General features: G+C 43.5%; 3 protein-coding genes, 1 long non-coding RNA gene and 1 other non-coding gene across 5 annotated transcripts; 4 read left to right on the top strand and 1 right to left on the bottom strand.

Moving 5' to 3' along the window:
* The first annotated feature begins 9,187 nt into the window (after positions 1-9,187).
* LOC9266163 (probable LRR receptor-like serine/threonine-protein kinase At1g51810) lies at positions 9,188-22,095 on the top strand. Its single transcript, XM_015755351.2, has 12 exons — positions 9,188-9,347; positions 9,619-10,165; positions 15,226-15,692; positions 16,340-16,478; positions 16,558-16,629; positions 19,383-19,460; positions 19,615-19,769; positions 19,875-20,137; positions 20,257-20,383; positions 20,785-20,853; positions 21,184-21,373; positions 21,465-22,095. Exons 1-12 carry the CDS (start codon positions 9,275-9,277, stop codon positions 21,859-21,861), a joined length of 2,577 nt encoding a protein of 858 aa, XP_015610837.1. The 5' UTR covers positions 9,188-9,274; the 3' UTR covers positions 21,862-22,095.
* Positions 22,096-41,588: 19,493 nt separating this feature from the next.
* LOC4346840 (disease resistance protein PIK6-NP-like) lies at positions 41,589-42,967 on the top strand. The gene is made up of 2 exons (XM_015757016.3): positions 41,589-41,736; positions 41,817-42,967. Exon 2 carries the CDS (start codon positions 41,937-41,939, stop codon positions 42,369-42,371), a length of 435 nt encoding a protein of 144 aa, XP_015612502.1. The 5' UTR covers positions 41,589-41,736; positions 41,817-41,936; the 3' UTR covers positions 42,372-42,967.
* Positions 42,968-55,256: 12,289 nt separating this feature from the next.
* On the top strand, positions 55,257-57,759 carry LOC4346839 (disease resistance protein RGA5-like). Its single transcript, XM_015757015.3, has 2 exons — positions 55,257-55,663; positions 56,312-57,759. The coding sequence occupies exons 1-2, from the start codon at positions 55,257-55,259 to the stop codon at positions 57,369-57,371; spliced, it is 1,467 nt and encodes a 488-aa protein (XP_015612501.1). The 3' UTR covers positions 57,372-57,759.
* LOC4346838 (uncharacterized) lies at positions 57,526-58,727 on the bottom strand. The gene is made up of 3 exons (XR_001540142.3): positions 58,290-58,727; positions 58,009-58,085; positions 57,526-57,813 (listed from the first exon to the last, which is right to left on the bottom strand). It is a non-coding gene; the product is annotated as an uncharacterized lncRNA (long non-coding RNA).
* Positions 58,728-64,555: 5,828 nt separating this feature from the next.
* Positions 64,556-67,240, top strand: LOC9270976 (uncharacterized). The gene is made up of 4 exons (XR_010735141.1): positions 64,556-65,100; positions 65,532-65,584; positions 66,807-66,940; positions 67,007-67,240. It is a non-coding gene; the product is annotated as an uncharacterized protein (transcript).
* Positions 67,241-72,089: the final 4,849 nt, after the last annotated feature.

Raw genomic sequence — 72,089 nt, 5'->3', positions numbered from 1 at the left:
ATTGAAGACCTTTGTCCAATCAGGGTCCCTGAATCAAGCCATGAGTAGAGACTACGGGGAAAGGGAATTCTTGGAAGGAAAGCAAATATTAACGGTAGACAATGATTTATTCTGTAAAGAACATTTCTCGGTTTTGCAACAATCTTTGTTGGTGTCTCCTTACATCGAGGAGCATTTGGCGGTTGTTCGCTCCAAAAATATCGGAAGTTGCCGTCAAATCCACCTCCACTAGGGCTTCGGTCGATCAATATGCCCCGGTGTATGTATCCACCACCTCCGGGCCAACAATCGATAGCTCCGCAACACCGGGGCCCGTGGCTAACGAACTACACCCCTCCCACCATCGGAGGGAGAAGGTCGTTGATATCCGACCTCACCTAGTGTCGCTGCCGACAATTGTCGGAAATATAGTCATAATTCAGCATATTTGAATCCAGAAAAAGGATAATAAACATGACACGTGTACCAGGAATTGATCCCGTGATAGTGCTAAACATGAACGTGCTAATAACTAGATAAGCATCATCAAGAAACATGTTTAACACTATAGTGATGAAGGTAACATACCTAGAGAACGCTCCGGTACTATATGAGGTAGTGTTGGTGTTGATGCCTCTATTAGTGTTACAGTTCTTGCCTCCTCCTCCAGTGCCATTGCCTCCAGCACCACAATTGGCGCTGTTGCCGTCAACACATCCACCATTGCCGCCACCGGTTGACATGTCGACGTAAAGAAAGTAGACGAAGCAGTGCAGAGAGTCGACGTAGAGGAAGCAGTGCAGAACCAATGCAGAGTAGTCGCGCTAGAAAGCGCTCCCCAAAAACTATTTTGTCCGTCTACTTGTGTAGGTACTCAAGCGGATGGAGTTCCGGAGGCTTGCTCATCTTAATCTCTTAGGCCATTCCCAACCCAAGACACTAGATATAGTTTCTATAAACTCTACATCATCATGAAACTAGAACTAGACACTACTATTCTAATGCAAACACCACAATTCCACACTTAAATTTAATGCTACTTATCTCACATGATGTCTTGGATATTGTGTAGAAACCATGTCTCATGCAAGACATGGTTTCCTTCTCTTTTCTCATTTATTCACTTGCCACATCATTTTTTATCCTAGGTGGCAGCTTATTTAATGCTATGGACACTATCTTAGTCATTGGGTTTGAAATGGCCTTATAGATGCGTGATGCATGCATTGATTAGGTAAATCGTGCATGCTGATTAATTGAATCAACTAATGCATGTGTTTCTCCTTGCCGGTAGTCCCGAGTGCGATCAACGACTTTATTTGAACGCAGTCCGGAGGCCTGCACCGCTCCGTGCCGAGCGTGAGTCACGCCGGAGTGGGCATTTAGTAGTGATCAGGGAGCATCAGGACGACGACCGTTCGCCTCGATCTCATCCGGCACATAAAAACAAGAAATTAACAGTAGATTAATCTACAATTAAAAATCAATCTAATAAAAGTTAGATTGGAACGACAAACCGGGGTAAGAGATTTGAGTTATTGAAATTGATCACAATGCTTCTCTTGAAATTGATTCCATCGCACTTGTCGACGGGAAACTCGACACACCCCAACCTGGCGCGCCAACTGTCAAAACAAATATTCATGCCCTCTCAATGAGAGGTAATACCCTACTCTAGGTTGGGGATTTGAATCCACCGAGTGTATTATAGATCTGACGATTTAGTTATGTCGCATGCCCTCTAGAGGGCCTCCTGCCCACCTTATATAGGATGGGGGTAGGATTAAAATATGTAAACCTTAACCAATACGGTATCGGTTTTCTAAATCTACTTTACAATATTATCAAACCAGGACTTTAGGCCGTTCTATAATATATAAGGAAACGTAATACCGAAGTCATGATCCATTACATATTCCATTGTTATAAGCTATCCCCTATAGTCGGATAACCATATCATGTGGGTATGGGGTACCCATAATCTTTACACTCTTCCGTTGGTAGAGTTTAATTGAAAAGATCATGCTTAACGATACAACTATCAATTAGAAATAAATATCGTGTTTGGATGGATTGAGAAAATAGTACTCTACAACCCTTTTATATATGTGGACAATTTTTAGTGCTAAAATATATTAAATTTGTGGATGGAGGGAGTAGTATTACAGTCTAATTTTCGTTGCTCATTTGTCAAACAGATTTTCGAGATAAATCTTTTTTCAAGAAACAACGAAGTCTTTCAATGGATTAAGTTACAGCGACCAACCGCTACGCGATGAATTCGTAAGTCTCCCAGCTCAGCAGGTAGGAGTGGAGAAAGGGACTTAACATTTTAGCCTACAAAATTTAAAAGCCGAGTGTAAAATGGGGTGAACTGAATTTCTATTCATTTTTTAAAACTACTAGGTAGGGTTGTGAAAGGATGCAAGGGCTTTGACCTGCTGGTCGAGGATTGGAGTGTAGCACGAACCAAGTTTCTCCGAAAACTGCAAGAAAGAATTTTATAGCATTCACATCTACCTCCTGTTGGAACATTCGGAAGAAAAAGGATCAAAGCGGAGCATTTTCAAACAGATCGATCGGCAGGTTTACCATTTATGATTTACCTCACTGAGAGCAATCCCATTAGTCGTCGTGGTTGTTTGTGTACTTATCTCACTGACTGCATTTTTGCTTGGTCCATTATATATTTATATATCTAACTTTAATCTTTGCTGTGCCTGTAAGTTAGTCTTTGGTGATGGAGCATACAGTTAATTTGTCCGGGTCTGCTGGCCAAGTTGTTCTCCGAAGCTGATATGATACCACAGCAGATGCCGGTTCTTAAAATGAAAAAAAAAAGAAGAAAATATAACATATATAATCCTGATCCTAAAAATTTAACTTATGGATATATGTGGTATCCAAGCTGCACTTTTCGTCCACAAATGTAGAATATCCTAGATTATTGAGTACTCCCTCCATTCCAAAATATAAACATTTTTAGCACAGTGTTAAGTCAAACAATTTTAACTTTGACTATTAAAAGTAAAAAATAAAAAAAGATCAATCATGTAAAATTGATGTTACTATATTTATCCTTAAATAAACTATCATAATATGCAACTCTTTTTCATTAAAACATCTTATTTTATAGATATTGTTGGTCAAAATAGTATCTCGAATACTGTGTCAAAGTTAAAAATGCTTATATTTTGGGATGGAGGGAGTAGACTAATTTATAAGGTAAAAGTAATATTTAGTAGAATTTATGATTTTGGTAAAATTAACAAATTCAAGTTTAAATAATTCAGAAGTATCACGCCTACCAATGTAATTACTAGTGAGCAATAAAAGTAGTAGTTGGATGAATTAGTGAAATAGTACTCCAAAATACATAATATTTGTGAACAAAATTTGTACCGTAAAATGCATTATAATTAAGAACTTTGCGATTCTATCAGCCCAACCATTGTTCCTATGATGATATTATTCTTCTCCATACTGATGCCTTTGAGGTTGTTCGGGCCGATATTGCTGATATGGCTCTTGATGTTGATATTAATATATTAGCTCCCCCCTCCCCTCGAGCTGATATTGTTGCTGTTCTCCGTGCAGATATTGCTCAAATTGATAATGATATTGATGATGATGTAATTGTTCACCGAGTTGCTCCCGGGTTGAATTGTCGGCATTGGCTTTTTCTGAAATGGCCCTTGTTGCGTCATAATGAAAGATTGATGGCAGATTGTTTCACCTTTTGCCTCTGTTCCTTCGTCAAATTCTTTATTGTGACCAGGATCATGGCATCGACTCTCTCTTCAGATATGTTGGTACAAAATTCGTGTCTTACCGGGCATGCCAATTTGTGTGTCGACACAAAATATATGTCCTGTAAAGTGTATCAAAATATGCATTAACGTAGATCCAGCGTGTGGCACATGAAGGCCTGAGAGATCTTCTTAACTCTAGTGCCGGTCCTAAATTTAATGAGATGTGGATGTGTCAGTCAGTTTGATAATTCATCTAACAAGATGAAAGTATATTGATGACCAAGGAGCCGATCGGCCAATAGACCGATGTAGTGATACCAACCGATGTTAATAGGGTTTTCAACAATCGGCTATATGTTCGATATAGATTCTAACGCTTGGATAAATAATGATAAAAAAACAATCGACTGATGATAATGTAATGAGATAATGAACTTATCGGCCGATATAGATGTAACTAAGTAAATATCGAATGAACCAATCAGCCAACATAGATATAGTGATGCAAATATCCAACAAACCAATCAGCCGATGTTGATATAGAATATTAGATGTAGGTTCGATGATTAAAACATACATCGATTGAAAGTCCGATGTAAAGATAATTTATCGGCTAGCACTTCAATAAAGTGAAGCACAAATTTATAAACTTAGCAAGACTTGGATTATCGGCAGTAACATCGAAGGTCGAACCCATCCGAGAGGTTCTAGATTACGTCTGATCAAATAAGCTATATAAGTCGATAGATCTATACTAACATAATGGATATAACAAATATATTTAAAAACATTGTGACTATAGAGATATATCAACTAAGGTAGAAGATCTGACCTGACCGAGACATTACCAACTAAACCGATGTATCTCCAAACACAATGCAATTAAAGAGAATTGAAATATCAGGTAGACAAATATATCAATTGAACCGGAGCAATCCAAGAGATCGAAGCAATGTAGCCTTCAACATCACCAATATAGCTGATACAATTGCCAGAGCTGGCGAAATTTAGGGCTTACCCCTTCGTGAGAGATCGAAGTGATGTAGCCCCGCGTAAGGTGCCAAGTTCCGCTAGCGATATAACCTCGGAAAATAGGATGGCGATATGCCGAAAGTAATTGTATTGATTTGTGGAGATGATTTACAGAGACCCTAGGTGTACATATTTATACCCACAGGTCAATATGCGTCCCAATTGGACACAACACAAACTTTTCTAAAGATAAAAGGAAAAACATATGTCATGACAGGACACTAAACAATACTTTCTAAAGATAAATCTTGACTAATTAATAGATAACTTAAGCCATGTCATGGGATCTTGGTCTTCAAGATCCCTTCTTGAACTCAGTCTTTTCTGAATAAACTTTTCATCGGCTAATTGTGTTCTTTCCTTAACCAAATCCACGTAAGAATCTTACCAAATTTCAGCATTAACACCAACCTATCGTTGTTGCCTCTATCAGTATCGGTTAGGTCAAACTCGACACTAATGAAGGTTTCACATCCCCTCGAACCTATAAATGCACTCCCTCTTTGGGCAAAATGTGGCATTGATGGCACAACATCAATGACACCCTATATAACTATCTGTCACAGATAGATATCCCACTCATCGGTACCGGTTCATTGCTATATATAACCGGTACTAATAAGAATTTTTGCTGGTAAAATTTATAAATTTGAGTGGGGTTAACTGTGCTAGTTCTTGCTATAAACTAGCACTAAGTGCCTCATCTGTGCCAATTGTTGCCACAAATGAGCACTGATAGTCCTGATCATGTTAGTGTCATTTTTGGATATGAGCTTAACTTTTCATAAGAACTTGGATTGAGGTTAATTTTATGTGAAAATTATAGCTTGTAACGATATCTATGGTTTTGTACTTGACAACCTTTTCTTTTGAAGTCTTTAAAATACTCAAATCCATGATTCAAATCTCAGTTAGAGAGGCTCAAAAGAGAAAAAAAATATTTATTAGATAATAGAAATTTGATGTGTAGGTGAGTTGGTAAAGGGGGTGACGATAAGGTGTGTATTTAACTTGAAAAAATAGGTACTACTTAAAAATATTTTTAAAATTTTTTCACTTCCCAAAATTTAAATTTGGATTTATATGTCAATGCCCGTTTTGAAACCGGTGACTACTACATAATACCCTTTTGGTGCCAATTGGGAAATCCCCTTAGATGCTAGTTTTCCCAACCGACACCAGGGAGGCAGCACTATTAACTCCAAGTGATTGGTGTCGGTTTCAAAACCGGTACCTTTGAGGCATTGGCAGGCCAAAAAAAAAAAAGGCTCGATGCACCGGCTCGAATCGAGCCGGTGCCTCGAGCGCATCCACGCCCCGTGTTGCGCCCAAAAGATCAAATCCACAACATAAACGAATCAACCAACATCATCACAACGAATCAACTAACATCATCACAAAAATTACAGACTATAAACTCAAGAATCAACCAACATCAATCACAGACATCACACAGCAAGCATTGAAAGAACAATGAATAGACTCCACCCCTGCTCACCGTCGCCGTCTACCAGATTCGCCACCGTGCCGCCATTGCCCCGAGGATCCGCCGCCACTGGGCCACCACCGCCTCCCCTCCCACAGTCGGGTCGCCGGAAAGTAGGGGTCGCTGCCTCCACGTCGTCAGCTGCCACCGCGCCTCCCCTCCTGCCGGATCTGGTGGAGGGGAGGGCGTCACCGCCCCTCCCGCCCCTGCTGGGCCGGTGCCGCCGCCGTCGCGCCCTTCCTCCCGCCGGATCTAGCGGAGGGAGGGTGCCTCTGGGCAGCCGCCACTCCTCCCGCCATGCGCTGCTGACGCCGCCAACGCCGCCGCACGTTGCTCCTCTAGCCTCCGCCTCCGCCGCTGGGAGAGGAGAAAGAGAAGATAAGGTGCTCGAGAGAGAGGGGAGAGAAAGCGGAGAGAACAGGAGAGTTCAAGCGAGCGAGAGGAGACACTATGGACCTTATCTCCTCGACGCATCATGGTGGGGCCTGCCGGCTCGGCTCAACTCTTATGTGCCGTTTTTTATATTAAAGGTTTCAGTTTTTTTTTAAATCTGACAGAAATAGAATAGGTGTCGGTTTTATTTATAACCGACAGCTATAATTACTTAAAGGTGCCGGTTTTTTACGATTTCAATCCGCGGAAGTGGAAAAAGGCCTGTAAGTGCCGATTTTAGCACTTCCGGCACCTATAGTGATGACACCTATTCGATGTTTTGTAGTAGTGGGCCCTAAGGTCTCATCATCACAGCTTGAAGTTTAGGGTTTAGGAAACCAACACTATATATACATACATACATATATATATATATATATATATATATATATATATATATATATATATATATATATATATATATATATATATATATATATATATATATATATATATATATATATATATATATATATATATATAACTAATATAAATATTTGGATTTTTCCGGTCGTCACCTCCAGATTTTCGTCCCGCTTCGTCGCCCCCCTCCCCCAAAATCCCAATCCGAATCCAATCAAACCCCAAAAAAAAATCACAATTACAATCGGAGTTCAATCACACAAATCATGATGCATGTACACATATATATCCAAATAAAAACCAAAAATTAGATTGAAGGGGGTCGCCGCCGCCGCTGCTCGCGGGAGGAGGGGCGCCTTCGCCGCCGCTCGCGGGGCGCCTCCCCTCCCGCTTGATCCGCCGCCGGTGGTGGGGGAGGGTGCCGCTGACGCCGCCGTGGGTGGTGGGAGCGCCGCCGCCGCCGCTCGCGGGGCGCCTCCCTTCCCGCTAGATCTGCCGCTGGTGGTGGGGGAGGGTGCCGCTGACGCCGCCGTGGGTGGTGGGGGCGCCGCCGTCGGTGGTGTAGGAGGGGCGCCGTCGACGCCGCCGCCGCCGCTCGGGGGCGCGGAGGGGAGGGCGGCGAAGTGAGATATGAGGGAGGCAAAGTGGGCTAGGGTTTCGGCGGTTGAGAGGGAGGGGGTTTTGTTTCCCCACTATGGACGCTCGGCCGTCCGATCAAAACACTGGAGATCGGAATCGGCCCAAGAGGGATTGAGAGTGAGGCATCATTTCCGGCCCAAGCCTAGGTTGCGGCCTGGGGAGGAAAAGTGTGCCCGCGCGTGTGCAAAAGGCCGTGGGCCGACCGGCATTGGTTGGAAATAAGTCTATTTTAGGTCCCTCGGGCCAAAAAAAAGAGAATAAGTTCATTTTTAGTGCTCATTTTTTTCAGAAACATTACAATTACAATTATAGTTATATTGAATATGTTTATTTCGAAGCAAACCTAAAAGAAAGTATTTTCTTTCTTTTTCCAATTAAATAATTGTTAAATGATGTTTGTATTAATAAAATTAGCAATTAAGCTCTGAAAATTCCAATTAAATTCCAAAGAGCGTAACTAATCATGGAGAATTTAATAAAATTAAATTTAACCATGTCATTTTATTTAACCATGGAGAATGGAGAATTTTACTTGTAAATTTATTTAATTATACACATACCTACTTAAAAATACCAAATATTTCAGCGAATCTATATTTTAATTAATTGCATATTTTTCTGATCTGTAAACTTCCCGGTGCAACGCATGGGCACTTTTGCTAAACCAAACAACACTTTTGTTCAATATACACACTCTGTAATCACCCGGTGTAACGCACGGGCACTTTTGCTAGTGTGTGTGTCTATATATATATATACACACACACATATATTAGAATTACACAGTACAACGCCGACACTCACAACACACGCACACTCACCCCTATGAACGCACGCAAACCCTATCCCTATGAGTATCTTTGAAGACTGGGCCGGCAAATCCTGGAGATTGACGAAGTCACCACAGGCGCCTCGCTGTCGACGGGTACGTTGCCTACCACTGAAAACACAAAGTCGTTAAATCTTGGAAAATTCGCTCCCACGAGGAGTCGAACCCAGGACAGTGCTATTGAGGCTATTGTAACCACTAGGCTACATGCCCTTTTGCCAACACTATATATATATATATTTAGTTTTGCCTACTTTTTATAATAATCGTATAGAACTTTTACCCGTAAATTTTATATTTTAAAACAGAGTGAGTATATTTTATATTTTAAAACAGAGGGAGTATATTTTTCTCCCTTGTCTCGTTGGAACCGGACGCCAAAAGACAAACCTTCACCCCCATGGAGAGACGACCATGGCAAACCGTGGCTTTTACCCTATCCTTCCATCGAGATCGATGATTGACTGATCAAGGTAAAGTACAAACCGGGTCGTCGTCAGAGGCGCTGCCCGTATTCCGAAGATGACCAAGTCAGTCAACGTTTTTGCATAAAAGAGAGAATAAAAACATGTGAGAGCAAATAATGCCACAACCCAGTTGGCACGTACATTCGCTAATTAACAAATCAGTCAACTCCAAGCTACAAGTTAACTTGCTCGCTACAACGTAAACCCCGGATACAACTCGCAACATATACATAAGGAGCTAATTAGCGCACTAATTTCTCGGTCGCCTGCTAGCTAGAGCTTCGGCTGCCAAACAATGGCGCTCTTCCTTTTCTTCGCTGCAATCGTCGTGTTAGCCGCCGCGTCACCTGCCATCGGCCAGCTGCCAGGTTCATAATCCTTTTTCTTATATGCATATTCATCCTAGCTACTAGCATGCATGATTAATGCAAACTAGTTTCTGTACTCCCTCAATCAAAACATAGCATATTTATTTATTTATTTATTGAAAACGAAGGTAATATAAAATTAATACTCCATAACAACGGTTCATCATATCAATCGTTAGTTCATTAACTATTATATAGTCGATGATTCTCAATTCTCTTTTGTGTCCGTTGCCATTTTCTTTTTGAGCACGAATATGTATACAAAATGCAGGTTTTTTGAGCATTGACTGCGGTCTAGAGGCCAAATACAGCGGCTACAAGGACACTGACCTCGGCATCGTCTACGTCTCCGACGGCCCGTACATTGACAACGGGGAGAACCACCAGGCCTCGGGGGACAGTACCACCCGGCGTCCTTACCTGACGCTCAGGAGATTCCCCACAGGGGAGAGGAACTGCTACGCCCTCCCCACCGTCTCCGGGGACAAGTACCTTGTCCGGGTGGTGATAGCGAGGGACAGCCAGAACAGCTCGTCGACGGCGACGACGACGGCGACGCTGCAGTTCGACCTGCACCTCGGGGCGAACTACTGGGACACCGTGCACGACGACGGCACCGAGGTGTACGAGGCGTTGTTCATGGCGTGGGCGAGCTGGGCGCCGGTGTGCCTCGTCAACACCGGCCAGGGAACGCCATACGCGTCGGCGATTGAGCTGAGGCCGCTCGGCAGCGAGATCTACCCGGCCGTCATGGCCAACCAGTCCCTGCGCTTGTCTAGTCGGCAGAGGATGGGGCAAATAAACAGCTCTGTTACTCGGTAAGTTCTTCCATGGCAGTACGTACTTTTTTAAAAAAATAATTACTCCCTCCAATTTTTTTTATACGACTTTGGCTAGTTCAAATTTATACAACCCAACGTCATACATATATGCATAGAGGTAGTACTTAATTATGGGCAATTATAAATTTACCACTACTTTAAAACATTATTGCAAGACTACCATTAGAAAATTACAAAAATATCATTAGAACTGTCATTCGAGTAACATCCTTACAAAATTAAAAAAACCGGTGGCAAATTTGCAAATGCCCCTACTAATTACTATATTTGTGAATCCATACCACCGTGTTATGCTTCTATTTAAATAACTAGTTGATACCCCACGCTTTGCCGCGGGATACGTGGATGAATGTATGTTATACATTATAGAAATGATAGATACACATATTTAAATAATATAAAAATAATGTGGACAGATGATTTGACATTGATTGCATATTGAGTTCTAAAAATACAACAAAATTATAAACGATATGTCATATTTGCATGATATTCAAAATAATCTAGATAATAATTGCTAATGGGCGATAATGTGGCATACTTGTATTTGATTTAAAATACACCAGTAGATAATAATTGCTAGTAGATAATGATAGAGCGCACTTTCATATTAAGCTTTAGAAGTTATTGGACATACTTTATAGTAACATATAGAATTTTTTGGAAATTATATATAAATAACTACTAATTAATTTTAACTTTTTAGTGCACGGTCTGAATTACCCCTAAACTATCAAAAACGTCCGATTTACATCCTAAATTATGATACCAAATATTCATTACCCTCGCAGCTTGTTGGACAGGAAAAATAACCACCCAACCCAGTCAAAAGTAGTTTTTTCTTTCTGCGTGGCACGTGCTCGGCAACCAAGTCAACAGATTACAAAAAGAAAAGGCTAAAGAAATATGTTGGCAGACACACATGTTAGTCCCAAAGGATTTGTTCCATAGTAGAAAAAACCGGATTGGACTGACGGTTCAACCAGAAAAAAATCAGCACCAGCTTCTTCACCGGGTCGGTTTGTTTCCAGGACAGTCTATGTGATTACCCGGTGTGAACCGGCTAAATCGGACAGTTTTCATGAAAAATCGCTGAACCGGGGACTCCAAAACCGGCCGGCTCATGCGAGCTGGGCCATCGGACGGCATCTTCCTTAATGGGCTGCTCAAGCCCTAAGGCCCAAATATGTTTTATTGTTCAAATATGGGGTGAAGCGTGAGGATCGAACCCTGGTCTGCTGGTTGGAGCTGCGAGTTTCCCACCAGTACATTCTGGTGTGAAACAAACACGAAGCATTTTATTACTTAAAAACCGAGGTCGGACCAGCGACCTAATGGTCGAACCGTTGGACCAGCGAACCAAGGCCTTTACCGGTTCGACGTCCGGTCGGAGTTTTTATACTATGATTTGTTCTTCCTTTCGTTCCCCTTTCTCTCTCTATCCCTCTCTCTGGGCGCAAGGAGGCGCCCTGTCCAGATAATTTAAATCTTGAGGCCCAATACAGCAGTAAATAGTGATTTATGGATTAAAAAATCAATCACTAACCAAAAACCATTCACAAATATAAGCGCCTCTAAATATCTTGAGAGATTAAGGATGTAGAGAAAATAATATGGTGCCCCTCATTAAAAATGGGGGAATTTACTATTTGCCACTCTCTCAAAATGTCAGTGCTCAAATGTCACTCTCCTAAATTTTCATTCCCAAATGCCACCCGGGCCCACATGTCAGCCTCACTCTCCATTCAAACAAAAGTGATGCGGGACCCGATGCTGAGTGAGGCTGACATGTGGGCCCGGGTGGCATTTGGGAATGAAAATTTGGGAGAGTGGCATTTGAGCACTGGCATTTTGAGAGAGTGGCAAATAGTAAATTCTCCCTTAAACGGGAGGTGGGAAGGTGGTTGAAAGTAAAATCAGCAAAAAATTAAATAAGGTGTAGCTGGGTGGGAGAAAGTGTTTATATTTGTGAAGTAGATTATATTTATGTATTTTATATTGGCAAGAGTTCGCATCAAAGTATATTAATTCGTATTTTGAAGTTATAATATTAGTTTTTATTTTATCCCTTAAGAAAAGGAGAAAGGTAAGTTGTTGGATATTGTTCTTTGAACGAAGTGATTGACAGCTAAGGAAGAAATCAATCCCTTACACAAAGATACTCCTGTAATGTTCCTTTTGTTCTAATCCTTTCAGCCGGCATTCCGGCAAGTTTTCCCATAATCTTTAATTTTTACTCCCTCCGTTTCAAAATGTTTGACACCATTGACTTTTTAGTACGTGTTTGACCATTCGTCTTATTCAAAAAATTTAAGTAATTATTTATTCTTTTCATATCATTTGATTCATCGTTAAATATACTTTCATATACACATATAGTTTTACATATTTCATAAATTTTTTTAATAAGACGAACGGTGAAACATATGCTAAAAAGTCAATGGTGTCAAACATTTTGAAACGGATGGAGTATTTCTAATCCTGATGATTTCCATGGTTTCTCCTTCTTGGATGGCTTAGCACGTCCGCTATGTTAATCCTTGAACGTGATTATCGTCCATCATGTGGCCTGACCTTTCTTGAGTCGAACTTATATGCTCCCTCTGTATAAGAACATAGTGTGTATTTCATTTTGAAAATAATCTCTAGGACTAAACTTTGATCATTGACTGTTCATAAAATGCATTATTAATATCTATGGAACCAACAATTATGAAATCACTTTGCAATACGAATATATTAATAAAACTTATATATACACACACACACTTATACTTAATCCATAAAAAGTTTGACTTTTCAAAAATAAATACGTCTTATATTTTTATATGCAGGGACAACTGTATAAGTATATATGCTTCCTAGTTTTGACAATAATATGCATTGAGAATTAGTTGCTATTTTTGCTATTGTTCATTAGTTAACTAACTAGGAAGGTAACCCACGCATTCGCGTGGACATGTATTGTAGTTTGTTTTTCAAACACTAATAATGATAGAATATAAACTGCAGAACATTTCTAGAATATAAATCGGAAAGGTATTTCGCACATATGGACGGACATCTTATTTGTTATTAAGAAAATGCTAAAAGGATTCATACATCACTATATATATACTGTAAGGGAATTTAGATTATCCTACAATAAAAAAGAAATATATTTACCGTAAAATAGACGGTAGATTTTAATATACACTTACGTGATAAGAATGTCTCTTAGATTTAAATAAAAATCCCGATATCAAATTGCTAGAACCTTCGATAAAAGAAAGAGATGTTGTGTATGAATCGCTCACCTATTCTTCTGAATTATATGTATCCACGCGATTAATTTTTGGTTTTGATGTGCAAAAGCAAACCATTTCCATGGGAAGCATTACTATAATGAATTCCTTAGCAACCTTTATAACAAATGGAATATACCTAATTGTGATGAATCAAATATTGCTAAGCCTTGGTATTTACTACTGCTCAGAATTAGACCATAAAGGAATTTCTATCTACAACGGGACTATAATATTAGACCATAGAGGCCGTTGACAATAAATTTGTGCCGGCATCGATGATTTTTCCTTATTAGTATTTCTTTCCGATTCTACTATGTACGTGTGCATGTTTTCTTTTTATTTTTGGCTTTATCTTTTTTCAATCATATATGGTGTAGGTATTTAAGTTTTGTTTTTTTTTTGGGAGGGAGACGATCATACGACATAAGCACGTTATGTTTTTTTTTTTGTGGATAGAGATTAGCAATGGGAATTTTAAGAGCTCTAATTCAATATTTAAAATAGGGTCCACTAATTTAAGTGAAAATTGAAGGTTGAGCGCCACGTGAAAATGTCTAGGAGTGTTTGTAGGAGCGCCACGTGAAAATGTAGGAGCGTATATAGGAAGTTTAATAGACTTTTAGTATATAATAGATTTCTAGGATTTCTCTAATTTATTTGAGAGTCACGTAGCGTTGTAAAAGCATTTGTAGAAAGTTTAATATACTTTTAATATATAATAGATAGATTTAGAAGATGGTGTAAAGAACATTGATTGGATATTTATTATAGATCTTTATTTAACTAAATATATTTATTTTCGTGAAGTAATATATTTTATCGAAAATCATATTTTAAAGACTGTTGGTTTTTATGGACGTATGTTTTCTCTTGTCTTTTTTATGTTCATGTGATTTTTTTTCCAGCAAGATTAGGAAAGATCACGTACATTTGCACGTATGGAATTATTTGTATCGTACAAACTCATACGTACAGTTGTAGCGCCTGTATTGTAAACATGCGGAAGTTATTATTTGTTAATATTAGATCTAATCTAATGGTGTAAACTATCATATATACAATTGTAGCGTCTGTATTGTAAACATGAGGAAGTTATTATTTGTTAATAATAGATCTAATCTAATGGTGTAAACTAACGGGTCCACCAATTTAAGTGAAGATCAACGGTAAGATTAGATAGTACCATGTGGCGACTTAGGAACATTTATAGGAATGTCACATGGCGGTTTAAGAGCGTTCGTAGGAAGTTTAATGGACTTTTAGTATATAATAATAGATAGATAGATAGAGATATTTTTGTCACTTTTTTCAGCAAACTTTATAAAACTACATATACTTTGACCAAAAGTACATGTTTTATGGGACGTATAAAAAATTTGGCACCAAAATTATCCAGAAACTATCATTGATCAAGGTTTAAAGTTTATGAAATTAGCGAAAAGGAAGGCATATAGTATGTCACAAAACTAAAGATTTAATGTTAATTTTATCACGAAATTATAGCTTTTGCAACTCAGACAGAACAATAGTGCTAGGAATCCAAACTATATATAAAACAAGTTGTTTTATGATGATTTCATTACTAAATTTACTGTTTGGTAATACTCCGCTTAAGCATGTATTTCATAACAAATTTAATACTAAATCTACAGTTTTATGATATGCCATATTATATCGGTAGTTTTTTATAGTTTAGTCAAAAACATATGTAGGTCTATGAATTTATGATTTTTCACTCCATTCACCTAGGTTTCCTGATGATCAATATGATCGGTTCTGGTGGACGATGCCCACTAACCCAATGTGGGCGAATCTATCAACCACGTCGAACATTCAGGAGGAGTCCACCATGTTTGGGGTTCCCTCGGCAATCCTCCAGAAGGCCGTCACAGTGGCCGGGAACGGCACTATGCTCAACATCATGTCGGAAGACAGATCATTCTTTGAGTTCATGGTGTTCCTGCACTTGGCTGACTTCCAGGACAACAAGATCCGGCAGTTCAATGTCTACTTCAACAGCGACAACCCTCTCCCATACATCCCACAATACCTGGCCGCTGATTACGTTTACAGCAGAAATTGGTACAGCTCCACAGATGGAAAGTTCAACATCACTCTTGCGGCCACCGCCAAGTCCTTGTTGCCCCCGATGCTCAATGCGCTCGAGATCTACACTCTCGTCGCACATAGCACTCCCACGACTTTTTCGAAAGATTGTAAGAAACCCTTCCCCCCACCACATACAAAGTATGCATCCTACTTCTCATACTATATCAAAGAATTAAGTTGCATCGACCATAATTATACTTAGTTATGTGTTATATTTATTTTTTTTAAGACTGGTACTTACGAATCTAAAAAAATGCACCAATTTGCTGCACAGAGTTGCGTTTATATATATAGATATATATTTTAAAGATAACATAAATATACCTTTTGCCTCTGCCAGACTAAATATATGTATATAGGATGTACTCATGACTCCAACACCAGCACACCACTCCATCAATGATTATTCTTACAACTAGTGTGCGCGCACATATAGTACATACTATTTATTTTACTAGATATCCTATAACAACAAACAATCCACTGAAAATTTATGAATTAAATATGTATGTGCAGTGGCGGAGCCAAAATTTTCTCAAGCCTTGGGCTGAATTAGTGTGATTTTCATAGGTTTATTCTTTTCTTCTAATTTTTCAAATTTTAGAGTGTTATTTCAATGGGTATTTAAGATCAGGACTCAAGAGTAGAATTTTGAAATTTTGCACATGCATATGATCTTGTGAATTTCAAATTTTGCGTTATGTGCAATTTCTATTTTTTTTTGCTGAAACTTCTCTTTATGTAACTATGCTAGTTGATGCCATCATGGCTATTAAATTTGAATACGGGATAAAGAAGAATTGGATGGGTGATCCATGTTCCCCGTCCCGATTTGCATGGGATGGTGTGATATGCAGGAACACAAGTGATAATATTCCAAGGATAATATCTCTGTAAGTATCATACACAAGATCTTCCTTATACTATTGTTACTTTTGTCTTATGTTGGGTTACTTGAAAATTGTTGTCCAGCGATCTCTCCAACAGCAACTTGCATGGGGTGATATCTAATAACTTCACACTTCTCACAGCACTTGAGAATTTGTAAGTCTATATGAAATTCCTTTAGCTTTTGTTACTTATGATATCTGGAATTTACATATGACATCAATCATGACAAACTCAAACTTTGGAACATATCTCCACCCCCCCGCTCTCTCTCTCTCTCTCTCTCTCTCTCTCACACACACACACACAAACACACGCCACGCCATGCGACTTAAACTTTACATTAGTGTAGGCTTATTGTGCAAGTTTCATGGAGTTGAAGCTTAAGGTAGTCCAATATGTAGTTTAAGTAAGACCAAAAAGCTAATAACTATACTGCAATATGAAACAAGCATAAGGTTTAATTTCTTTAAAGAACATATCAAACAAAACTAAGCTGATAATACCTTCGTTTTGAATTACTTCTTGCTCTAGTTTTATACTAAATCAAACATTTGTATATTTCACCATCAATTTCGAAATATTCATATAGTTTACAATAATAAGATTTACATTTTTAGATTCACCTTGAGAAATACTTTCTTAATATATACTCCCTCTATGCCAAAATAACTCAACCTAGTATTAGATGTGACATATTCCCTATGTCCAGATTCGTTGGCCTACGATGGGTCACATCCCATCCTAGGTTGAGTTATTTTGGGACGGAGGGAATAGTTCATATGTTGTTAAACTATACGAATTACTAGAAATTAATTGTGAATGATTTACATGTTTGATTTACCACAAAGATAAAATGATAAATAATTTGAAACAAAAAGTATATCTTAGCCGAGATGGCTCACATGCATGTGTTGCAGTATGGTTGATAGCTTACATAAATTAGGACAAATGATCATATGTTTTTATTAAGCATACAGCCTTTAAATTAATCGTATTCATGAAGTGAGAAGAAAGGGCAAGTGGTTGGGGGTAAGCTTAGAATTAATCATATGTATACGTGGGCATGCTTTCATGGAAGAGTTTAGATGAGTTAGGTTGTTACACATACACCCAATATGCCTAAGAGAAAGTAGATTTAGTTGGGTTGTTTCACATACACCCCGCATGTTTAGGTGTTAGATTAGAGGGGCGGAGTGCAGGAGGGCCGGTTAGCCTCCTACTTGGCCGAGCCTGGTGACGGCCGGCGCCGTCCTGCTCCTTCTCCTTGCAGGTGGCTTCTCCACAGCGCAGCGGCCATCCTGGCCCTCCTCCTGGTTGAGCAATGAGAAGTTGAGAACAGAGAGAGAACCAGAGCAACGAACATGAGGGAGGGAGAGGGTGGATCGCAGATGCTATGATCTGTGTATTTTTTCAGCTTGCTAATCTGTACAGAGAATAATGAAAGAAATTTATATTGACTTAATCCCTCCAAATTGGGAAATTATAGGTGACAATGAAATGGGTGGTGTTTTATTAGTTGCAATGTATAAAGGTGGCTATGATACGGAGGAAGTATCACACTGCTACTATGATACTTTGAAATATACTTTTTCTCTAGGAAATCTATAGATATTAGTATATACTCACGCTAAAGACATATATATTATTTTGAGGAAAATCCCATGTCAAGGTACCATATCACCGCACCAATATATTCAACCGAGCGCAACCAACCAAGCATGCTCGAAAGGAGGGCATGAACCTGACCATGCTGATGATAGTCATTGTGAAATGTCTCTACTGAAGTTGTGTAGTATTAATATACCATCGACTCAGTTGATCGGGTCATCGACATCTTGTTGTCACCAGCAGTAGACAAGGTAAAGAAGGATGATATGGTGTCCAAAGGAGAGGTGAAAAAAGTGTAAGGAGGAGGGACGCAGATTCAAAATTGAGGATTTGTGTGTAGAGCCGAGTATTGGGTAAACATAAGGATAGTATTTCTTAGGCTTTTTAGGGAAGCCTAAGATTTTAAGAAACTACTGGTTTGGTAACCAGCTTACGAGAATATAGAAAAGCTGGATTTCTAAGCTTCTACTTCATTCGCTTCATCCGCTTCATATTATAAGTTGTTTGATTTTTTTTTCTAGTCCAACTTCTTTAAGTTTAACTAAATTTATAAAAAGAAATAGTAGTATTTTCAACACAAAATAAACATATTATCAAACTATATTCAATGCTAGATTTAATGAAACTAATTTTATATTTTAGATGTTGTTAATTTTTCTCTAAACTTGGTCAAACTTAACAAAGTTTGACTAGAAAAAAGTCAAACGCCTTATAATATGAAGCGGAGGAATTAGCTTCTAGTTCATTTCTGGAATCTACGGCTACAGCTTCTCAGAATATGGACGAAAAGCTAACTGTTTGGGAGAGCTGGAGGAGAAGGAATCAAGACCAATAACAAATTAACTTGTGTTCGCTGCCATGTTGCAAGCTTTAGGGTTGGACGTTCCAAATTGAGGAGGAAGTTGGTTTAGTAGCTTGGAAGTCGATGACTTACACCCATAGACAAGATTAACCATCGGCACTCTTCCTCAACCAGTCAGTGTGGTTCCTACTATAACTGATTTTCGAGGAAGAGAAGAAAGCTTTAATTTTTAGATAATCCGTATGGGCATTTTGCTAGTTTTTGTTGTGTTAATATTTGGTTTTCCTACTTCAATTGTGCAACTATTTAAGAATTTGCCTTGCAACAATATAAGTTGGTCGATGTTAATTACTAAAACATATTTAAGTTGGTAGATAACTGATTATCTACCAAGTTTCCCCGCTTTTTTATTCTTTATATGTATAGATTTTTTTCTTGTAGATTGTCGACAAATCAAAACATTACTTAAGGTCTGAATTTCATGTTAATTTCACAGAAATTTGACAGGCAACCAACTGAATGGAACAATTCCAGACTCCTTGTGCAAACTAAATGCAGGGTCATTCATTTTCAGGTCTGGATATTCTTGTTGGTATTGTTCTCCCAATTAATATTATCTGAAGTTTGGAAAGAAATTCTCCTTCTGTGATCATTAGATATCTGACCATTAATGTACTTGCTTTCTACACCAAAGTAAACCCTAAACTCATGGTTTTATGTACTTTCAGTTATAATTCTGATCAAGATTTGTGCAAAAAAACAAGTCCGTCTTCTTCAAGAAGCAGAGCAACTATATTAGCTATCTCAATAGCAGCTCCCGTGATGGTAGTGGCTATACTTGGTCTTTCATATTTAATATGGAGAGTTAAAAGAAAGTCCAACAGTAAGTATGCTCTTCTATAACCTTTAAGGAAATATATTAATTGATTACGAGAGTTTTACTTCAGTGGCAATTTCTTTTATATAACTGGTTTTTTGTGCGAATAAGTTTTCGCATACAATCCTCCCAGAGTTCCAGAACCCACAAATGCTTCAAGAAATGAAAAATATCATTGGGATCATCTACAAGAAAATGAGAATCGTCAATTCACCTATAAGGAACTGGAGAAGATTACTGATAACTTCCAACTGATAATTGGAGAAGGAGGGTTTGGACGTGTGTACCACGGTCGTTTAGAAGATAATACCGAGGTCGCTGTCAAGATGCTTTCTGGAACATCGTCAAGTGGGTTTAATGGGTTTTTAGCTGAGGTAACAACTTCAGAGTACAAATTTCGACATAATACATGTGATTGCAAACTTGTGAGTCACACAGTAGCATTGTGCACAGCTTCAGATATTTGCACAATTTTTTTTATCTCATTATATAGGTTCAGAGCTTGACAAAGGTGCATCACAAGAATCTAGTTTCATTGGTTGGTTACTGCTCGGAGAAGGCTCATTTAGCATTGGTTTACGAATACATGTCTAGAGGCAATCTGTTTGATCATCTGAGAGGTTTGTATATTGCAAAGTTAGTTCGGTTGAAAGTTTGAGCCTAAGAATTGACATGATGCATGTGTCACTATTTCAAAATTGCATGTTGATCGATTTGTAGAAATACCAATATCTGAAGTAAAAATAATTTGTTGGGCTATCTACATGACTATCTCTTCCGTGTAAAATGAATGCAACACAAAGTAACACTTAAATCTTATTTTTCCTTCAAAAAGGAAAATAAAACAGTGTAATCATAGTTGCATATATCTGATTCATCATGAATACTTTCTAGTTTCTATTTGTCAAAGGCTAATTTTGATTAATTTATTCAATATAAGAGTGTGATAGAATTGCATATATTTTCTGAAACTGAGATACCTTTGGTTTGTGTTAACGTTATTCTTTCCACACATATGAAGGTAAAAGTGGTGTTGGCGAAAACTTGAATTGGGCAATGCGTGTCCGAGTTTTGCTGGATGCTGCACAAGGTACATATACTGCTATACATACAAATACAAGGATGCATATAAATAGATTCAGTAAATTACACAAAACTACAAAATAATTTATCCAAATAATCACAAAACTGTTGTATCAGAGAACTGTAGATTTTTGTGCATATATGAGTTATCAATGAACTATAGGTTTTAGGTTCTATCACCATATGTAGTTCACTAATACAAAGTCTTAAACTTTTGCAGTAATTTGAATATAGTATCTGTAGTTTTATGAAATTTACTCATAGATTAATCTTAAGTACATGTGTTATTACTCAAGAACTCTTATCACTATTTTTTTTTGACATGTGATATATGTAGGACTGGATTATCTGCACAAGGGTTGCAACAAGTCAATAATTCACCGGGATGTGAAGACTAGTAACATTCTGTTGGGTCAAAACTTACGAGCTAAAATAGCAGATTTTGGACTTTCTAGAACTTATATTAGTGATTCGCAATCTCACATGTCAGCCACTGTAGCTGGATCAATGGGTTACATTGACCCCGAGTATGTTCTTCTATATCCCTATCATATCATTGTTTACTTGTTTTGCATATATTCAAAAGAAAATTAAATTATTTCAATGCATTTTTCCAAGGTACTACCAAACTGGCTGGATCACTGAGAACAATGATGTCTATAGCTTTGGTGTTGTTCTTCTAGAGGTAGTCACCGGTGAGCTTCCGATATTACAAGGCCATGGTCACATCATTCAGCGTGTGAAACAGAAGGTTGATTCAGGGGACATCAGCTCCATTGCCGATCAGCGACTTGGGGATGACTATGATGTTAACTCCATGTGGAAGGTGGTAGAAATCGCTTTGTTGTGCACGGAACCTGTAGCAGCTCGGAGGCCATCCATGGCAGCCGTGGTTGCACAGCTGAAGGAGAGTCTAACATTGGAGGAAGCTCGTCAGGAAAGGGGACTCAAGGAGAACCCAACGGATGATGTAGTGGTGGCTATGGTGCCCACGTTCGGTCCATCAGCAAGATGAAGATCAAGCTGTACCTGTACCTACCCATGGTGCATCGTTCATGGTATCGCACCACAACTGTACAATGCTCTTGTGATAAATTATGTAATGTTAAGCTATGTATGCTCATGCGTGCATTGTGATGGATTAAGTTTGCTTCTATTTTTTTCCAAGTGCACATCTGGTATTTCTTATCTTCTTTCTGTGCTTAAACTAATCTATATAGTGATAAATGGGGAGTTAATTTGTGCATTCCATTATTATTGTTATTGTTATTTCCTTATGCAAATTATGTTCAAGTTTTGTAGCATGTAGGAACTGATTTGAGCTATTCTTTGGTGCAAAATCAAAGCGTGTTTGATTGTTATTTTGTGATGAACAATTGGCATCTGACATAATTGGTTTTGATGTTTGGAGATTATTGGCGAAGTGGTTTTGGAAATGATTGGAATTTTTTGGTTTTGGAAATGATTGGTTTTAATAGGTTTGGACCGGTAAGATCGGGCTGTGGTAGCCGGTCAGAGCGGCCAGCCTATGGTCTGACCGGCCGACGTTGTGTCGGTTTTGGTTTAGGGTTGATTCTTTGAATAGACATGGATAATTCATGTTTATGACATTTATATGGATACTATGCATATATAATACTGTTGTTTGCGAACAATGTGTCAAGTTGGTGAGAACTTGTGCTCGGATATAGTTTCTTGGTTGATACATGTGTAGGTGAGTCTTAATGCCTCGGAAAAGCGTTGCCAATGATGGATCGAGAGTCAATTTGGGAGAAGATGACGTCCGAACGATCATGATATCATGCAGGATGCTTAGGCTCAAAATCAATGCATGTGGTTGGTGGAGATTCCATATGTTATACGATAGAGATATTATGTGTGTATGGGATGCGGAGTCAAATTTGGAGGGAGTCCAAATTTAGTACAATTGGAGTTTGTACAGTTCGGTTCATGTACAGGAATGTTTCCAACGGGATTATGACTTCTTGTATAATGTTGGTTCGTGGCTTTAGACTGTCTACCTTGGGTATAAACAAAGAGGGAGGGTGTGGCCTTCCGTTATCGATTTTGACAGAGTTGAGTTTACAGTAAAGTTTGGGTTTCAAGTTTAGTCAAGATTTTCGTGAGGAGTACTGTTGTTGCACTTTGTAAACACAGAGAAAAGTAATAAAGTTTTAATCTACTATGAGAGATCTTCGATTTGTGTTTGCTCGGATTTCGATGGTCACATCGGCGAGTGGCAGTCACACTGGCAGGTGCACGGCTGTCACACCGGCGACATCGTGGCGGTCACACCGGCGGCACCATTGCTGTTATATTAGCGGCAACGACAGCAGGAAAAGGCGAAGCGAACAGTTGGACCAGGCGAAGCGAACAGTTGGACCGGTCAGACCGGTGACGCAGGCGGTACAGAAGGGAGGAGCAGCTAGAGGCGGCTGCCGTGGTTGCCCTGAGGCGAGATCCTACATCAAGACCCGTCAAAGAGTTTCTCGTAATTTCCGACAATGTTGCTCTCCCTATTCAAAAGCTCATAGCAAGTACCATAGATCAATCTCTCACTGTCATTCTCAATAGTAAACTTGAACCTGCTATGATGTCAATTTTGGCTCGCTCATCACCTAGTTCAATTCCAAGTACTAGCCAGCCCCTGTTCATCATATATATAGCAGGACCGATGAAGCCGTTACACAAAACGTTGGGAGCAAGGAAAATCCTATATGCCTTCACCCGGTCTATTGTCACAGACCGACACCGGTCTGACCGGCCCACTGGCTAGTTTGACCACGCCTCTGACCGCCGGTCAGACCGGACCTTCGTCCCGGTGCAAGAAATAGATCTAATCACAAATAATGATGTTTTGCACCATTATCAGGCACCTAATCCACACGTAGCTCATGTTAATGCTAATCCCCATATTCCCCCACCTATGCATAATATTTATAATGCTCCTAATCATGCTTATGGAGGGTATCCACAAGATGCTCGATATGACCAATATAATCATATTGTGCCACCGCAACCACCTATTCCTAGGCCACCAAATCCACAGCCAAGGCCCGAGAATATGGACGAAAAAATTAGGAACATCATTAGGGAAGCATTTGAACTTAAGCCAAGGAATCGTGCTAAGGTTTATCAAAAGTCGTATCCTGATAATTTTGATAACATACCATACCATCGTACTTTTAGAGTCCCTGAATTTACTAAGTTTAATGGTGAAAATGGTAGGACTACTTAGGAACACATAGGCCAATTCCTTGCACAATGTGTCGAAGCTAGTAAACGTGGATGCTGTTAAGTTGCGCTTGTTTTCTTTGTCTTTGTCTGGTACTACTTTTACATGGTCTACTTCTTTGCTAGCAAATTCTATTTATACTTGGGCTTAATTAGAACAAAAATTTTCATGATTACTTTTATACCGGTGAAACTGAGCTTAGGTTGTCTAATTTAATATCTGTTTGGTAAAAGTATAATGAATCTGTTACTGATTATATCAAAAGGTTTAGAGATACTAGAAATCTGTGTTTAGTTTAAATATAATTGTGATAGATTTGGCCGACATGGCTTATAATGGTTTACTTGCTCCTATTAAAGAAAGATTAGATGGCCAACAATTTCTTGATGTTACTCAACTAATCCAAAAAGCTCTGGCTCAAGAAAGCTAGGTTAAAGAAACTAAGAGGTTTGTTAGGTCCAATGATAAGAAGCCTAATGTTAGTATTGTTGAATACCCTGATGATAGTGATTCTAATAATGATGATGGTGATCATGATATTTTTGTTGCTGAGTGGTCATGGACCAACAAGAATAAACCTTTTGTTTGTTCTAACTTGACGTCGACTCCTCACAAAGGATCGGCAAAGTGAGATTAAAGTATAGTTTTCATGTGGCCAAGTGTGATAAGATTTTTTATTATCTTTTGCAAGAGAAACAAATTAGGTTAACCAAAGGCCATGCATACCATCATTAGAGGAATTGAGGCGTCATTCTTATTGCAAATGGCATGATTCTTATTCTCATACTACTAATGAATGCAATGTGTTTCGTGGACAGGTTCAATTGGCCATAGAGGAAGGACGATGGTAATTTACTGAATGTTCTAAGATGAAGCTAGACCATGATCCTTTTCCTGTGAATACTATTGACTTCAATAATAAAAAGGTGTTGATTCGGTTGGAGCAAGTCGTATCTACCAAGGGGAAAGAAGTAGTGGTTGAAGAGCCTAGACCCAAGATGATTGTGCCAAAAAGCCCAGAAGTTGGTGTTTGGAAGGAGAATAAGGGTGAAACTTCAAGCTCTAGAACACCACGGAAGCCGATGGTGTCTTTTGATATGCTCTTGAACAAGTACGAAAAGAAAGGTGTTGAACAACGACATAACAAGGGTAAAAGACCAAGATCACCTCCTAGAGAGAGATTTGATCATTCACCAAGACGATTGGAGCAACCTTTCCCTTATCATCCTCAAGTCAAGCCAACGGGACCTTGTCCAATGCCATCGCCGGATTATCCTTTCCCTTCATGCCATGGGGGGCATCGCCACCAATGTATGATTACATGCCACCAATGCTGCCAATGCAATTCCATCAAGGTTGGGTGAAACCACGGAGGTCAGTACATCAGCGTTTGTCTTCGTCAAGCAAAGTCCGGTTTCAATAAAAAAAAATCGGTTTGAAGAAGAGAGGGGGAGGAGAGAAGCTTGTCAAGGTGGAGACAAGGTCTTCTGAGGTGATTACTATTAGAGTGGGGTCTCATTATATACCAATACCTACTGGAGATGAAACCAAGGTGGTTTGAAGTGATGAAACCGAAACCGAGATTAGCACAGCGTAGGACACCGATCGGACCAGGACCTCTAGCCGGTCTGACCGGCGACTTCAGGTCGGTCTGACGCGCCTCAAGGCAATGATATGATAGCTACAGAGTGGCGGCGCTACAGAAGGGAGGAGCAGCTAGAGGCGGCTGCCGTGGTTGCCACCTTCGTCGCCGGTGGCTGATCCATGAGTGTCAACACCCTACAACACTTGCTGCCCATGCCCACCTCGCTCTGTCGTGTCTACCTTTGTCGTCCTCTTTTGTGCTCCCACCTTGCTTGTCCTTGTCTTCATCGTTTAGTGGCTCGTCGGAGCTCAAGGAGACCTGCCCCTCAGCCGATGCACCCAACTGCTGCTGGATATTGATCTGTTTGATCCCACTCATTGTTTGTGTATCTGGTGAGAGCAGATTTCTCATGCAACACTGACATATTTTTGAAGGAAACTATGGCGGTTGCTGTTGGCACCAGCCTGAACTTTTATTGAACTGATGAAACATTTACTGGAGAAGGGTTACAGGGGGATGAGAGGGGGAGAACTAAATTAAGAGCTAATTACAGAGAGGTTTGAGGCCCAGTTGCACAGCTATTGTTTGCTCTCGGCATTGTTACATCGGTGGGACCAAAGCTCAATGTCACTAGCACAACGCCCGGAGAACTAACGTCGCGGGTTCATCAAGGGAATTGAAAACCTTGTTGTTGCATCGATTCCAAATATTCCACATGGCGGTGAGTAGGATAGTGCGCTAGACTCGTGGAGTGGTGGGTTGTCCGGCGAGAATGCTACCTAGCGATCGATCGCTAGGGGTCGCTAGGGGCGATCAGATCCCTCCACCTGGTTTCCTTTTTTGGCACCGCATTACTTTCCTATTTTAGTAAATTTATGCATCTAAAGTTTGTACACCTCAAGTTTACACATCTCCACACAAAAAAAATTAAAAAAACAAAAATTTAGAAAAATTTATGTATAGAAATACTATATATAAAAAATTTGAATTCAAATAAAAATTTGAATCGGTTATGTAAACTTTTGACTTATAAACTTTGGGTCTATAAACTTTAGGTGTACAAACTTTAGATGTATAGAAATACTATATATAGAAAATATTTGAATTCAAATTCAAATTTGAATCAGATATAATTCAAATTCAAATTTGAATCGGGTATGTAAACTTTTGACTTATAAACTTTGGGTCTATAAACTTTAGGTGTACAAACTTTAGATGTATAGAAATACTATATATAGAAAATATTTGAATTCAAATTCAAATTTGAATCAGATATAATTCAAATTCAAATTTGAATCGGGTATGTAAACTTTTGACTTATAAACTTTAGTTCTATAAACTTTAGGTGTATAGAAATACTATATATATATAATATTTGAATTCAAATTCCAATTTGAATCAGATATAATTCAAATTCAAATTTGAAATGGGTATATAAACTTTAGGTCTATAAACTTTAGATGTATAGAAATACTATATATAAAAAATTTGAATTCAAATTCAAATTTGAATCAGATATATAAATTTTTGACTTATAAACTTTTGGTCTCTAAACTTTAGATGTGTAAACTTAAGGTGTATAAACTTTAGGTGCATAAATTTACTAAAATAGGAAAGTAATGCGGTGCCAAAAAAGGACACCAGGTGGAGGAAGGGAGGGGGGAGGGGGGTCGATCGCTATCCCCATCGCCAGGCAATCGATCGTCCATTAGGCGTACCCGTTGTCTGGGTGGAGGGATGTCCCAGACACCTTCAAGCTGCGGCAGGGAGGCGATCTGTTGTTCATCTAGGCCTAAGGCGTGCCAGATTATTGCCACTCTAGCACAGCGTAGGAAGAGGTGCTCCACATCTTTCATAAGAGGAGCAGAAAGGACAACATGTGTATGTTGCTAATCCACGTCGAGCTCGTCTCTCATTGGTGAAGATGCGCCTCTTGTGTGTAGTCCAAAGGAAGATCTTGCATTTAACTTGACCGTGGTTGTCCTATATGGGCTTAGCAAAAGGGTCATCTGTTAACCCTGACGAGCTTAAGTCGTAGGTTGTTTTTGCTATGAGGGGGCGATCTGTGGACGAGGTGCGTCTGTCTTTCGTCTCAGGGTCTAACACTAGGTGGCATACCAGGGCTTGGACAGTGGCCAATTCGTGTGTGGCCACCGTCGACAACTGGGGCCTAAGATGAAGTAGCAATTCAGGAGCAGCTAGGGCGTCCACGACAGAGATGTTGGGGCGAGTTGCATGTGAGAACAAGGCAGGGAACAGTTGAAAGAGGGCGCCGCCTCCAATCCAATTATCAAACCAGAAGGAAGTGGACCGACCATCTCCAATTATGGATTTCGAAACACTGTGGAAGTGTGCAAGGCCCGCGATGATGTCCTTCCAGATGATCGTGTCAAGGCGCGAAAGATCGCCAAGGTCACGCGAGGTGGACTGTCCATAGTAATCACGAAAGCAGTCGATCCACGGCGTGGAATCACCCTCGTGGATTTTTGAGGAGAATTTTCTGGAGAAAACATCTGTTCTCTGTCTCGAGATTTTTTATCCCGGCCACAACAATGACATAACAAGGATATTTTAATTCTGCTATGCTGCTTTGGCCTTTGGAACGTCAAAAATCCATTTCAGGTCTTGTTCGGTTTGGAGGGGATTGAGGGAGAATAATTCCACAGTGGAATAAATCCCCTCAAATCCCTCCCCCATGGGGATTAACCGAACAAGGCCTCAAGAAGAAATAAACACTTGCATCAACTTCAACTACAGGTCAATGATGACCAGTATTCTATCACTTCTGACTTACAAACTATACGTACAAGATGGAAAACGAAAACATTTTAGCAGCTAAAAGTGCTTAATTTGTCTTGCGCTGCTTCCTTTGAACAATCTTTTCGTCGGGCTGTTCCTTGAGCAATCTTGATGCTAGGCCTCTGAATTTCCTACATATGTAGAAGAAGGTCACTCCGATACTTATCAGATGTCATTCTGTTGCTCATGCATGGTGTCATGCATCCTATGATGATCAAAGGTTTTAGTTGAAGCATCCTTCTGAATATTCTAGCGGGATCATTTTTTTTCAGTCTTGAGCAACTGAATGCATTACAAAGCTTGGAAATGCCATGGCAATGTCCCTGAAAGTAAGCAATAACAAGAAAAAAATTCAGAATAGTTTTGATGTTTCTAGTGAAAATTCAGTGATTCACCACTCAATGCATGCAAATAGGGACGTGACATGTTTCTTATTAGTGCATGATTGGAAAAAGTATGAATTACCCCCCCCCCCCCCGAACTATCTCGGTCGACCGAATTACCTCCCTAAACCCGAAAACTAGACATTGCTCACCCCGAACTTTCAATACCGGACAAATTACACCCCCTCGACTCAATCTAGAGTGGTTTTGTCCTACATGGCGTACGGGTGGCAATCCAGTCAGCATTTTCTTTTTTATATCATACCTCTCTCTCTCTCCACCTGTCAGGTTCTTCACTTCCTAATCTCACAGGTGCGCCCGGCGGCGCACAGGGCAGGTGGTGCACGGCGGCACGTGGTGGGCAGGCGGTGAGCGGCGACGCGGGGACGAGTGGTGCGCCGGCTGGGAAAAGGGTTCGACGCGGCACGCTGGTGGCTACGAGGGGGTGAGAGGGCGACCGCGAACGGGGCAAGGTCGGTGACCAGGGCGACTGCGGTGGACGGGGCCGCCGGCGTCCACCTCTCTCTCTCTCGGGCGCAAGTACGCACGGTGGCGCGGCGGGTCGGGCGGTTGACGGCGGATGGAGGAGCGCATTGTATGCTGGAGCGGTGTCGGGAGGAGGACGGGCAGGAGAAGGAAGAGAGCAAGAGGAGGGAGGCAATGGCGGCAGAGGAGGAGGCCGTTCCTGCGACTGCCGCTCGCCATTTCCTCCACTCCCAGCTTCTGTCCCAGTGGCCTCCCGCCTCAGTGTCGCGCTCGTCGCAGCCTACCGATTGCTCACCGTGCGGAGGGGCGGGCGGTGGACGGTGACGCCCGGGGTGGACGGCGGCGCGCAGGAGCGGGTGGTGGGCGGTGGACGGCGACGCGCGGGGGCGGGCGGTGGGTGGCGACATGCGGGAGCGGGTGGTAGACGGCGGCACCGTCGTGCTCGTCGGGGCGCGGTGAGGCTGCGGCGGCGGCGACAACAGTGGCGGAGGCGACGCACGAGGTCCTGCGGGCGCACAGGCTGGCACAACGCCACAGTGGCCACGGTCATCGGCGACGGTCGGATTGCATTGCTGTCGGGCATCTCTGCGCAGGACCTCTTCGTCTGGTTCCCCGTCTACGGCATCCGCGTCGACGTCCCTTGCTCCAGCGTCATCTACTTCAACGTCGGCGTCGTGTTCAAGCACTTCCCCCTCGCCGTCTGCGAGGCCCCGCCGCCCTCACCTGACACGGGGTTGGGACTTGGGAGACAGTGCCGATGGGGGCAAAGGCCGCACGGACGGCACTGAGAATGGCGGCCAGCGGGTGAGGGCGGGGGCAGGCAAAGGGCAAGGACAGCGGCGCACGGGGAAAGGGGCGGCCGCCACATTGCCGGCATGTCCGAGCTCCGCGCCACCATGACGGTGGGGAAGGAGGTCGCCATCGCCGCCGCCGCCTTGCTCCACGTCCCGTCGCCATCGCCACGGCTGCCTCGCTCCACGTCCCCTCGCTCCATGTCCTGCCGCCCTCGCCGCCGCCGCCACTGCCACCGGAGCCGGCCGACCTCATCCACCCGCCTGCGCTGCTTGACCTGCGCCCGACGGCCCGAGAGAGAGGGGGAGAGAAGAGAAATAGGTGATAGAGTATATTTGATAGGTGGGCCCCACCATAAAAAAAGAAAATGCTGACTGGATTGCCACGCAGGACAAAACCGCTCTGGATTGGGTCGAGGGTGGTAATTTGTCCGGTATTGAAAGTTCAGAGTAAACGATGTCTAGTTTTCGGGTTTAGGGGGTAATTCGGCCAACCGCGGTAGTTCAGGGCAGGGGGTAATTCGTAATGTTTCCTTAGTAATTCACTATTGAGATTAGGGGAGTGACATGTTGCTGGGAGTCGAGTATATCCTCCCATAGTGCCATCTCAATTTGAGTCCAAAAGGAGCAGCACAAGGATTATGCCAGAAGAAAAACATACCTGAAACATAAATTTCAGAGACCAAGTGCTTAAAGAGAATCATCTTGCTAAATTGCAATACATTGTAAACAATTGCCTCGACAACGCAATTAGAAAGGGGAAAAAAACAACCCTGTTAATTGAAGTTTAGGGTTAATCATGAAAAGTACAAATTGCTGTGAAAGAGATCGAATAATTCACCTCCTCTTTCTCAACATATCCAGTATCCCTCACCCTCTTAGATCATAATGCTTGAATACAACTGCCAAGATGAGAAGAGATATAAACTGAATACCTTTTTTTTTTTTCTGAAAATGATAAGAAGATGCTAGCGTAGAGGACGCACAGGAATCGGGCGCGCAGAGGATGCTAGCGTAGCCGTCGCCGGAATGGATCAGAGGGCGCACGTTCGGAGAAGCGAACGGCTGCGGTGGCTGCGATTTAGGGGACTCGCGCGCACGCACGGTGGCAAAATGGGGGCAACGAATGGAGTTTGAGAAGAAAGAGGCAAATTAGAAAGAACGGCTGCATCTTGCGGGGGTGAACGCCTTGTGGCAGCGACCGCGGAGTAGAACGACGCCGGCAGGAAGTTTGCAGAGCGCCTGAGCGAGACCCGGCAGCGGAAGGATGCGCCATTGTCAAGCCAGCGGTAGGTGGTGTTTGAATGCTCCGAAGATGAAAATTAATTGTTTCACGTAAAACAAGATGTTAATAACATATAATTAATTAAGTTTTAATTATTACAAACTTGAAAAATGGATTAATCTAATATTATGTTTTTACACAAAACGTACTGTTTAGCAATTTGAAAAGCATGCCACGAAAATCCAAAACTTTATCCACTCCTTATCGTGGAAACGAACAGGACCATAGAGCGAAAACGGACAGATGAATGGATAAAAACCCAAATACCAAAATTATCCTAAACACTGAATTAGTAAAGTTAATATGTTCTTATAAATCGACGGTTCACATCATTCCTAATGCTAATATAATACTAGCACCGTAGCGTTTCTCGTATAGAAGAGTTATTGCTGCCTGATACTCTCTTTGTTTTTCAATAGATGACACAATTGATTTTTTCGTTGATATTTGACCATTCGTCCTATTCAAAACATTTATATAAAATTATTTATTTTGTTGCGATATGTTTTATCATTAAAGAAACTTTAAGTTTGACTTTAGCATATTAGCACTGATTTAGGACATATTTGAAATGAAAGATAGGAAATACCTAGTAATTGGAGCAACATAGAAATGAGATAGAATTGTACTTGTTTGTGTAAAATAGAGAATTAGAAAACAACTCATGGATCTTTCTAATCAATCACAATCATTAAAAACTTGCTTGTGTTCTTATTAAATTATAGTCATTTGAGGTTTTGAGCATTGATTTATCTTGAACTTAGCAAAGGAAAAGAAATAGACGTTGTAGTGGATGTTTAAACTCTTTATGTTTTTCATGTTAAACCTGTGGAAGGAAAATTTTCTCCATTTTTCCTATGCCACGATCCTCCATTCAGAATGAGTGGATTATGTCAGTTCGTGTAGGAATCCGAATACTCCACTTTTTAATCTTTGTTTTTTAATAGATAACACCGTTAACTTTTTACACAAATTTGATCATTTATTTTATCTAAAAATTTACATAATTATAATTTATAATTTATTTTGTTACGAGTTGTTTTATTACTAAGATTTACGTTAAGCATAATTTATATCTCATACGTTTACCTATATTTTTAAGTAAGATAAAGAATAAATTTCACTTTGGGCCTGATTTATTGACCAAAGTTTCACCATGAACCAAGTCTAACTCTACCTTTTCACTTAACATCTACCTTTTCACTTAACACCAGGTATAGTTACCTTGTTTTGCAGTTTGGACCTGGTTTAGACTTTGGGCCACCACGTTGGCTTGAGCCTGGTGAACTCAGTTTGGGGAAGAGAAACTATCAAGGAAAAAACTTTGCTCATCGCCTCGGTCTCCACTCTCGCCGCCGGTGGCTCCCGCGCCTGCGAAGCGGCATGATGCAGCGGCGGCGTGGCACGACTCGGCAGCCGTGTGCTCTTCTCCAGCTCTGGCGAGGCATGGCGCAGCGGCTGCGTGCTCTTCTTCGGCTGCGGCGCAGCACGGCGGCGGCAAGAGGAACGTCGAGGTTCTCCGGAGAGAGATGGAGAGCATGCCGGCCGCCCTCCGCAAGGTCGGCGACATGCCCTCCGACCAGCTCGACGAGCAGGTCAAGCTTTGGGCGCGCGACGTCAGGGAGCTCTCCTACGACGCCGACGACGTCCTCGACACCTTCATGGTGCGCGAGCGCGTCGACGACGACAACCACGGCTCCAAAGGGATGGTGATGAACAAGGTGGCCGGCTTCCTCCGGAAGGCCAAGACGCGCCACGACATCACCGACGAGATCAACGGCATCATGGACCTAACGAGCGATCAGCCGCGCGGGGGGCGAGGCACGTGGCGCGCGCGGAGGGGGCCGCGCGGCAGCGCATGCGTTGGGGGTGGGGCCCACGTTTTTTCCTGTTGGTTTTTTTTTTTCTGTTTTTGCTTCTCTCTTTAGTTTTTTCCGGTTTTCTTTCCGGTTTTTTCTTTTCGGTCTTTTAGCACTTACATATACCTATAAAAAGTTTGTATATGTGTATACAAACTTTGTATACGTGCATATAAACTTTGTGTACGTGTATGCAAACTTTATATACAACACGTATACAAACTTTGTATACGTACGTATATAAAGTTTGTATACTTGTATACAAAGTTTGTATACGCACATGCAAACTTTGTATACGTGTATACAAACTTTATATACGACGTATATACAAAGTTTGTATACATCGTATACAAAGTTTGTACACATCGTATATAAAGTTTGTATATGTGTATATTTTTTATACATCAAAAATATATAAATATAATATATGTATATATATTATAGTAGTAATATTAGTAGTATTATAGTGTAGTAGTACTACTAGTAATATTAGTGTAGTGGTAGTACTACTAGTAATAAACTAGTACTAGTATAGTAGCAGCTATCCGCGCAACTAGTCGCGCATTAGCCCCGGGGTGGGGGTATGGGGGTATGTGAGGGGAGCGTTTTAGTTATAATGCACATTGGGCGCGGTTTAGCGCATATATATATATATATGTATGTATGTATATATAGACAAACATACGAAAAAATGCCCGTGCGTTGCAACGGGAAAAAGAGATGAGAAAATTGAGGAGAAGTTGAGAAAGATTTAATTATGTAATTAATTAAATACAAATTTCCTGGAATACTTGATATTTTTTAAGTAGGTAGGTGTTTAAATTAATTTAAAAGTAAAGTAAGTGTGTAAATAAAATGATATGGCTGAATTTATTTTTTATGAAGTTCTCCATAATTAATTACACTTTATGGATTTTTCTTGAAATTTTTAGAACTTATTTGCTAATTTTAATAATACAAATATCATTTCAGCATTTTTTAAATGAAAATCTAAATAAGAATCATTCTTCCATTCTAGGCCATTTTCAGCCCATGGCCTCCCTCAGCCTGAATCCGAGCAACCTTACTTTCATCCTTTTTCTCTCCTCCACCTTGATCCGCAAGCACGCGTCAGGCCCGAAAAAAAAGCAAACATAAGTATAATTTACCTCCCTTTACTCCTCTCTCACTACCATATGGGCCCGTCACAGGGTCGTTCCCTACCTCCGTCCAGAGTTCCCCACATTCCCGACGACTTCTGAAGCTGTCTCCACCTTGAAATCCAGCTACATCCTTAGAGATAATCTAAAATTGATTGAGGGTTTCAATCCTCATCTTCTTCTCTTTCCGTTTTCCTAAAAATCGGAGCAAATCCGTTTCGTATCTGGAATCAAGCCTTACCCGAAAACATGCGATGTGTTTTTTTTTTACCGAGCAGTCACGCACACAAGCGCGAGAGGGGAGGGAATCGGACTGGACTATATACGGACGAAAAAAATAGTGTGACTAAAGGAAAAATACGAATCTTTTAATTAGTTAAGATATATATAGATCTGATTTGTTGGTACCAAATAACGGATCCACCAATTTAAATGAAAATCAACAGGATAGATCTGATCTAACGGTATAAAATAACGGGTACACCAATTTATATAAAAATCGACGGTGAGATTAGATTGTGCCACGTGGAGGCCTAGGAGCAATTGTAGGAGCACCATATGGCGGCTTGAGAGCGTTCGTACGTAAGAAGTTTAATAGACTTTTAGTATATAAAATAATAGATATATATACATAATTAAGTATTAGAAAATATATGATTTTATTGAAGTACTTTTTAAAACCAATCTATACATATAGTCTTCCTATTTCTAAAATAAACATTTTAGAAATTATTTATAGTCAAATATTTTATATGCATTAGCCTTATGTAAAGCGACAAAAGTATTCAACCCGGAGGGAGTATATGCTACGCATGGTCCAGTCATCAATAATATGTTTTAAGTTTCTTTCAGTCAGTAACATGTGTTTTAATTTCTTGGTACTATAACTTTCTTATTTTGCCACTTGCCATATTGTTTACTTTCTCTTTGCAAATTGGCCAGTTGGCCGCAAATTAGTCTTTGTTTCTTATCCATATTGTGAAACTATGTTTTAATGGGGTCACTAATGTAATGGGAAAATTCGATAGACTCACTTCCCAAATTGACGAAGTTTTACAATGCGTTCAGTCAAACGATGAAATTTTAAATCACAAATATACGTGCATAGATTTATTAATAGCAAATATGTAAAAGTGACAATATATACGTACTATATTTTCCTTGAAAAATACTTTCATGTAGTTACAATTTCAATTTTTTTATAGATATAGGAGTGCAAAGAAAAATCAATGATAAAAATTTGCATTTAACATAGATACTGTTGATGGCGTAAACAACAATAAAGAAAACAGCAAGATACAATTTGATAGGTTATATATTTCTGTAGAATACAATTTGATCTATACCATATTAAATTTAACTAACATGATTAGATAAATATTGGGAGAATAGCTAATATGGTCCCTAAAGTTTCGCTCCTAGGTCATTTTAGTTCTTAATTTTTCATATTGTCTAAACAAGTCCTTTAATTTTGTCATGTGGGTTGATATAGTCCTTAGTCCCACCAAAATCGCCACATGGACATGCCATGTCACATTCCTATGCAAAATCTATATGATTTGTCCAATTTACCCTTACATATATCATAGGAAAATAAAAAATAAAGGGTAAAATGTAAGAGCAAAAATACACCTCAAAAGGGTGAAAAAAAAGGATAAGTATTTTTTCCTATGGTTATGTCTAATTCACCCTTATATTTATTTTTCTATGATATACGTAAGGGTAAATTGGACAATTCATCATAGATTTTGCATGAATGATGACATGGCATATCTATATAATGATTTTAGTGGACCCAAGGATTATTTTAGACCTTATGACAAAGTTTAAGGATTTTTTTGGACCATTTAAAAAGTTAGGGACTAAACTGATCCTACAGAGAAACTTTAGGGACCAAAGTAGCTATTCTCCCATAAATATTCGTGACAAACTTGTTTGTGAACACGGGCTACTTGATCTATATATAGATCAGTCTCTTTTAAGATGTTACTCCCTTCATGAGAAAAACCTCAACCTAAAATTAAATGAGACATAATGCAAATATGCAATACAACAAATTTAGACAGACTTTTGTCTATATTCATTGCACTAGGTTATATTATATTCCATCGTATGATGCCAGATTAATATGGGCCTGTTGTGGATGCCAACTGTTGCCAAAACTAGAGACAATGATGTTGATGATAACCTGGAAAAGGTTCATTAGATATATCATATGTATCTTAAAATTCACTGGATTTATTAAAGGTATCTTAACTCCATCCTTATAGATATACTTTGCCCTGGATTTCTGTACTCAGATGGTTCAACAATACTATCAACTAAATTTCCTGCAGTTATGGTTAATATATGTACTCATCATTCTTTACTCGCTCTGTTAATCATCATCAATTAACTTAGTGATCCCAATATCAAATCTCCATAATCATCAACTTTGTTGTACAAGATATGAACGATAGATCAAAATATCTAATGATGTATCTCCAAAACAAAGCCATCGAGTAACTATACCTTTTGGCATCAGATTGGATCCTCACCACACGTGGATTAGAATTGTATCCATTATATAGTTTCAAGTTATGAAAACAAACATTCAAAATTTCATTCAACAAAATTAAACAAATACAGCTGGCACTTTTTTAATACTAAAATTTAACATACATAGTTATCATTGACTACATATCTTCATATATATATGAGTGAATTTCAGAAAACCCCATGTTTTGAGGCCAATGTAACACATAACCACAGGTTCTATCTATTTTCTCACATAACCCAGTGCAATCAATCCAATTAACACAGTACCACAGGTTTAAGTGTGGGAAAGTGCCACAATGGCAAGTGACATGGCAGACCTGCTCCACATTAGTTGACCCCACCTACCAGATCAATACGTGGGCTATTTAGGGCGGGATCACGCGGAAGAACTGAAGCGCACATTCCCTGTTCCCACGCACGCGGCACGGCGCGCGCCTCCCGTCTCTTTCTTGCGCACACGGATGGCGATGGTGTTCCCCAACCATCTCTCGCATGATGGCCTCACATGATGATCGTGCTGTTGACCTAGCTGGAGGAAGAGTAGAGGAAGAGAACTCGTTGGGTACCAAGATCAGGGAGATGGATAGAATCAATATTCCTAGCAGGCAATATTATTCATGGTTGACGAGGAATTAAATCTTGCCTTTTGATCACGTTTGTCTTGTCAAGAAATTAGGGCTAATGAAATGTGAAGAACATGTGAAGAACTCAAGTTTTATATACCATTCTCTGGCATACAAGTGCATTCTCACAAAGCGACCATCCTATTTTTCTCAAGCAATCACTTAAGCAAGAACGATCAACAGTACAAGTATCATAACATTGGACACCAACAAAATTTGTTGTTTTATCTGTAGTGATAGCGCCATCCGTTCGAATTGATCCCTCCTTTTCCTCTCCACTCTCCAGAGCCTGCAACATGGCGATGGCCTTGTTCCTATCTCAGTCAGCTATCATCCTCTCCTTGTGCAGTTCATACCATTGATTCAATTAAGCTTCATTTCGATTTCTTGCACAGTCAACAGTGTGTCGTTCAATCTCAATTGTGTTGAGATCTCTTGCGGCCGCTACCCATCGAATCGAGAGACAAAATCACATTCATCGCCATTCTGCAACAAGAAAAAAAATGCCAACTGAAACATAAATAACACAAACTAGTGAGAAAGAAATTGAGTCAGCAATCCATCTCATACGGGGCACCCATTGGATTGTCTCCCAGCATCTGAACCTTCCTAGGCCATCCTTCTCACTTGCTCAACATAACACTAAAATATCATGCAATTTTATTTTGCATTGACAAAAATCGCAAACTCCCAAGTTACCGAAACCCTACAAACAGTAATTGATTAAAATTGGAACCTACTTGCAGAAAAGCAGAGTTGGAGATGCTTGCCTTTGCCTGTGCACGACGAGCTGCCCCTCTGAACTTGTAAGAGGATGATTTGGTGGAACATTGCCGCAACGAGCATGAGGAAGACGAGGGGTGCATCGTCGCATGCGTGGGAACAGAGGATGGGTGCTTCCGTTCTCCCGCATGATCCCGCCCTAAATAGCCCACGCATTGATCTGGCAGGTGGGGCCAGCTGATATGGAGCAGGTCTGCCATGTCACTTGCCATTGTGGCACTTTCCCACACTTAAACCTGTGGTATTGTGTTAATTGGATTGAATGCACTGGGTTATATGAGAAAATAAATATAACCTGTGGTTATGTGTTACATTGGCCTCAAAACATGGGGTTTTCTGAAATTCACTCTATATATAAAGCACATGAGTACATGACAGTATGGTCAGAGTCGTGCAAATGCGCGACTTTATAATCAAGTTATATGGAAGGATGCTGCACATGTTGCTCCAGACAGGATTTTTCACCTTTTAGTTCTTTTAAAAAGAACTTATGTCAACACAATTCGACATCAAGCAAACAAATAGACAATGATTACACTGGTTCAGGCCACTCGTAAGGTAATAGCCATAATCGAGTTTATATGAGATTGATATAGAAATCCATAAATTATAAGAGAGAACAACTGATCCCAAGGTTACCGAGGAGATCATTGTCGAGATGGTTTCGACGGGATCTCCGGCGAGTAGGCTTCAAGTCCTCCGGATTGCTTATGTAGTAGTGGATTGGCTAGTGCTATGATTTGATTTCTTGACCCCTCAGGGGGTGTCTATTTATACCGTGAATCCCCCTAGTCTCCAAGTAGAACTCAGAGACCCCGGACTCTACACGATATGGTATAGTCCTAACCTTCTCCGAGTAGAATTCTGTTGCGTTACATGCCCGTGAGGTTTATTTCCATAATCTCCTGTCGATTTCCTTATTATATATGGAAGTCTATCGTACATACGAAGGTATGCCATATCAGTATATTCTATAAGTCATAGGATAAAACACTACTGGAAAAACCATCTTTTATGGGTTGGGCAAAAAACACAATAGTCCCGGTTTAACAAAAACCATTTTTATTCTCAGTTATAAGTTCAGAGGTATTTTTTTGATCTAGACTAAATATCTCTCTCCCACGTCTCGCTCTCTCTCTCTCTCTCTTCCTTTATCTCGCTTCGGCACAAGTGCCTTCACCTCAGATCTTATCCCCTGTCCTCCTCCACTCCTTCTCCTCAGATCGATGTCCTTCTTCTCTTCCTCCCCTTTCCCTCTCCCTCCTCCTCCTCCGATTCCCTCCTCCCCTTCTCTTTTCCCTCTACGTCACGGAGGGCGGCGGTAGGCGGCGCCGCCCGGTGTGAAGGGCGGTGGTAGGCAGCGGCGGCCGGCGCGGAGGGCAGTGGCGTTTCCATCAATCTTGCATGAAAGAAAGTGTTGTAAATTTGTGATGATTTTCGATGATTTTGTGATGTTTTGTGAATGTGGATGATTTTGTTGTTGAATTTGTGGACGATTTTGTGATGTTTTTGTGAATATGGATGATTTTGTTGGAGTTCGGTTTGAAATCAATATGCAAGGAGAAAAAACAATGAAAAAGAAAAGAAAAAAACCTTGGCACTACCATCTTTAGTCCCTGTTAAAGTTACTAATCGGGACTAAAGATGCATTTTTACTCATAGGTATTTTAATGATCTTTAGTCCTAGATTTGTAGTCCCGGTTTTCAACCAGACTAAAGGGGGTTGTAAACCGGGACTAGAAACCACTTCTCCACCAGTGGAAGTTATGCCTTTTCCGTAACCATGACAACTTATATTACAAATGGGCCCTAAAAAATTTATTCTATAAATAGTCCTTTCCGTGGCGCTAACATCTTTGGCGCCATGGTCCAATATGATGACGCCAATGACGTTAGCATCGTCCCCCTAGCCCCCCGATAGAAGCTAAGTCACTAATGAAGGGGACGGTGCTAAAGACATTGGCGTCTAGGACCAATTTGTAATTTTTCTGAAAAATGACTTATTTGTAATAAAAAAGGATCTATTTATAATAAAAAAAATATTTATAAATAGGTCCTTGACACCAATTACACTATGTTGAGGACCTGTTTGTAAGTATTTTTATTACAAATAAGTCCTTTTTCAAAAAAATTAAAGACTGGTCCTCGGCGACAAATGTCTTTTGCGCCGTCCCTTCACATTAGTGACTTAGCTTCCATCGGGGGGGCTAGGAGGGCGGCGCCAACATTAACGCCGTCATGTTAGACCACAGCGCCAATGACGTTGGTGTCGCGAAAAAGACCATTTCCGGAATAAGTGTTTTTAGGAGTCTATTCACAAAATAAGTTTTTTAAAAGGATCAAAATGTGAAAAATCAAGTTGCTCCAGATATCAGATTACTGGAGAAATTCCCACATTCCAGGTAGGCTTGATTTATTTTTCTTTTAAGTTATGTCTTGGATGCATCCCTCAAAAGTAGCATATATTGCTGCAGCTCCTAGTACCCACACAGCTCCATGCTTATTCCATTAATAGTTGATTGATACAACCATCCATTTACGTCGTTATCGACTTTTCACACAATGTTTGACATTTTATCTTATTCAAAAACTTTATATAAATGTCATGTGTTTTGTTATGAATTATCATTTATTTTAATTTATAATTTTATATATTTATACTAATTCTTATAAAGAAGATGAATGGTCAAACGTTGTGTGAAAAATCAACGGTGTCATATACATTTTAAAAATGAGGTAGTACTTAACTACAAGCACATTAGTACTTAAACCATGCTTTTAGGCTTCTAGCAGCCATATTTATCCACTCTTGTTACATTTGTTCTACAATCCATACGTGTTTGTCAGTTCATAATGTATTATAAAATGTCACATCCTATTCTAAGTGTATTTATATTGGGATGAAGGGAGTAAGGTTTTTTTTCTCAACTGAAATGGGAGGAAGGAGCGCATGTGGCCAATCCATTGATGCATGATGTCTACGATAATGATTAGTTCCTCGGCCTCTTTTACGTCAAAAATTACTCATGCAAATATACCTCACGTGACATTCCCAGTTGATGCAAATATATAAGAATAAATTAAACTATATTATTATGTGTATTAAAAAATAAGCAGGTGATAATCCCTGGTCGTTCTCCAGCCTCCATCTTTGAACTTTGATGCGTTGACGCAAAGTCCACTCCCTCCATTCCACAAATACACAAGGACCACGAGCTTTGCTTGCCACCTCATCCCGGGTGACCAACTCTCATTCTTTATTAGTCCTCTCCAGTGAAGTCCCCCATTCCATTCATCCCGGAGTGACGAACTTGATGCCGGCGAATCCGACGCCGACAAGCCCAACGACGGCCTCCGCTCCGGCGAGCACGTCTCGGTGATCTGGTAAGTTATTCGCCCCCTCCTCTCCTCCCGCCGCCTGGAAATCCTCACCCTGGAAATCTAACCCGTTGAAGTGTTCGCAGCGAACGGGCTGCTACAAAATTGTGGCTGGCGCGTCGTCTGTAGAAGAAATTCGAGTGCGCAACGCATCGACGCCCACCCCGAATCGTTGAGGTCGAGATCGTGTCGGCTGCTCGGCGGCCATGGATTCCGCGACGGGGGCTATGGGCAACCTGCTGCTGAAGCTAGGCGAGCTTGCCATGGACGAGTACAAGCTGCAGAAGGGCGTCAAGAGGAACGTCGAGGCTCTCCGGAGAGAGCTGGAGAGCATGCAGGCCGCCCTCCGCAAGGTCGGCGACGTGCCCTCCGACCAGCTCGACGAGCAGGTCGAGCTCTGGGCGCGCGACGTCAGGGAGCTCTCCTACGACGCCGACGACGTCCTCGACACCTTCATGGTGCGGGTGCGCGTCGACGACGACAACCATGGCTCCAAAGGGATGGTGAGCAAGGTGGCCGCCGGCTTCTTGGGGAAGGCGGCCAAGATGCGCCACGACATCGCCGACGAGATCAAGGGCATCATGGAACGCGCCCGGGAGGTCACCGCTCGCCGCGACAGGTACAAGGTCGACGCCGTTTGACGGAGCGCGGGGCTCCTCACCGGGAGACCGCGCAGGTCCCCCTTTGCCAGTTCGGCCGGGGGCCCTGGCTGAGGTTCTAAGCTCCTAGTCTGTGAAACGTTCGCCAAAGTGGAAACACACAAGACACGGGCGATGTATACAGGTTCGGGCCGCTGAGAAGCGTAATACCCTACTCCTGTGTTCTGGTAGATCTGTGTATGAAGAAGCTACCAAGAGCTGGAGAGCCAGAGCGCTCAAACTCTAGAAACCCCTTTCCTCCTTTTTTCCTCTCGTGGGATCTTCTCCTCCCCTCTTTTTCTTTTTTTTCTCCCGCAAGTGGGCAAGGTCCTCCTTTTATATCTCAAGGGGATACCACATGCACCACTTCTACCTATTTCCCTTTTTGGTCGGGACCCATCCTCTTTTTTCTAAAACTTCGCCCGCCTTTCCTTCATAAATGGGCGGAGATTTGTAATGGTTGCCGTCCGAATGACCTTCTGATAGGACGGCCCATACCTACCTCCACTTCCGCCGGAAGCAGGTGCGACGTGGGAACATGGCTATCTGCCGACGACATGACCAGTGTCAGGCCGTCACAAATCGGTCATTCTTGTCCACCACGCGTCAGTTTATCAATCTGCATGTTCGCCCTTCTTCATACAATGTCTTGCTTGTAACGGTTGGGATGAAGCCTGGCATATATCTGACCGGGACCAACGTGCCATCTCCAGGAGCTAGCACGCTGGCTCCGGCTAGGGACAAGTGCCTGGAGGCTCTTATCCTGACGGGATGGGGCGAGGCGTGTGTCAGACCGCCTGTTGTCACCTAACCCACGATCTGACCGGTCTGTGACCGGTCATAGACCGGATAAACGAGCGCGCTGCACTGCGTTACATGCGGCGTGACGCGCTCGTTCAAACCTGCAATAAATACGGTTAGGTGAGCCTCGCTGTGCTCACCTAACCCATACACGCGGCGCAAAACCCACAAGGGGTCGGGGCGCCTCGGCCCTCGGGGCCGAAACGGGAGCGGTCCGACCCCTCGGGGAGACGAAGAGAGGGGCGGCCTCATCACCCTCGGGCCCGCCCCCCCCCCCCCCCCCCCGAGGGGGTCAGGCCACGTGGGTGATTGCTCCTGCCCAAACCTCTAGTCACGATACTCCCGGTCCCATGTCACCGACAGTAGCCCCCGGCGTTATGCCAGGGCGATCGCCCTCCTCGAGGGAAGCGGTCGGGCGTGACGCCACTTACTTAGGCCTGGTGACAAGTGGGGCTGGTCTCTACAGTTGGGCAGAAAAACAACGGTCGCAAATCACGCACATCGGCAATGGTAACTCGACTGTCAATAATGAGCGGCCTCTTCAAGACTGCCACATTACTCGAGTAGCACGCGAATCGGGACGAGCCGGTTCGTTTTGCCCGGAGATATGCTGATGGTGCTTCGGTCGGCGAGTGTATTTAACGTGCGCATGATATGTTCCATCTCGACTGCCACAACCGCATATCCACCTCACGCGCCGCAAGCGGGCGAATGGGATTAGTGGAAGCGTGGGCGCGAGAAAAGAGGGAGCGAGATAGTGGGCGCAAGAAGCGAGGAGCCGGGCACAGCGTTGGCAAAGGTATAAAGACACCGAGGAAGAGATTCGCTTCCTTCCTCTCGCCATTATTCCCCTTGTCTTCGCCGCTTGCGCCCTAACTCCTTGTTTCCTATGCCCTACCCTCGCCACACGCGCTCGCTCTCAAACATCTCTTCTACCGGCGTCATGGCACGGGGCTCCGCTCCACTCGATGGTAGCGTGCTGCCGCCTTCCCGCATCGTGAGCGAGAGGCAGGCCGGGCTGCCGCGCCGCTTCATGCCAGAATCTGCCACCGGCCGGGAGATAGTTACGCTGGGCGAGGGACGCCCGGCGCCACGCTACCCGGGGCGGTCCGTTTTCTTCCTCCCTTTCGCAATGGCAGGGCTGGTTCCGCCATTTTCTTCTTTCTTCATGGATATTCTGGAGTTTTACGATCTCCAGATGGCGCACCTCACCCCCAACGCGGTAATGACATTGGCCATCTTCGCGCACCTGTGCGAGATGTTCATCGGGGTGCGCCCATCCCTTCGGCTGTTCCGGTGGTTCTTCACCGTACAGCCGGTGTCGCCGCCGTCGGTGGTTGGTGGCTGCTACTTCCAACCGCGGGGGCCGGTGCTGAACCGCTACATTCCCTGCGTCCTCCGCAAGAAGTGGGATGACGCGAAGAGCGACTGGTTCTACACCCCCCTCGCCGACGAAGCGCGCCTCCGACTTCCGAGCCAGCCCCCGGCGCAGGCCTCCAGCTGGCGGGCGCCGGTAGATCTGGGAGATGGCTACGACGCCGTCCTCGACCGCCTGACGGGCCTGCGATCCCAGGGGCTCACAGGGGCCATGGTGTACGGCGACTACCTTCGTCGCCGGATCGCGCCACTCCAGCGGCGCGCCCGGGGCGCCTGGGAGTACACCGGGTCCGAGGACTGTATGAGGACCCACCGGGGGGTCAAATGGGACTGGGTCCCTGAAGACTTCAAGGTAATGATCCAACGGGTGCTGAATCTCAGCTCCGTGGAGGCATCCCTCATCCCCCAAGGAGTCCTCCCCCTCTGCAACGATCCAGATCGCGCCAACATCCTGACCATCATGATGGCGGTCAGAGCCTCAGAGGAGCAGGCTTCTCGAGGCCATGATGGCGCGGGCGGGAGCTGCAGGGGAGAACAATCTACCCCAGGAGGGGGTCGTGCTTCCGGGCTTTGTGACGGGGGCTCGGGGGGCTGCCGCCCTGCCGACGCCCGAGGGAAGAGGAAGCAGGAGGGTACCTCCTCCCCATCTCCTCCCCGAGGGGGCGGGGCGGCGCGTGTCAGCAGCAGGCGCCCGGAGGGGGCCGCGCCGATGCCGCAGCCCGAGGGGGAGCGGAAGAAAAAACGGCTCCGCAAGATGGGGGGACAGAACCATCCCGGGGAAACCTCATTTCCCCTCCAAGGTGGTCGTTTAACCGACCTCCTCGCAGGTTCGTCCCACGCCCATTGTGGCTGTATTCATTCTCCCAACGCGAGTTTTCACTCACCCATCTTGTTTGTCTTCTGGTCTTTCTTCTGTTTCAGCGAGATCTCGTCGCGTCCCTCCCGCCATTCCAAGTCCGGCCAGTCTGAGGCCGAGGATACGGCGACCGCGGAGGCCCGGAGGCGGGAATCTGACCGGCGAGAAGCCGCGGATCGCCTACGGGAAGCCGAGGAGGCCGCCCGGGAGGCCGTCCGGGCCCGCCAGGCTGAAGAAACCGCACGGGAGGAGGCCAGACTCCGCCAGGCCGAGGCGGCGACGACTTCCGAGGCAGCTCGCGACGAGGCCGCGGGCGCATCGCTTGGGCCCACTCCCTCGGGCGACACTCAGGACAAGTCAGGTCCGGGGGACGTCCCCGAGCCCGGCACGTCCATCGGCGGGCCGAGCCGCGCGGCATCCTCACCGAGGCGGCTCTCCCCCACGCCTTCCGTTGCCCCACTGAGTGCAGAGCCCCTTCTGCAGGCCTTAGCCGTCGCAAACACCACGGTGTTGGACGGGTTAAGTGCCCAGATGGAGGCCCTGCAAGCAGAGCGGGCGGAGCTCGACGCCGCATGGGCGCGTGTCGAAGAGGGGCGACGCGCGGTGGAGGCCATGGTGGAGGTGGGCCGCAAGGCACACTGCCGGCACGCCTCAGAGCTCGAAGCCCGTCGGAAGGTGCTGGAGGAGATCGCCAGGGAGGTGGAGGAGGAGCGGGGGGCTGCCCTCATCGCCACTACCGTGATGAACGAGGCACAGGACGACCTCCGCCTTCAACACAGGAGTTGGGAGGCGGAGCTAGGGAAGAAGCTCGACGCCGCCCGGGGGGTCCTTGACGCTGCCGCTGCCCAAGAGACCGAGGTGGCATCCCGGCGGTGCGAAGAAGCCCTTGAGGCCCGTGCCATGGCGCTGGAAGAGCGTGCCGGCGTCGTGGAGAGGGACCTGGCGGACCGCGAGGCCGCCGTTGCCATTCGGGAGGTCACACTGGCGGCGCACGAAGCCGCCTGTGCCGAAGAAGAGTCCGCACTCCGTCTCCGCGAGGATGTGCTCACCGAGCGGGAGCGAGCCCTCGAGGAGGCCGAAGCCGCAGCGCAAAGGCTGGTGGAGAGCGCGTCCCTCCGCGAAGCTGCGCAAGAGGAACAAGCGCGTCGCAATCTGGAAGGTGCCCGTGCCGAGAGGGCCGCACTGAACCAACGGGCCGCTGAACTCGAGGCGCAGGCAAGGGAGCTGGATGCAAGGGCGCGTAGCGGCGGGGCGGCCACGGGCGACAGCGACTTAGCCGCCCGCCTCGCAGCTGCCGAACACACCATCGCGGATCTGCAGGGCGCGCTGAATTCGTCCACCGGGGAGGTCGAGGCCCTTCGTCTGGCAGGCGAGATAGGGCCCAGCATGCTTCGCGACGCCGTGTCCCGTTTAGACCGCGCCGGGCGGCAGGCGGGTCTCTGGGGCGGGCGGACTGCGAAGTACGCCGCCAACCAGGGAGGCCTCGCCCAGCGCCTCTCGGAGATGGCCGGGACTCTCCAACGGCTCCCCGAGGAGCTCGAGAGGACGATTAAGTCATCCTCGAGGGACCTCGCCCGAGGAGCGGTGGAGCTCGTACTGGCGAGTTACCAGGCCAGGGACCCCGACTTCTCCCCATGGACGGCGCTGGACGAGTTCCCTCCCGGGACTGAGGACGGCACGCGCGCGCGGGTCCAAGACGCCGCCAGCCATATCGTCCACAGCTTCGAGGGTTCGGCCCCTTGGCTCGCGTTCGCCCTCAGCTCCGACGAGGAGGGCGATGACGGCGGTGTGGGCGACAGTGGCGATGAGGCTGGCGACCCGGGTGCATCGGAGTGAGCTTCCAGGTCCCCGCCAATCTTTTTTTTTTCTTCCGAGGCCTTCGGGCCTCCTTTTTGTATAGATTAACCTACTCTGCAATCAAAATAAAGAAATTTCTGTGTCAATTTCATTTTACTGTGTGTATGAGAACGAGGATGATCTGTGCCATGGTCCTTTTGTGTCTTAGCTCGAACAAGGGCTCGTGCCCAGGTCCCAGTCCTCAAATGGCTCGGGTCGGGGCTAGTGCCTGGGGAGATCCACGTGCCGAGACTGGCCAGGCCAGGAGTGTGGTGACCGAGGGTTATGGGTGACCCGATTGTGGGTTTTTGCCGCTTCCCCCCCCCCCCCCCCCCCGGAGTTCACCGCACCCCGGGGCACGGCTCGGTTCTGGGCCCCTTTTGGCGATTTTACCCGACTCGAGCCCCCGAGGGCAGGATTGAGCACGAGTGACCTATTTCAAGTCAAGATTCTTCAAAAGGAAACAACAGCACAGACACAGCCTTTAGGAAATCGAAAATGCTTTTATTGAAATACAGATAGAAGAGAAATAAGAATATGCATATGTGGTAGCCCCCGGCCAACCCTGCACGCCCGAGGGGGGTGCGGGGTTGGCCCGAGCCCGAAACCTGACACCCGAACCCCATTAGGGGTAGAAGCGACGAAGGTGTTCGATGTTCCACGGGTTAGGCAGCTCTGTGCCGTCGCCCGTGGCCAGCCGAACGGAGCCCGGCCGGGAGACGCTGATCACTTGATACGGACCCTCCCACATTGGTGAGAGCTTGCTCAATCCAGCACGCGTTTGGACGCGGCGTAGGACGAGGTCGTCGACGCAGAGTGATCGGGCCCGGACGCGGCGCTGATGGTAGCGCCGCAGGCTCTGCTGGTAGCGCGCGGCTCGGAGGGCCGCGCGCCGCCTTCGCTCCTCCAAGTAGTCGAGGTCATCTCTGCGAAGCTGATCTTGATCAGCCTCGCAGTACATGGTGGCCCGAGGGGACCTCAGGGTGAGCTCGGATGGGAGAACCGCTTCCGCGCCGTAGACGAGGAAGAAAGGCGTTTCCCCGGTTGCTCGGCTTGGTGTGGTTCGGTTCGCCCAGAGCACCGCTGGCAACTCCTCGATCCACGAATCGCCGTGCTTCTTGAGGATGTTGAAGGTCTTGGTTTTAAGGCCTCTGAGGATTTCCGCATTGGCGCGCTCTACTTGGCCATTGCTTCTGGGGTGGGCGGGGGAGGCGAAGCAGAGCTTGATGCCCATGTCTTCGCAGTAACCGCCGAAAAGTTCACTAGTGAATTGGGTGCCATTATCCGTAATAATACGGTTAGGCACCCCAAACCGGGCTGTAATGCCCTTAATGAACTTAAGTGCGGAGTGCTTATCGATCTTGACGACCGGATAAGCCTCGGGCCACTTAGTGAACTTGTCGATCGCGATATACAGATACTCAAATCCGCCCGGGGCCCGCCTAAACGGTCCCAGGATATCGAGCCCCCAGACAGCAAATGGCCATGAAAGTGGTATGATCTGCAGGGCCTGGGCCGGCTGATGGATTTGCTTGGCGTGGAATTGACACGCTCTGCATCGCCGGACCAGGTCGACCGCATCATTGAGAGCTATCGGCCAATAGAAACCTTGACGAAAGGCTTTGCCAACCAAGGTGCGCGAGGCGGAGTGGGCTCCGCATTCGCCTTCATGGATATCGGCAAGAAGCTCGACGCCTTGTTCCCGAGGAATGCACTTCAGGAGGATTCCGTTAGCCGCGCGCCAATAGAGGGTCCCTTCTACCAGCACGTAGCGTTTGGAGATGCGCTGGACGCGTTCACTCCATTCGCGGTCCTCGGGTAGAGTCTTATCTGTGAGGTATGCTTGGATCTCAGCGATCCAAGCAATCAATCTAAGGGAGCTGGGAGCGCTCCCCTCGGGTCCCGAGGCCTGGACTCCGACGGGCCTCGGGGGCCGGTCAGGCGCGTCCGTCTCCCCTAAGGGGTCGGGTCGCGCCGACGGCTGGGCAAGCCTTTCTTCAAAGGCGCCCGGTGGGGTCTAGGCTCGCGAGGAAGCGACTCGTGAGAGTTCGTCGGCAATCGTGTTATCCCGTCTGGGCACGTGCCGAAGCTCTATCCCGTCGAAATGGCGCTCCATACGCCGTACTTGGCGTACGTAAGCATCCATCTGCGGGTCAGAGCATCGGTACTCCTTACACACCTGGTTAACAACCAGCTGGGAGTCGCCTAACACCAGGAGGCGGCGGATCCCCAGTCCAGCTGCCACCCTGAGTCCCGCAAGGAGTCCCTCGTAGTCTGCCATATTATTGGTCGCCCGAAAGTCGAGGCGAACCAGGTATCTGAGGATGTCTCCGCTCGGCGAGGTCAACGTGACCCCCGCACCGGCGCCCTGAAGAGACAAGGAGCCGTCGAACTGCATCACCCAGTGGGCGGTGTGAGGCAGCTGCGAGGGGCCCGAGCTGGCCTCGGGGACTGAGAGGGGCTCGGGAGCCGGGGTCCACTCTGCCACAAAATCGGCGAGGGCCTGGCTCTTGATAGCGTGACGTGGTTCAAAGTGCAAATCGAACTCAGAAAGTTCAATTGCCCATTTCACCACCCGTCCTGTACCCTCTCGATTATGCAAGATTTGTCCGAGGGGGTAAGACGTAACCACCGTGACCCGATGCGCCTGGAAATAATGGCGCAGTTTCCTCGAAGCCATCAGAATAGCGTAAAGCATCTTCTGGGCCTGAGGGTATCGAGTCTTGGCGTCCCGGAGGGCCTCACTAACAAAGTAGACGGGCCGCTGCACCTTTCGGTGGGGCCGATCCTCTTCGCCAGGGGCCGCATCCCTGGGGCGCTCTTCGTCCAAGCGGCCTCGCGGGGCGCACTCGTCTTCTGTGCCGACGACCTCGGGGTCGGAGGACGATAGGCGCGGCCTTCCCACAGTGGCCTCGGGGCCGTCCTGGGGGTCGGGGGCTCCTGGCGTCGTCGGACAAGCGGGCAAAGGGCCAACTCCGGTCGTCGGGGGCCTTGGGCCACCGTTCGGCTCGGGGGCCTCTCCTCCCTGCTCTCTCCCGGGTCGAGTCGGCACAGGGTTAACCTCGGGGTCAGAGGGCGATAGGTGCGGCCTTCCCGCAGTGGCCCCCAGGCCATCCTGGGGGTCGGGGGCACCTGGCACCGTCTGACAAGCGGGCAGAGGGCCAGCTCCGGTCGTCGGGGGCCTTGGGCCACCGTTCGGCTCGGGGGCCTCTCCTCCCTGCTCTCTCCCGGGCCAAGCCAGCACAGGGTGGGGATGCGCGGAATGAGGATTGCCCTCATCGCGCTCCACAACCAACGCCGCACTAACTACTTGCGGGGTCGCCGCTAAGTAGAGTAGCAAGGGTTCATCTGGCTCCGGGGCGACCAGAACTGGGGGAGAGCTGAGATACGCCTTCAACTGAGTGAGGGCACGTTCAGCTTCCTCCGTCCAAGTAAACGGCCCGGAGCGTTTGAGGAGCTTAAATAAGGGTAGCGCCTTCTCTCCCAGCCTCGATATGAACCGACTTAGGGCGGCCATGCAACCGGTGACGCATTGCACATCCCTAAGCTTGCTGGGGGGGTGCATCCGCTCTATAGCTCGTATCTTCTCGGGGTTGGCCTCGATGCCTCGGGCAGAGACCAAGAACCCGAGAAGCTTGCCCGCAGGTACACCGAACACGCACTTATCGGGGTTCAGCTTTATGCGGGCGGAGCGGAGACTCTCGAAAGTTTCCGCCAGATCCGAAAGTAAAGTTTCTTGGTTGCGCGTCTTCACAACCAAGTCATCGACATAAGCCTCAACATTACGTCCTATTTGGCTACCCAAAGAAATTCGAGTAGTACGTTGAAAAGTAGGACCTGCATTCTTTAACCCGAAGGGCATTGTCGTATAACAATAAGTTCCTATGGGGGTAATGAATGCAGTTTTTTCCTCATCCTCCCTAGCCATGCGAATCTGATGGTAACCAGAGTATGCATCTAGAAAACACAAAAGGTCGCACCCCGCTGTGGAGTCGACAATCTGATCTATGCGAGGCAGGGGGTAAGGGTCCTTAGGACATGCCTTGTTAAGGTCGGTGTAGTCGATGCACATCCGAAGTTTGCCGTTCGCCTTGGGAACGACCACCGGGTTCGCCAGCCACTCCGGATGGATGACCTCGTGGATGAATCCGGCCTCTAGAAGTCGCGCCACCTCCTCACGGATGAAGGCTTGACGTTCCGGGGCCTGCCGCCGCACTTTCTGCCGGACCGGCCTTGCGCCCGGCCGCACGGCGAGACGGTGCTCAATCACCTCCCTGGGGACCCCGGGCATATCCGCCGGTCTCCATGCGAAGACGTCAGCGTTTGCCCGCAGGAAGGAGACGAGCGCGTCTTCCTATTTGCCATCCAAAAGACCACCGATTCGTGTGGTCTTGGACGGGCCGTCACCCAGGGCAACCTCCTTGACCGGGACCTCATCGCATGTGATCATCCGCTGCCTCGGGGCGGCGGGGACGGAGGTGCCAAGCCTCTCATCGCCACCCTCGGGCTTGGACACAGCGGCGAGGTGGTCCGCGCGCTGCTCCATACAAGCAAGCGCGACTTTGAGGTCGCCATGGACAGAGATGGGACCACCGGGGCCCGGCATCTTCATCTGGAGGTAGGCGTAATGGACCGCCGCCATGAACTTCACCAACGCGGGCCTTCCTAGGACCGCGTTGTAGGGCAGACTTAGGTCCGCCACATCGAAGTTTATCCGCTCCGTGCGGAAGTTGGCGGATCCACCGAAGGTGACCGGTAGGTCGATATGACCTAACGGCCATGTGTGCCCCGGCGTCACACCGATAATCGGCTGGGACGGCCGGAGCACCATCCCCGGGGCCTTGATGGCGTCAAAGGCCGCGGGGGAAAGGATGTTGAGGGCTGCCCCCCGTCTATGAGGACACGCCCCAACTTCACGTTGCAAACAGTGGGGGAAACCACCATCGCGATCTGTCCTCCCCGGGCAACACACGGTGGGTGGTCGGTCTGGTCGAAGGTGAGGGCAACCTCCGACCACCGCGCCCGACGCGTCGCCTCATGAGTAGGGGCCGCGGCCAGAAGCTCTCGCTTCATGGCCTTAAGGTTCCGGCGAGAAACGTGAGCACACGCTCCCCCATCGACAGTGGCAATGGTGGCCCCAGGCTCCTGGAAACCTAGGTCATCATCACCATCATCGATGTCCTCGGCGGGGGCCTTCTGCTTGGCCTCGCTTCGCCGATTGCCGGAGGGTACCGCCGGGGACTTACCCTCTCGGCGCACCTGCCTCCTCTCCTCCTCCCACTTCCTCGTCCGCTCAGCCAAACTTTTGACTGCGCGGCAGTCCGCGAGGTCGTGAAGGGAGGTGTTGTAGACGATGCACCACTTGCCGGTTGGGCGCTCCCTGCTGGGAGCGCCGGCCTCCTTCTTTTTGTCGCTCGCAGGCCTCCCCTTTCGGGTGGCCCGCGAAGCGCCCTCGACGGCGAGGACATGACCCTCGTCGTCGGAATCGGCTGACCTCTTCTTCCTCCTCCTGTCACGCCGCCCTATCCGAGCAGCGGACCCGGGGGCGGCCGAAGTCGCCACACCGGAACCGGAGGGGTTCCAGGTCCAGGCCTCCTCCTTACGAGCCACTCGGTCCGCGAGCTGAAAAAGCTCCGCGGTAGTCTGGGGCTCCTTGGAGGCGATCTTTTCGAGCATGCGGTTGTGCCGCACACCCCCCCTGAACGCGTAGATCACCGCGTGTGCAAGGATGCATGGTATGGTGTTGCGGACTTGACAGAACCGCTGAATGTATGAGCGAAGTGACTCATCATCCCTTCGCTGTACTGCGTGTAGGTCCGCTTCTTCACCTGGGCACGGATATGTGCCTTGAAAGTTCATGGTGAACTGTTGGCACAAATCCTCCCAAGAGTGGACCGACGCGGGTGGCAAGTTCATTAGCCAACCCCGCGCCTGTCCCTTCAGGGCCATGGGAAAAAAATTCGCCATGACCCTGTCATCACCCCCGGCGGCCTCGATCCCGGTCGTGTAGACCTGGAGAAACTCGGCGGGGTTGACGCTCCCGTCATATTTTTCGGCGATGGTGGGCCGGAACCTTGGGGGCCAACGGACGTTCCGAAGGCTCGCCACAAAGGCTCTACAGCCGACACCACCAACCGGGGGCACGGAGGGCTGATCCCCGCGTCCGTGTTGAGGTGACACTCCGGACGAGGAGGCGCCCTCCGTTGCGTGGGCAGCACGTCGACCATCACGCCGGCGCTCGATACCGATGTGGGCATCTGGCACCCCACGCTGATCTTCCCGGGTCGGAGGTGCTGACGGGGGAGTGGCAGTTGAATGGCGAGCAACAACCGCCGCTCGCCGCGCCCTCCGTCTTGACGATACGGAGCCGGTGGTAGCAGCGCCAGAGGTCTTGGTGGCGGAGGACCGCCCACCAACACCTAGGCGCTGCCGTGCCGTCATGACCAAGTTGGCCACGTCGTCCAGCCAACGTTGGGCTGGAGACTCCGGGTCAGGGACAACGGGCGGGTCACGTAGGAGCGCGCCCGCAGCTTGGAGCACGCCCTGGGGCGTGCTGCCGTCGCCGTAGACGAGGAGGCGACGCTCCCCATCTCGGCGCCCTTTCCCATCACCCGTGGATGTTGAAGTCGCGGATCCTTCGACCCTCTCGAGCGCCTCCTCCCGCCTTGGACTTTGGCGTGGAGGGGGCGGCGGAGTACGAGCTCGACGGCGTGGGTTCGGCTCCCCGTCGTCACCGCTAACACTCGGAGAGAGGTTGTGCGCTTTTGCTTGTTCAGCCATTGGGCTGAACAGGAAAAGCTTGGCGCACACGAAAGAGTATGAGAGCTTAGAAAAACACACGCAGAGCCCCCTACCTGGCGCGCCAGATGACGGAGCGTGGGGCTCCTCACCGGGAGACCGCGCAGGTCCCCCTTTGCCGGTTCGGCCGGGGGCCCTGGGTGAGGTTCTAAGCTCCTAGTCTGTAGAACGTTCGCCAAAGTGGAAACACACAAGACACGGGCGATGTATACAGGTTCGGGCCGCTGAGAAGCGTAATACCCTACTCCTGTGTTCTGGTAGATCTGTGTATGAAGAAGCTACCAAGAGCTGGAGAGCCAGAGCGCTCAAACTCTAGAAACCCCTTTCCTCCTTTTTTCCTCTCGTGGGATCTTCTCCTCCCCTCTTTTTCTTTTTTTTCTCCCGCAAGTGGGCAAGGTCCTCCTTTTATATCTCAAGGGGATACCACATGCACCACTTCTACCTATTTCCCTTTTTGGTGGGGACCCATCCTCTTTTTTCTAAAACTTGCTCTTTTTTCTAAAACTTCGCCCGCCTTTCCTTCATAAATGGGCGGAGATTTGTAATGGTTGCCGTCCGAATGACCTTCTGATAGGACGGCCCATACCTACCTCCACTTCCGCCGGAAGCAGGTGCGACGTGGGAACATGGCTATCTGCCGACGACATGACCAGTGTCAGGCCGGTCACAAATCGGTCATTCTTGTCCACCACGCGTCAGTTTATCAATCTGCATGTTCGCCCTTCTTCATACAATGTCTTGCTTGTAACGGTTGGGATGAAGCCTGGCATATATCTGACCGGGACCAACGTGCCATCTCCAGGAGCTAGCACGCTGGCTCCGGCTAGGGACAAGTGCCTGGAGGCTCTTATCCTGACGGGATGGGGCGAGGCGTGTGTCAGACCGCCTGTTGTCACCTAACCCACGATCTGACCGGTCTGTGACCGGTCACAGACCGGATAAACGAGCGCGCTGCACTGCGTTACATGCGGCGTGACGCGCTCGTTCAAACCTGCAATAAATGCGGTTAGGTGAGCCTCGCTGTGCTCACCTAACCCATACACGCGGCGCAAAACCCATAAGGGGTCGGGGCGCCTCGGCCCTCGGGGCCGAAACGGGAGCGGTCCGACCCCTCGGGGAGACGAAGAGAGTGGCGGCCTCATCACCCTCGGGCCCGACCCCCCCCCCCCCCCGAGGGGGTCAGGCCACGTGGGTGATTGCTCCTGCCCAAACCTCTAGTCATGATACTCCCGGTCCCATGTCACCGACACCGTTGTCGCCCGGTTCAACAACGGTGCCGCCTCCGCCGCCACCGGCGGCTGCGATCCGCGGCTATACGGCCTGTACAGAGACGAGGCGGAGCTGGTTGGCATCGACGAGGCAAGCGACGAGCTGATGAACGCGTTGGCACTGTCGTTGGAGGAGGAGGGTTGGGCAAGACGACTCTTGCCAGAGCGGTGTGCAACAGGCTTAAACCTCAGTTCGACTGCACGGCATTTGTCTCTGTTTCCAGCGCTCCTGATATTAAGAAAGTTTTCAAGGACATGCTGCTTGAGCTCGACAAGACAAAGAACAAGGACATCCATAACCTAGTCAGGGATGAGAAGCAGCTCATTGATGAGCTCAGAGATTTCATTCAGAACAAGAGGTAAGCATGCATCATATCACGGCGTTTTACCTCTGCGGTTTTTGTTATGGAGTATAAGTCTTTCTTATTTGTGGTCCACTAATGTTGTGCTACATATAATGCTGAACTTGCACGGTTAAAAGAACTACAAATTTAATGCAAGTGATAGTTTCATATGCATTTTATTTCTTGATGAATAATAAAATGTTGTTGCAACTAATATTTTATCATGTTTACATTTGTATGTAAATTTTTACTGAGCATGTTACATGGTACGACAAATTTGTTGTTTCTTGTTTCAAAAACCTTTGTAGTCCTCGTCGGTAGGCCAAAAGCTTCGGCTGATCAGCCAAAGTTGGTTTCTTCAATTCAGCTAAAGAAAATTCATTGATTGACTTTTGGCTTAAATGGCTTGATGAGGATTTTCTGCTCCAACTCATTTGCGGGCCCTATCTATATTTGGCTGAAAGTTCTCAGCCTAATAAGCGAGACGCTTTGGCTAAAAAGTCTCAGCTAAAACAGCCATCCGATGAGGCCCTACCTCTTTTTAGCAGATTTTCATTTTTATGTAGTACCTTTGGCAAAGAACATTTAGACATCTCTGTTTTTATTTTTGAAACACTTGACTCTCTTGTGTTAATATTAATATAGATTTCCACACGCACGTAGGTACATAATTGTAATTGATGACATATGGGATATAGCATCATGGAGTGCAATTAGATGTGCTTTGGTGGAAAACAATGATGGGAGCACAATAATTGCAACTACCCGTGATTTCGATATTGCGGAACAAATAGGTAGTCCTCATAAACTAAAAACCCTTCCACCCAAGAGCTCTAAAAAATTATTCTACGGGAGAATATTTGGCTCCGAGGACAAATGTCCACAAGAGTTAGTTGAAGTATCTGGAAAGATATTGAAGAAATGCAGCGATGTACCATTAGCTATCATAACTATAGCTATTGTGTTGGCTAGAACTAGAAACATGGCAGAAGAGTGGTACAAGGTGTATAATTCAATTGGCTATGGACTTGGAAACAACCATGATATGAAAAACATGAGAAAGATACTGTCACTTAGCTATCACAATTTACCTTCCCACCTAAGGACCTGCTTACTTTATCTGAGTATATTTCCCGAAGATTATGAAATTGAAAGATCTCGATTAATAAGGATGTGGATATCTGAAGGTTTCATCCATCCAGAAAAGGATGGGGACAACTTGTTCGAGTTAGCAGATAGTTACTTTAATGAGCTTATAAATCGAAGCCTCATCCAACCATCAGGTTATGTTAGTGGTATGCTACATTCTTGTCGTGTGCATGATATGATTCATGATCTTATCCGATCCTTGTCATCTAAAGAGAACTTTGTTACTGTAATGGATGGCATTTTGCAACAGACATCTCCAGCAAGCAAGGTTCGTAGGCTCTCTCTCCAGAATAACAAGCTAGAGAACAGCACAGCTCAGACCAACCTGAAGATGTCACAAGTGAGGTCGCTTTCTATATTCAGTAGTTCTGGTGTTAGTTTATTACCATCTCTTTCAAGCTTCCAGGTTCTACGTGTGCTGGATCTAGAAAATTGTTATCTTACAGAAGGTTGCCATCTTGATCTTAGGCATGTTTGTAACTTATTTCACCTAAGGTACTTAAGACTCTACGAATGTAACTTTGACCGTGAGCTTCTCAAGGAGATAGAGAAGCTGAGTTTTTGCAGACGTTGATTGTAAAAAGAGAAGTAAGACTGCCATCAACGATTGTTGAGCTCAAAAACTCCTAAGGCGATATTGATGATTATCAGATCATTGCACAGAGACATTGGTGATACTTACCAGTATGGAATGATTCTGAAATAAGAAGAGCAATGCTAGATACACCTAAGGCGAACAATGGAGATCGATTCACAATGGGAAGTGTAAACATGTTTAAGCAATACAAAATCATGAAGACCAACTTCTTCCCTGTGAAATGTTATTATGTCGGAGGTGGTTAATTATTGGCAAAATTATAGCCTTTACCAGGTTGTGTACCAACTCTTTTCTTAAGTTGTGACCAAATCTGTAGACCTGATTTTCCTCAAATAACCCCAAGGTGGGCCCTGAATTAATCTTCTGCAGAGTCCAAGTCCATTCCAAATGGCTTCTCAACGATTACTCTAACATCCAGCTGCATGAAAAACATTTATGCAAAGAAAGTGAACCTTGACGAAGAAATTGGACCTGAATTTTCCACTAAACTTATTGCTTCTACTATACTTCTGTTTAATGAAGTGCAATAGCCTATGCGAAAACATAATTGCCGAAGGGCATAACATCAATGGCATGCAAGATTGCAGCAGGGGGCACAGGGGAAGATGTATACCAGGATTCATAGACGACAAGGGGACTGAGGTAATATAGCCTCCCTTTCCCTCTGTAGTAATATATTGTGCGTACTTACTGAAATTAGAAAACAAAGATGAATTAAATGTTGTGCAAAATAGTTTGAATCTCACAGAAAAAGTTCTGAATCAAACAGCGCTATAAAATGTTGTGCACTTCTGTACTATAATGGCAAGAGCGTGTCTCATGGAGTCATGGAAGCATAAACCTCTACTACTACAAAACAGAACATATAAAAAGATTAGTTTTCAAGAGACAAACCTGGTAACCATTTGATCAATGCTTTTTTTTCCCCTGCACAGCTACCTTCCTATCCTTGAATGTTTTTGTGGCCCTCTCAAATCTCAATGCAACTTGAGGTACATTAGACAAGGCACCCCTCTCTGATAGACATGTAGTACTGCCAGCACTTAGCAAATCAACCAGAAAAAAGTATATCTGATATTTAAAATCAACGGATCCTAGAAAGCAAGGGAGATACTGGCATATTATATTTTACCTGAGAAAGTGTGATGCAGCACTGTGCTAGTATGTACAGAAGAAAACAGTAGAGAATTGATATGTTGATTTTTGGTCGTTTTGACCCACTTGAGGCTTAATTAACAACTAAGAAAAATTGACATGCATGTGAAAGAATTCCAAATCATATTAATTTTGTTGATGACCTCCAGGTTGTATGGACTCTTGGGACAACCAAGAGTGATGTGTTAATTCAAATATTCCAGATCATATGATATACTTGCCTGAAACTGAAAGCAATGGTCATGAACAGAATCTCAATCCCTTCTATAGTAATGCGTTGAGAGCATATATGTCGGTAGAATTTTGATCTGGAATAAACCTTTCATTTAATATCCACCTAAATGAAATGAAATCAAATCAGCTGAGAGTTATAAAAAAAATAAAATACAATCGAAGCAAAACAAACCTCATTCAGTTTGGATGATTTCATGTATAACTTTACAATTCGGGGACTACCATAACAAGATGGTTTTAATCTTTCACAAAATGATATCTACAATGTATAGGAGACCTGGTCATATGCAGTAGTACCTTTCTCCCAAATTATAAGGCAGAACCAGAATTGGACTACGATAAATAGAAAATTTATGCCTTCATTGGATTGACTCATAGCACATACAAATAGAAAGGTTAGGCCCTGCAATTTAGTAGCATTTAACTGTCCTAGAAAGCAATGGAGGTGATGCCACGGTACCCAATTCTGCACGTTCAAGCTTTGAACAGGAGAATCTAGTTTTTCCAAACAGATTTTAAACCTATTAACAAACTGCATCCATTTCATATCGGAGAAACATCAGTCAGTTCAATACCATATCACACTGCCACGGAAGAAACCTATGAAACGAATTTTCTATATGGGGATGTCCAGAAATCAGACGGCATAAACGATTTTTTGTTTACCTTTTCTAAATGGAGATGTCCCTCTGTGATGAGGGGAAGAAAGGAGATGCGCCGGTGACAGACTGTCGATGACGAAGGCCGCCGCGGGACAGGGTGGTGGCAGGCCGGGATTCGGGAGGTGGTGGAGGCACGGAGGAGACCGGGCAGGAGGCAGGCGACTGACGTTGATCCGGCGGCGCGCCGCGGAGGAACGGGCGAGTGGACGAGATGGGCGTCGGTGTCCCGGCAGCGCGGTTCGGTGAGGGAGTCGCCCCCCTGGCGGCGGTGGGGAATCGGCGTAGAGGGGCCGCCGCTTGCGATGCGGAAGGCGGGCGATGATTACGGCGCTGGGTCAGGGGGCGGCGTGAGAGATGCGAGGAGGAGAGAAGGGATTGAGGGCGTGATTGCGTGAACGGCTAGCGGTTGCAGGGAACGGGGAACGCAAGGCGCAGGGAAGGGTGGGGTCGGGCCGGAGTGAGGCAATCCGAACCGTTTGATGGGATGTAGGTGAATACAGAGCGTTGAATCTGATAAATGAAGTATGAAGAATGTAAGAGGTAGTAGGTGGATTATAGGGTAGATAGATTTGAGTAAGAACAAGGGCTACCCTATTCGTCTCTCTTTATTTCGTGCACCTGCACACTCTGAATTATTTTTTTATAATTACTATCTTAAAATCATGAGCCCCTTAGTTATCTCACTAGCACCGAGGATGTCACGCGAATGCGGAGTGCTCTCGAGCCGTCAATGTTGCCCTTACTGCTCGGAAGCTCGGACGGTTGGAAATATTATTAGAGCAAGTTTAATAGAAAAGCTCACTACGAGCTATTACCCTATCAGCATATATATAATAGATTAGCTATAAGATTATCTTTATTTTTTCTTCTACTATCTTTTTCTCTTACTTATACATTTAATGTATTTGTACTGAAGCACGTGTTGAGCAAGCTTTTGCACGAGAGTCCACATCTATTTATTTTATTTTTTGTTACATCTCTTCTCTACTTAAGCTTATATAGTTGACTTATATAGCACACTATTATCATTGCTCTTATGCGACCAAGTGTTTTCGTCTTAAAGTACAAATATTATATTAACCAATAACCACGGTAAATTTTTTGTTCCCAGTATTCATTTGTGTATAGCCAGAAATTAATAACTATATTATATGATGAAGTGAGTAATTAAAACTTAAATAGTGTTGATGTGTCATTGTTTTGCATTGTTTTTTTTTTTTGAGAAGATTGTTTTGCATTGTTGTGATGCCTGCGTGAGGTTGAAGCTAGTGAGGCCAAACGAATCGGTCTATGATCATCGATCCTTAATTACCGATTTAGCACACATGGAACCAAAGCAAATAAAAATCGTAGGCCCACCACTGCTTTCAGCTCATTATATCTCCAAGTGGTGTGGGGACCCATCAAATCAAATAAAAAGAATAGTACTCTACCTAGTTAATACTATCTCCATCAGAAAAATCAAAACAAAAATATAAGAGATTTCGGCTATATAATTTGTACTGTTATCTTTTTTTTTTTTGAATTTTAGACAGAGGTATAAATTCATATATATATATATATATATATATATATATATATATATATATATATATATATATATATAGACACACACACCCCCATGAATTGTGAGTATATATCTAGTTATAAGAATTCGATTTATACCTATACCTATCAACAAAATAACTCAAATTTAACTTTATTTCATAATCCATGATTACATATCTAACTAATTATATGTTTAGATGCAATATACCTAGAATCAAAATCTAACATAAACAAGTTCAAATTCAGTTGAAACTTGCTTTGAACTAGTTAGTAAAATAGTTAATGTTAATACCTAAACATTTTAAAAAGTTTCATACTCATTTGAATTGGGTATATACTCAATTTCAATCATGTTGCCCGGACACCATGGAGCACCAAACAAATTTAATATATATATATATATATACATATATATGCCGGTCTCTCCAAACCCACAGTATCCATTGGTAGTGTCTACACGAGAGAGGGAATATCCTTTTAGATATAATCTTCTCAAATTAATGCATAGTGTGTCTATAGCGAAAATAAATTAAATACCCCATTCGTCAAAATATAAGAACCTATCATCACATGGAATATTTCCTAGTTTACGGATCTGGACATGCTGTCTGTCTAGATTCATACTACTAGCCTGCCTGCCTATGTATCTATCTATCTATCTATCTATCTATTATATACTAAAAGTCCAATAAACTTTCTATAAACGCTCTCGCATCGCCACGTAGCACCCTATAAACGCACTCATACCGCCACGTGGTATCATAATAAAATAGATAAATCTAACCATTGATTTTCATTTAAATTGGTGGACCCATTATATTAGATGGTTAGATCTCTGTTATAAAAAAACATCCCTCCATCCTGTCTCCGTGGGGAATACGCACGTACGACATACAACGTCATACGTTTGCTGTCCTCCGTTCGTTTGCTTTTTTAATCCCCCAAATAACGAAAATTGAAATTATTTTTATGGAAAAAACCCACAAATAGACTTTGATCTATTAGGTCTAGACTTTGATCTATTAGGTCTAGCTAGCTCTCCCTCTATCCCTTTATTTCTATTATAAGCTAAAAAATTCATTAAATATCTTATAAACATTCTTAATCCGCCACATGGATATTTTATAAAACGCTTGGTGATTCATTATCAAATAATAATTATAGATAACTTAAATTGGTTGACAAAATATATATTCTCCCATCCGCAGTACCGTACATATGCACACGTACATGTTTACTCAATTACTCCCTCCCTTGACCGCCTCTCCTCTCCTTACCTCTTTCCATTTTTCTTATAATACATGGTAGTTTTTAACTTAATTTCTGATTAATGATTTGATGATTATATAAATTATTAAACGATGTATTTTTGACTAATAATTCAAAAGAACAATAATCAACAGTTAGATAGCTACATCATCATAGTTATATCTAATTTTTAATTTATTTGAACTGTTATTTTTATAATTAGATACATAAATAAATTAAGATCTATATTAACCATATGTTACTATATAAAAATTTAAATACATAATTTGAATAGACATCTTTTCTGCAACCAAATAACACCTATTTTTAATTTCTCTGTACTGTTCTTTTATTTAGTTTCATCTATAACGAAATAAGAAAATGAGCATCTTTATTACTCATATTTTGGTATATAAAATTTGAAATACATAATTTGAACATAGACCAACAACCAAACAACAAAAAATTGACAATATATATTATATCATCATAAATTATTCTACATAATAAAAATTAGAGAAAATACGGGGTCACTATTAAGTCAACATATGTCACATTTTAAAAAAAATAGAAGAAACTTAGAAAAAAGGAAAACACAAAACATCTTATCATCGGTTTCCAGTTAAAACTGTTTTCAGCCATTAAATCTACCTTCAGAAAAATTCATAACCTGTGATATGCACACCTTAAAAATTATAGAAATCCGAGAAAAAAAATCATTTGATCATTAGCTAAATCATTTAGAAAAAGAGAGTCTCCTCCATCCCTCTCCCGCCAACCTGTGCAAAGCACTACCCAACCTTTCCTTTCCCTATATGGTTCAACCCTATTCTCTTCATTCCTCTCCTCTCACTATTTCTTTAAGCTATCAAACAAAAAGAAACAATCAATAATTATAATTATAAGTTATACGTCTGTTTTCTTATCTGATTGTTGGAGTCATACCAGTAATGTAAGCTTCATGTGCCTATTTTATATTATATAAGAATATAAGATTTGAGCATAGTTTACATATAAATAGTGCAAGCCATTGAATAAAAAATTCGGAGGAACACACGCCATTAGTCTTTTACATGTCAACTGAATTACAATTTAAAAATAAAATGAAATAATTCAACAACACATGTTGCACTAGCATACATTGTTTCGCAAACATGCATAGCTAAATAATAAAAAAAAACTAACTCATATATAAATTGTATAAACCACGGCACAAAAATACGGTACCTTCGTAATTTTCTTGAAATTAGTATGCTCAAATAATCTGAGCAAGACAAATAATCTTTTGTGTAAGTGCTCTAAACTATGTTATATTACCATGTAATCAACCTTAGATAGTATTTAATGCACTTTTAATATATCATTGGATAGATATTCAAGCGCGCATTCATAATACACCACACTTCAAAAAAAATGCATGCGAAATTATATTTAACCATTAAATCTTTTTTTAAGTGCATAGATGTTAATGGATTTTTCTCTATGGTACGCCATGGAATTATGAATTCCTCCAAAAATTATTGCATATATAAGTTACACTAAGCTAGCAGTATATAGTTGGTTTAAAAGTTATATTTCTTACTATTAGATTTCAATTTTAAGATTCATGTTGATTAGCTTTTTTTTAAAAAAAATAGCACATAGATCACATATATCGTAGGGAAGCGAGGTCTAGGATATGTATATCTCCTCTGTGTTTATTATGTTAGTATGCAACAAATTGCATCAATATACAACAAATAAAAGGAGGTCTAAGTTGATGGTACAATAAAACACATTTGTTAGCGATAAAAGTTTTTTAAGATTTGTTAGAAAAATGTCCACTAACATTCAATTTAAAAACAAAAATACCTTATTTTCAATTTACACTTAATTTATTAGATATATTTTTTAAAACAAACTAAGTTTTCCTTCTTCTTTCATACGAAAAAGATTATTGATAATTACTTATTGGGATTAACCAAATATTGTATGGTATAAAGCTAGGTTGGAAAAATTATAGGCTATGCTGACAGAAAAATTGTACGGAGATTTGTTTTTTTAAGCATGAGAGGTGTTCTACGGTTAATATTCCATCCTTATAACTATAAATATCTCAAACACATCTTAAAATACATGCCCGCGCGAATCCACGGGCTACCTTTCTAGTTATATACTAAATATTACCTACCATATAATTCACCAACTACACTCCTACAAACCTCATTCATCAAATCCGACGGTCCAGAATCATCCAATCCAATGGCTCCTATCATCCCACGTACCCCCTCAACCTCCGCGAGCAGAAACCACCGCATCTCAGCTGAAAATCACGCCGCTCGCCCAGATCGCTCCGCCTCCCCTCGCCCAACCTCCTCGCTCCGTTCTTCTCACGCCAACTGCAGCGCAGCCGCCGGCGCCGTCGATTCCGACGCCCTGCCTTTGCCGCCGGCGCCCCTCCCAGCCGACCGCCTCCAGATCGACGCCGCCGCTCCCAGACGCCGCCGCCGTCGCCTCGCCTCGCCCGATCCCGGACGCCGCCGCGACTCACGCCGACGCCCCGACCCCACGCCAACCGCTACGCTGCCTCGTCCCTCACGCCAATCGTCGATCCACATCTACGACCGCCGGCTTTCTCCTCCGCGGGCGCTGCTGACCGCCGATCCACATCCACATCGAGGACAGCCAAGGAAGCCAGCGACAACCTCCTCTGCGGGCGCTGCCGACAGCCTCCGCCGCCCGCATCGCCGATCTACTCCACGCCGACTATCTCCTCCGCGGTCGCTGCCGACCGCCGATCCACAGCGAGGACAGCCGAACCACATCCACACTGCAGTCCCTGGAGGCGAGCCACCAACAACAAGGATTTGCGACTTCAGGTTGGGAATTCAATTGAAATGTTCATAAATTAGTTTTGAATTGAGACTTATCTGATTCATGCTCTGCGTGTTGTTCTATATAATATTACTGCCCCTCAATGCATGTAATGTTATTTTTATCATGATGACTCTCAGTTCTGCTTAATTGTTGAAAAACTATGGTGTCAAGAGTAGCATGCTTGAGTGCTTAGGAATAGAACAATATTTTTAGATGAAAGATATGAAGGCTCAAAAATCATTAGTTTACAAATGCAGAACTTCCTTTTTTTTCTCCAACCCACCGCACTATTTTGCTAATGACATGATTATTGGAGAAGGGCAGCGTTGCAATCATTCTTGTGTATATATTATTGGTATATACTTTTGACGGATGATTTCGGTAGGCGTATAAATGAATGTACTGACATATATATGAGATCATGTGTTACCAGATCAGTTCGAACAGTTGCTTCCCACCCACATAACCTCCTTCCCTGCATTGAAGGTATATCCAATTAATTCGCTTAATTTCCTTTACTGTGTGTTGCCAATTTTCAATGTTTTTATAATGGGGTTCCTGTGAACTGTAATCAAATTACCAATTAACACGGTATTACATGTACTTGGAAAAAACCATTTTGTACCGCTGGAATATGTTATTCTCAGTTGGTATTTATAATAATTTCTTACCTATTAGTGATATCTCGGCATTTGAGAAGACATCCAAGTGCACTGTGAACCTGTGACTGTAGTTAACCAAGTGCTTATTATTTCGATTGCTTTTAAATTGACACCTCCTTCTGAAGCTTAATTAATTCTCATTAACTAGCTATAGGATGGATATAGTATTAGTAGGTCGACACAAAACGGTGGAGTATAGTATAACAGCATATTGGATTATATGATAGTACTAAGCGGTGAAAGACTCAAAAGTACTGGGGATGTGTCCTGAAGGAAACCATCCTATTTCATCCCATAATTAGTTATATATATCCATATGCATAACAACTGATGTTAGGGGTTTATGAATTTTTTTCTCCATGTCCAATTAATTGTACAAATATATTGTTTTTATATGGTCATCGGCATGTCCTTGTTTGCTAAAGGAATAGTATGTCATCGGCCTGGCCGTGTCATTGAAGATACATGTTTCTGTGCAATCTAAATCGCACTTATTCATTTGTACATGGCTAATTACATTTTCAAGCTCGATCAGATTAAGTGATGGATACTGCTCTGTTCTGATGCATTATAGTACAGAAGACTAGCTAATAATTGTGAGTCTTGATCTTTGAGTAAATAGCTCCATGTAGTTCAGATGGGTTACTCTTTTGTGATGGCAGATCTTTTAATTCTTTAGTGCTTATTAGGAATAGAACTATATTTTTAGATGCAAGATGAAGGTTAGATCTGACTGCCGGCAAACAAGCCTAATAGTTCCTAAGATTCAAGCCATGAATTTTGTTACTAGCTAGGTGTTGCTTATGTGGGCATCGGTTTGCTGGTACTGGTAGAAGAAGCCTCATATTGTCGTGGCAACGAGAAAGAGAAAACGAACCTTGAAACATAACCGGAGTGGAACCACTACAACCAAAGAAGAAAGAGATGGATTTTGAAACAAGACATGGATGATGCTCAATTGATAATTCATTCATCAACAACATGTTGATTTGTTTGTCTGTCTGCTCAATGATGTACAGTTGACACCATTGTTCTCCTCGTTGCAGGATATATTGACTTGTTGAATACCGCCATCATCGCCACATCAGCCCGGCTGCCATCTGGTTTCTTTTGCCCTGATGTGATGAACACATCTGAAGGAGAGCAGCAGAGTATTCAAGTACATGTGGCAAAGCAGCAGGTTAGTACATGTATTTTTCTACTGCAAGATCATTCACAGTGTCTAAAATTTTCTACTCGTTTGCAGGTGAGGATAATCATTTTATCACCATAGTCAAAAGTATGCCCCAAAAATTATTGCCAGTGGTTGATTAGGAGACAATTAGATTGAATATCTTTATAGAAATAGATGGATATTGTGTACTTCAGTCCTTGCATGCTTTCAGATTTGTATGCTAAATTTTCCTGTAGATGCATATGCTGAATGTTTCCTGTAAATGCTTATACTGATTTTTTTTATATACAAAAGTATATACTGCAATGTCTCCTATGTGCCATTTTTTTTTCACCATTACGAGCATATATACTGCATTTTTCTATAGAGAGGATATATGCTGCTTTATTTCCTATAGGGGTATATACTGGAATTTATATAACAAAAAACAGTTTTATATTATCAAATCACCAAGCATGTAACAGAATTTCTCTCCCTCTCAAGAAAAGGGAAATTATCAGCACATGCATAGGTTGTGATTAATGCCACATGCACTATTTGCTATCTGAAAACAGTATAATTGCAAAAATATCCAATTTTGGGCAATATATTGGTGGTATGGTCTCCTGAAATCAGAACCATATTGTTTGTCAACAGATCTGCTATCCTTAGTCGCCCAATCTGAGGCAAAATAATCAATACATTGCAGAAGTTTTGTTCATTTGAGCCTTGGAAATATTCAAAGTAAGGTGGTGTTTGGATCCAGGGAGTTAAATTTAGTCTCTGTATTTAGACACTAATTTAGAGTATTACATATAGACTACTTACAAAACTAATTACATAAATGAAAGCTAATAATTACATAAATGAAAGCTAATTTGCGAGACAAATTTTTTAAGGCTAATTAATCCATAATTAGAGAATGTTTACTGTAGCATCATATAGGCTAATCATGAATTAATTAAGCTCAATAGATTCGCCTCGTGAATTAGTCCAAGATTATAGATGTGTTTTATTAATAGTCTACGTTTAATATTTATAATTAGTGTCCAAACATCCGATGTAATAGGGACTTAGAAGTTTTAGTCCCATCTATGGTCTAATACCTGTACTACTACCACATCAAAGATTTAGTTGTTCCTTTGTAATGATATTATTTTTTGACAGCACACATACTCCATTCCTGATTCACTTGATATTCCTAATTTTTTTGTGTGTCACGGATATATGCATAATATATCATATTATTATGCATTATTATGACTTAAGGCATAAATATACGCATTATCATATATCTTTAATATCATATGACTTAAAACACAGATATATGCATTATATATCTGCATGAATTGGTATATCATATTATTATACTTTACATGAAATATATTTGATCTATGACATAAATTGAATTAAAACTCAAATGCACAGTTCATATAATAGTTTTTTTTCTAACATGAAAATTTTAAAAATTATTAAAGACAAATAAAGTAGTACCGTAGCGTTTAGCACGGGCATATTACTAGTTACTAGTATACTAAAAGTCCATTAAACTTTCTACAAACGCTCATAAACCGCCACGTAGCACTCCTATAAATGCTCCTACACCGTCATGTGGCACTTTCATTTAAACTGGTGGACCTAATATTTTAAACAATTAAATTATTAATTTCCACCGTTAAATCTTATCTTCGAGAAAAAAATCTGCACGTTCCCCTCTCCGTTCACAAGTTCAGGTAATATACGTTCCGAAAGAAAAAAGGAAATACGTGCGCATATATATACGTACTCCCTCCCACCCCCTCTGACCCTCCCCATCCGTCTCTCCTATTTATTTCCTATTTTTTAGCCAACAACCAAATACGTACATAGTATATAATAATATTCTCTTGGTACATATATTACTGTATAGAAATTATTATACGTCACTTGGATGAATATACCTTTAATTTTTAGTGATGAACTCAAAAAAAATTATCTGGACATCACTTGGATATATACCATTTCTTTTCAGTGGTGAACCCATAAATATTTATAGATTGATATATTAATTAATATGACATGAATTATCTATTATTATATAGGAAAAATCAATTAAACGTCTTACAAACGCTTTCAAGCTGTCACGACGCTCTAATAAATTAAAGTGAATATAAGAAATTCTGAGAAAAAAAATCGTCTTACTCAAACCTATGGACCTTACCCGTTAGAGTGCATATGTACAACTCATGTATCCAGTTGCCTCCTCACCGATGAGACAAACCCACTGGCTCTCGCCTCTTTTTTTCCTTATAACAACTAATTAACCACCGAATAAAGAAGATTCTAAAAATTACCACGAAAAAATATCCACCTTAAATTTTTAATAAATTTGGCATCTAACAACTTTCTACCAACTTGATTATATTTCTCAACTTGTATATGAGGTATGTTTACCTATACAAATATGTAAAGCTAAATCAATCTACAAAGGTACAAATAAATCCGTCTATGAATGAAGCTCTTTTTTATTACTATACATCTCCATCCTATAATGGATCCTAACATTTTATAAGAATTAAGGAGGAATGAAAAAAAAATACTAAGATACCTATCATTAAATAAGGCTCATTAAACAAGGGGTATGTAGAGAGTTAGAAGATGGTTAGAGTAATATTGGATAAAAATTAAATGAAGAATGGCTGAAGTAGTATTAAAAATCCCTTATATTTTAGGTTAAAATTTGAATCCTTCAATTTATGAATGGAAGTAGTAGAAGTAAATAGAAGTACGTGACTATGTCTTTAGTTAGATAAAGAAGTCATATTATCATATTTTTAATAGAAAATTCCTTAAATTAATATATCCTAAAATATACAGAGACATCTTTAGTATACAAGAAAAAAATATTACTTAAAATTTTAAATTAATATGCTAAATATTTTAAAAAAGAAACACATGTATAAAATGATAGTTTCATATGAACCAGTTCCATTGTTGTGACATATTTTTCTCACAAATTTAAGATGACATGGTGTAAGTAATTTTAGTTTATAATTTGTAGCAACTTTAGTTTAAAATAGTCAACCTAAGAATGATATGGTTGGAGAGGCAATGTCTTATAAGTTGGCTACACTCTTGTTTAACTAGCAAGATGGTACTACTCAAGTGCACATAATGCTGCTTATGGACAACATAGGTCATATCCTTTAAATTAAAAAAAACATAGACCACATTCTAGTTGCACTAGGATGTCACAGACATCCCCTCAAAGGACTCGACGTCTCCATCGGTCCAACTTACCTGCATAGTCACTGTAACAGCCCACCCTCCAGAACCACGTAGCTAAGCCCAACCGACATGTGGGCTCACTTACACACACCAGTCCACTTACAATTTCGTTCTCGCTTCGTGTAAAAGGGTTAACCCAGGAGTGACATAGTTGGAGGGATAAGGCCTTATATATAAATTGGTTACACTCTTGCTAAACTAGGAAGATGATACTAAACATATGCACACAACTCTCATGGGCCACGGTCACTGTAACAGCCCGCCCTCCAAAACCACGTAGCTAAGCCCAATCGATGGGTGGGCTCACTTACACACACCAGTCCATTTTCACCAGTCCAGTGATCAAAACCAACTTTCAAAACAATCCTAAAAATGTTATTAATAAACATAGATTTAGAAGACTAAAAAAATATTTTTTTTAAAAAATCCTATACATAAACATTTGTCACAAAATTTGAAACACCAAAATATCTGCGCGGGCTATCTTTCTAGTTACTAGAAAATATCCCATCCATCTCTACATTCTTATATTTTGTGGGATAGAGGTAGTACCTTCATCCATATGCAATAATGAGCTACGGCAAAATCCTAAAAATTATCTATGGCGAAGGGGAGGCCGACGCAGGGGATCACTATATATGAGTATGTTTTAGAAACATGTGTGGGGGGAAGAAACGATTAATCACCCCAACGCTGAGTTTGCTAGTTTCTAGCGTCTTGATTTGATGCACACACCGCAGTCCGGTTTCGTGCATGTGACACCGTTTTCTCCTTTTTTTTCGTTCAATCCCTTCTTTAATTAATTACTATGCCACTTCAGAATTTTGATTAGGTCCACCCTAATAAATTCTATAGACAACAGCTTATGTGATGGATTGAGACTGCCTTAATGGGTTATTAGTGTCCAATTTGAACGGCGAAACTTTGGTTCCACTGATGATGGATTGAAAACCAACATTGCCAAGATTCCACAAGTATAAAGAAAGGAAAGTCACTCGATGAATCCAATTTTTTCGAGTGCCGCTCCCCACCCCCCCTCGAGATCCATATCTAGAGTCAACAACATCCACAACTTTGCACATCATTTTTTTTAAAACCAATCTTTGCACACCATTGAATCAACATCTATGGATCAATATCATCCATAAGTGCAACAGGTAAAGAAGTAGAAGTAACAGATCAACTAAGCAACTGGTGTCGTCGAACCTAAGTCGTCGCTAGATCTAGGCCACGGCATCAACCATTTAATGGAGCAGCAGATCAAGGAGGGGAGGAAAAGCAGGCTGGGGAGGGCACGACGATCCATGAATCAAACTAGTATAGAAACGATTTTTTCAGATGACAGCCCCCTTAAGTAGGTTACACGCGGATCGTAACTTGTCACGTCTGCAAAAATCAGCTTGTATTTTCACATACGATTCCTTAATAAGTCCACATACCGTTAACAACCAAATTTGACAAATCTTAAATCGGATTCAAAGCTAAAACTAAAGCGGATTTGGAGAGAGTTTGTTTCTCATAGAGCAGAGTGCGCATCGGCTACGGACGGTATCGGCTGATACGGAATCAAGCAAGGAGAAGCCGATGCAGCCGATCCCAGGGAGATGGTTCTAGAATCATTGTTGGGATCGATCAAGGCACTACACAGGCATTGCCATGCAAGGATTGAGTCCAGAAAAAGCAATTGTATCTATTAATTATGATGTTTTTAGTTAATTCCCTTAGAGATATTTTTGGTAAGAGTCCGTCTAAGAGACTTGTTCGTATTTTAAATTGTAATAGAGATAGAGTTGTGTCCAGCAAGGGCATATTATGTATTTAGTTATAAATATGGCCCGATACCTTGTGAACAAACAACATCAGTTCAATAATACTTTCGGCGTATCGCCACCCTTTTCTACTTTCATTG

Source organism: Oryza sativa, chromosome 9 (assembly GCF_034140825.1).
Source record: "Oryza sativa Japonica Group chromosome 9, ASM3414082v1".
Taxonomy (NCBI): domain Eukaryota; kingdom Viridiplantae; phylum Streptophyta; class Magnoliopsida; order Poales; family Poaceae; genus Oryza; species Oryza sativa.
The sequence above is the reverse complement of the archived record's forward strand: the minus strand, read 5'-3'. Positions and strand labels throughout refer to the sequence as shown.

Excerpts from the sequence above, each read along its gene's own strand:
- LOC4346840 (XM_015757016.3), top strand. The coding sequence starts at position 41,937 with ATGGATTCCGCGACGGGGGCTATGGGCAACCTGCTGCTGAAGCTAGGC.
- LOC9266163 (XM_015755351.2), top strand. The coding sequence starts at position 9,275 with ATGGCGCTCTTCCTTTTCTTCGCTGCAATCGTCGTGTTAGCCGCCGCG. Across the intron at positions 20,138-20,256 it reads TTAATGGGTTTTTAGCTGAG|GTTCAGAGCTTGACAAAGGT; the intron begins GTAACAACTTCA and ends CTCATTATATAG. Across the intron at positions 20,384-20,784 it reads TCTGTTTGATCATCTGAGAG|GTAAAAGTGGTGTTGGCGAA; the intron begins GTTTGTATATTG and ends ACACATATGAAG.
- LOC4346839 (XM_015757015.3), top strand. The coding sequence starts at position 55,257 with ATGATACTCCCGGTCCCATGTCACCGACACCGTTGTCGCCCGGTTCAA. Across the intron at positions 55,664-56,311 it reads GATTTCATTCAGAACAAGAG|GTACATAATTGTAATTGATG; the intron begins GTAAGCATGCAT and ends ACACGCACGTAG.